General features: G+C 43.8%; 2 protein-coding genes across 2 annotated transcripts in view; both read right to left on the bottom strand.

Moving 5' to 3' along the window:
* LOC100384389 (uncharacterized) overlaps positions 1-236 on the bottom strand; it is a 2,289-nt gene extending 2,053 nt beyond the window's left edge. Inside the window, exon 1 of the mRNA NM_001176932.1 lies at positions 1-236. This exon is cut by the window's left edge and continues 142 nt beyond it. Within this exon, the coding sequence (NP_001170403.1) occupies positions 1-176 (176 nt within the window). The 5' untranslated portion in view covers positions 177-236.
* Positions 237-25,805: 25,569 nt separating this feature from the next.
* LOC100281596 (Putative E3 ubiquitin-protein ligase RING1) lies at positions 25,806-31,095 on the bottom strand. The gene is made up of 10 exons (NM_001154515.2): positions 30,773-31,095; positions 30,519-30,642; positions 28,700-28,758; positions 28,069-28,150; positions 27,806-27,926; positions 27,657-27,698; positions 27,014-27,541; positions 26,713-26,820; positions 26,428-26,625; positions 25,806-26,332 (listed from the first exon to the last, which is right to left on the bottom strand). Exons 1-10 carry the CDS (start codon positions 30,954-30,956, stop codon positions 26,294-26,296), a joined length of 1,485 nt encoding a protein of 494 aa, NP_001147987.1. The 5' UTR covers positions 30,957-31,095; the 3' UTR covers positions 25,806-26,293.
* Between the last annotated feature and the right edge of the window lie 40,994 nt (positions 31,096-72,089).

Raw genomic sequence — 72,089 nt, 5'->3', positions numbered from 1 at the left:
GCCGGACCGCTCGGGCCGTCGCGGGCCGGCGAGGGGTGAGCGGAGAACGGGAGGTTGAGGTTACCGCCGCTACTGATGACGTGCGGGACGCGAGGCAATACGGCTAGCGTCGAGGAGAACGTGGAGACGAGGCGGCGGAGAGGGGCGCTGCGAGCGCGCACCAGCGATGGCAACATCTCACTGAGAGGCGGCGTGCGGGAGCCGGGAGGGTGCGTCCGGGATGCAACCGCCCTTTGCAGTCCTCGCATCAATGCCATTACCTACAGGCCCACTAGATGACCAAACAGTCAAGTGGCAGCCTTCAATTTTTACTAGATGTGAGCGGCTGGGTTTCCACGATAGTTAAATTTTAATATAAAACATAGGTACAAAATGATAAACATGACTATGAAATGCAAAATTTGTATGATAAAATAACATCTTAATATTAATATTATATTGACGATATAAATATATAATATTATTATAAATATGCCGACTTAAATAGAATGAATTGATGTCAAATAAATATTATAATACCGTACAAATTATTTTAAAAAAATTATTATAGAATTGTTGGCTAAAGATGGTCATCCTATGAACCTCTTCAGCGGTTTTGATCGGAAGCGGTGAACATAGCTTGTCATGCTATAAACCGGCTCTATTTGCATCGCCTCCTCAAGAAGACCTCATACGAACTCCTAACTGGTAACAAACCCATTGTTTCCTACTTTCGTGTATTTGGGAGCAAATGCTACATTTTGGTAAAGAAATGTAGGCATTCAAAGTTTGCTCCCAAAGTTGTAGAATGATTTTTACTAGGGTATGACTCAAATACAAAAGCATATAGAGCCTTCAACAAATCATCAGGATTAGTTGAAGTCTCTAGCGATGTTGTATTTGATGAAACTAATGGCTCTCCAAGAGAGCAAGTTGATCTTGATGATATAGATGAAGATGAGATTCCGACGGCCGCAGTGCGAACAATGGCGATAGGTGATGTGCGACCACAGGAATCACAAGAGCAAGATCAACCTTCCTCCTCTACACTGGTGCATCCCACAACTCAAGATGGTGAACAGATACCTCAAGAAGAAGGGCAGGATCAAGGGGGAGCACATGAAGAACAGGATAAGGAGGAAGAAGCGTCACAAATTCCTCCAACTCAAGTTCGGTCTACAATCCAAAGGAATCATCCAGTGGATCAAATCCTGGGTGATATCAGCAAGGGAGTAATAACTCGCTCACGTTTAGCCAATTTTTGTGAGCATTACTCGTTTGTTTCTTCTATTGAGCCTTTCAGGGTAGAAGAAGCATTGCAGGATCCAGACTGGGTGTTGGCCATGCAGGAAGAGCTCAACAACTTCAAGAGAAATGAAGTCTGGAGCCTGGTGCCACGTCCAAAGCAAAACGTTGTGGGAACGAAATGTGCGTTCCGCAACAAGCAAGACGAACACGGAATGGTGACAAGAAATAAGGCTCGACTTGTGGCAAAATGTTATGCCCAAGTCGCAGGTTTGGATTTTGAGGAGACTTTTGCTCCTGTGGCTAGGCTAGAATCAATTAGAATATTATTAGCCTATGTTGCTCACCACTCGTTTAAGCTGTTTCAAATGGACGTGAAGAGTGCCTTCCTCAACGGACCAATCAAGGAGGAGGTGTATGTGGAACAACCCCCTGGCTTTGAGGATGATAGGTATCCCGACCACGTCTACAAGCTCTCTAAAGCGCTCTATGGACTTAAGCAAGCCCCAAGAGCATGGTATGAATGCCTTAGAGATTTTCTCATTTCTAATGCTTTCAAGGTTGGGAAAGTTGATCCTACACTCTTTACTAAGACTTGCAATGGTGATCTTTTTGTGTGCCAAATATATGTCGATGACATTATATTTGGTTCTACTAATCAAAAGTCTTATGAGGAGTTTAGCAGGGTGATGATGCAAAAAGTTTGAGATGTCAATGATGGGCGAGTTGAACTACTTCCTTGGATTTCAAGTGAAGCAACTCAAGGAAGGCACCTTCATATCCCAAACGAAGTACACTCAAGATCTACTCAAGAGGTTTGGGATGGAGGATGCAAAGCCCGCGAAGACACCGATGGGAACGGACGGGCATCTGGACCTCAATAAAGGAGGTAAGTCCGTTGATCAAAAGGCATACCGGGCTATGATAGGATCTTTACTTTATCTTTGTGCTAGTAGACCAGATATTATGCTAAGTGTATGCATGTGTGCTAGATTTCAATCCGACCCCAAGGAGTGTCACCTTATGACCGTTAAGCGAATTCTTAGATATTTAGTTTCTACGCCTTGCTTCGGGATCTAGTATCCAAAGGGGTCTACCTTTGACTTAATCGAATATTCAGAATCTGACTATGCCGGGTGCAAGGTTGATAGGAAGAGCACATTAGGGACTTGTCAGTTTCTAGGAAGGTCCCTGGTGTCTTGGAGCTCTAAGAAATAAACATCTATTGCCCTATCCACCGCTGAGGCCGAGTATGTTGCCGCAGGACAGTGTTGCGTGCAAATGCTTTAGATGAGGCAAACCCTCCGAAACTTTGGCTACAATCTGAGCAAAGTCCCACTCCTATGTGACAATGAGAGTGCAATCCGCTTGGCGGATAATCCAGTTGAACACAATCGCACTAAGCACATAGACATCTGGCATCACTTTTTGAGAGACCACCAGCAAAGGGGAGATATCGATATTTACCATATTAGCACCGAGAACCAGCTAGCCGATATCTTCACCAAGCCTTTAGATGAGAAAAGGTTTTGCAGGCTGCGTAGTGAGCTAAATGTTTTAGATTCGCGTAACTTGGATTGATCTATAGCATACATGTGTTCTATGTCGTTGATCATGTCACTTTAAGCTTTATTGTCTTTAAATTGCTTACATTTGATGCTCAAGTTGTACAAGTCATCCCCGAACCTCACAAGTCCCTATGCAAATGATGCACATGTTTAGGGGAGATGAGCTACAACTTGACTCCCTTGAGACTAACCTGTTTGTTGAGTATTCTTGAAATAGTCTCAAAGGGATATTGAAAGGGAAAAGTGAACTTGGACAAAGAAAGAGCTTCCACTGCATTCCGGTATAAATGTATCTTGTCCCAAGTTCTTTGTTATGCTCTTATTGCCATTTTGCTCTTATTTGACATTTTGGTGAGGCAATGAGGTTAAAAGGCCAAAAAGGTCTCCCGTTTTGGTGCTTAATGCCAAAGGGGGAGAAATTAAGGCCAAAGCAAATGGATCAGCCAACCACTTGTGAAATTTCAAAAAATGTAGAGCTAGAAGCTTTGTATTTAATCAAAACCCTTTTATTGCAAAATCGTTCTCTTATGGGGGAGAAGTTTCATTATGAGAAAAAGGGGGAGTTTGTGGCATTTGATTAAATCTACTCTTGAAATATCTCTCTATTTACCCAAACAAGTATGTTTGACTTAGAAATAGGAAAAATAATTTTTTTGTGAAAATAAACCAAGTGGTGGCAAAAGTGATCCAAATATGCCAAATTCTATGTGAGATAAATTGATCTTCAAATTGCGCTCTTTAAAGAATGATATTGCACTTCTAGTTGCTTTTTAAATGTGATGGCATAAATCACTAAAAAGGGAGAGATTTAAAGGGAAATGTGCCCTTGGGCCATTTCTATAAATATTTTGGTGATTAGATGCCCAACACATATTGTATTAAGGTGATTTGTGCAAAGTGTTAAAGAGATGCAAATAAATAATAAAGGTAAGCTCTAGACGCTTGGTCAATTAATTTATATGCTAAACACTCTTGTCTAAGTGTCAGGAACTCAACTAAGTGAAGTCCAAAAGAATCAAATGAAGACAAATAAAGAAACGAAGAAAAGGTGCTGGACTGCGCAGCACCGGACGGTCCAGAGCAACTCATCGGACAGTCCGGTGTGTGCACCAGACAGTCCGGTGCACGGTCTGCGCAAACTCTCTGCTCTCGGGTTTTCCTGGCTACGTCGGCTATAAATCACCGGACAGTCCGATGCTCCAGTCGTGCAACGGCTATCTGCCACGTCGACGAGCGCCAACGGTCATATGGCGCACCGGACGGTCCGGTGCCCCACATAACAGGAAACTAGCCAATCAGGGGATTCTCTGTCGTGTCCTGTGCTCGCACTATTCACTGTCCGGTGCGCCACCGGACAGTCCGGTGCACCGACGAACAAAAGGCAAGAATTGCCTACCAAATGGAGTTCCAACGGCCCCTAGCTGCCTTGAGGCTATAAAAGGGACCCCTAGGCACATGGAGCAACACACCAAGCATTCTCTAAACATCCTAAGACGCCTAGACTCCGCAAATACGCATTTGGATCATTATGACTGAGATTTGAGCACTAAGTGTGTTGTGAACTTGTGGCATTGTTCTTATGTGCTCTCTTCTTGACTTGCGTGCGTATTGTTGCTGCGATTCTAGTCTTGTGTGTGTTTCTTTCCCTCCCCTACTCTTGTGCTTTTCTTGTGAACAACATTGTAAGGGTGAGAGGCTCCAACTTGTGGAGATTCCTCACAAACGGGAAAACATCGCAAAGGAAGAAAAACTGTGGTACTCAAGTTTGATCGTTGGATCACTTGAGAGGGATTGAGTGCAATCCTTGACCGAAGGAGGTCACCACAACGTGGAGTAGGCATTGGCCGAACCACGGGATAAAATCACCATGTCTCTTGTGCCATCTTTTATTGTGATTGGTTTCTCTTCTTGAGTTCTCACTATAGCATCTTGGTTTTGATCTAACTAACATTTTCATAACCAAGTTTGGACTATTTAGTATTTGATTTTACAGGATCACCTATTCACCCCCCTCTAGGTGCTCTCAGTGCTTTATTCTTGTTAAAATATGTAGAAATTCAAAAGTTGCTCCTAAAGCAGTAGAAGGTTTTTACTTAGTTATGACTCAAACACAAGGGCATATAGAGTCTTCAACAAGTCTACCGGATTAGTTGAAGTTTCTTGTGACATTGTGTTTGATGAGACTAATGACTCTCAATTAGAGCAAGTTGATCTTGATGAGTTAGATGATGAAGAGGCTCCGTGCATCGCACTAAGGAACATGTCCATTGGAGAGGAGTGTCCACAAGAACCCGAAGAGCCTTCACAACACAAGATCAACCATCATCCTCCATACAAGCATCTCCACCAACTCAAGATGAGGAACTAGCTCAAGAAGAAGAAGGTCAAGTTCAAGACAATGAGCCACTTCAAGAAGAACACATCGATCAAGGGGGAGATGAAGTTGATCAAGAAAAGGAGGATGAACAAGAGCTTCAAGATCAAAGACCGCCTCACCCAAGAGTCCACCAAGCAATTCAACAAGATCACCCTGTCAACCCTATACTTGGTGGCATTCAAAAGGGGGTAACCACTCGCTCTCGAGTTGCTCATTTTTGTGAACATTACTCTTTTGTGTCTTCTGTTGAGCCATACAGGATAGAGAATGCACTTAGAGATCTTGACTGAGTGGTGGAAATGCAAGAGGAGCGCAACAACTTCACAAGGAATGAGGTCTGGCATTTAGTTCCACGTCCTAACCAAAATATTGTAAGTACCAAGTGGGTATTCCGCAACAAACAATATGAGCATGGTGTGGTTACTAGGAACAAAGCCCGACTTGTTGCAAAGGGGTATTCACAAGTCGAAGGTTTGGATTTCGATGAGACCTATGCACTGGTAGCTAGGCTTGAGTCTATTCGAATATTACTTGCCGATGCTACTTACCATGGAGGCTTGAGTAAATTCGAGTATTACTTGCATATGCTACTTACCATGGCTTTAAGTTATATCAAATGTATGTGAAAAGTGCCTTCCTCAATGGTCCTATCAAGGAAGAGGTGTATGTTGATCAACCTCCTGGCTTTGAAGATAGTGAGTATCATTCACATGTCTATAAGCTCTCAAAGGCGCTTTATGGGACCAAACAAGCCCTAAGAGCATGGTATGAATGCCTAAGAGACTTTCTCATTAATAATATTTTAAAGTCAGAAAAGATGACCATACTATCTTCACTAAAACAATTGTCAAAGACTTGTTTATAAGCCAAATTTATGTTGATGATATTATCTTTGGGTCTACTAACAAGTCATCCTGTGAAGAGTTTAGTAGGATTATGATACAGAAATTTGAGATGTCCATGATGGGGGAGTTGAAGTATTTCCTTGGATTCCAAATCAAGCAACTCCAAGAGGGCACCTTCATTAGCCAAACAAAGTACACTCAAGATATTCTCAAAAAGTTTGGGATGAAGAATGCCAAACCCATCAAGACTCCTATGAGAACAAATGGGCATCTCGACCTCGACACTGGAGGTAAATCTATAGATCAAAAGGTATACCGGTTGATGATAGGATCTTTACTCTATTTATGTGCTTCACGGCCAGATATTATGCTTTCAATATGCATGTGTGCTCGATTCCAAGCCGACCCTAAGGAAATCCACCTAAGGGTCGTAAAAAGAATCATGAGCTATTTAGTTTACACTCCTAAGTTTGGGCTTTGGTACCCCAAGGGATCTACCTTTGATCTAATCGGGTATTCTAATGTTGATTATGCCAAATGTAAGATTGATAGAAAGAGTACATCAGGGACTTGTCTGTTTCTGGGGAGATCCCTAGTGTCTTGGGCTTCAAAGAAACAAAATTCAGTAGCTCTATCCACTGCCAAAGCTAAGTATATTGCTGCAGGACACTGTTGTGCACAATTACTCTGGATGAGGCAAACTCTTAAGAACTATGGCTATAAATTGAGCAAACTCCCTCTCCTATGTGACAATGAGAGTGCAATCCTCATGGCGAACAATCCTATTGAACACAGCCGCATAAAGCACATAGACATCCGGTATCACTTCATGAGAGATCACCAACAATTGGAAGATATCGCAGTTGCTTATGTTAGCACCCACAACTAGTTAGCCGATATCTTCACCAAGCCCCTAGATGAAAAACTTTTAGCAAGCTTAGGAATAAACTAAATGTCTTAGATTCTCGGAACTTTGATTGAAATCATGCACACATTGCTCATTTTTATACCTTTGATCATGGCATGTCTCTTTCATTTGGTACAAATACATAATTCTTATTCTTCTTGTGCCAAAGCTAAAACTAATGTACTTCCAAGTGTATTTCTATACTTATTCTTACATTGAAAGGGAAATGGAGTTGTAGGCAAAAGCAAGGCTTCCACTACGTTTTCGTCAGTATCGTATACCCTTTGCCCTACTCATGCATTTACATTCAGTTCCCGTTTGTTTCCTTCCATTTTGAGGAATTCGAATCTTACTAATGGAATAGGCTATTTTTTAGAATGTGACTTTCCACCACTTTCTAAAGTTATCATATAAGCCTATCTCAAATTCATAGAGTGAGAGATGGAAATTGATTATATAGATTTATATGTTATTATTCCGATATACAACTTTATAGCACACTCTTCTACTTGCTTCGCTATAACATAAAAAAAGTATATAACTATCTCTCTCATATGATTTAGGATAATATACAAATATATTACATATATAAATATATAAACTTAATTAGTTTTGTCTAAATTATAATTATTAAAATAGAATTCAGTTCCAACGAAACAAACGGGCCCTCATATCTTTCTTGTTAAAGGCCTCTAGGTTTCTTTGTTTTTGGCGCTTAATGCTAAAGGGGGAGAAATTAATAGGCCAAAGCAAAAGGACCGCACCACCACCCTGTTTTCTGAAAACTGTTTCTTCCAAATTGGAATTATTGCGTTTGCAGAAACCCTCTTGACACCTTAGGGGAGAACTTTTTCAGGGAGAGCTTTTATTTAGTCAAAGGAAAAGAATTTGAAAAAGGGGGAGAATATTTCAAAACTCAAAAATGCCTTTGAAAATTATATTCTTATACCATTGGCTAATTGCAAAATAATTTGAAAAGACTTCTCCAAAAGGATTTGCAAAAACAAGCTAAGTGGTGCAAATGTGGTCTAATATTTTAACTATATCAAAACATTCATATATTTGCTTTCATTTCAAAGTAACTTATGCACATCTGTCAAAATGCAAGCTAGCTACATTTCTACACTTTATATTTGCTTTGATTTGTATTGGCATCAATCACCAAAAAGTTGGATATTGAAAGGGAAATGGCCTTAACCATTTTCTATAATCGATTTTGGTGCTTGACGACCATCACAAACATTATGGACTAACTAGTTTGCTTAGTTGATTATTTCTCAGGTGCATAAGTTTGTCTACATCAATTCTAAGTCGACTGTCTGGAATACCGTAGATTATTCCGGATAGGAGAAGCTTTTTGGAAAATTCACCTATGTGCGGACCGTCCGGGCCCTTCCGGTGGACCGTCCGCGACACCAAGGTGTGCCTCGGACAGGAACAATGCAAAACACACATTTTCACTACGGATTGTCCAAAGGAGAAGAGAGCATCATCCGGGACCAAGCTCGGACCGTCTGGCCTCAGACGCGGACTGTCCGCTCGTTGAAAAACTAGAAAACCCAAAGGTGGCGGGTTCGGTAAAATGCATTTTAAGCGACCTCACTGATCGTCCGGGGTGCACGACCGGACCATCCACGACTGCTTTATCTGACATCTGACGACACATTTAATGCACTTGTAGCCATTGATATTGCCGTTACTACTAATTGTTGCGATTTCAATCATTGATGTGCAGGGGCGGACCGTCCGGACCAGGGGCGCGGACCGTCCGGACCAGGGGCGCGGACCGTCCGTGGTTGGCAGAAAGGAGGCAACGACTAGGAAGTGGGTGGTGGCTACAACCCAACCGTCTCCATTCAATTCATCCAATCATTCTACTCACTCACATTCAATACAAGAGAAAGCAATTCATTCCAAGACACATTCAAAGCTTCCAAACCTCTCTAAGTGCCATAATTGCAACTAGTGATCATTAGTGATTCGTGACTTGAGAGAGTGTGATCCGGTGTTCCATTTGTTGCTCTTGTTGCTTGGTTTTCTTAATCGTGCTTTCTTCATCTCCTTCTAAACTCTCAAGTGACTTGTAAAGCTAGCAAGAGACACCTAAGCGTGTGGTGATCCTTGCGAGGTCTAAGTGACCCTCGAGATTAAGGAGAAACACTCATCCAGTATAAGTGATCGTTTGAGAGAGGGAAAGGGTCGAAAGAGACCCGACCTACGTGGCCTCCTCAACGGGGAGTAAGTTCTTTGGAACCAAACCTTAGAAAACAAATCACTGTGTTCATTTGTGTTGACCATTATCCTACAATTTGATTCTTCCTCTCCCCTCTCTCTAAGTCCTCTTGCTCACAATCTTTTGAATTAGCTCCTAAAGTCATCCGCATTGATTGAGCAACTCATAGAAAGAACTCTCTTCCGCACTCTGATTTCATTATTACTTATTTCTAATCCTAACCCCGGGTGAAGTTCATGTTCAAAGTTTATAGTTTTCAGGTTTCGTCTATTCACCCCCCCCCCTCTAGGCAACTTTCAAAGTCCTTATGTAATAAGTTCATGTCCTTATGGAATAATGTTATCACTAATGGTGTTGTTGTGTGAGTAAACTTTATGGACACACATAAAAGTGCATCTGATTTCTCCTAAAATCGGGTGTGACATTTAGTTATATTCCAAAAGTCTACTTCGTGTTACTCATTAATCTAGAGGTTGATCTCCTATATCTTTTTACAGCTAAAGAAAAATTATAGAGTACTCTATTCAATTAACCTTCTTTCCTGAAACTTCTCTAGTTTTAACCAAGTTTTGTTGAACTTGGTAGAAGTTTTAGATACAAATTAGTCCGTAAAATAAAGTAGGGAAACATGACATGTGTGATAAGTTTTAATAATAACAATTTACTTGTAAATATTTGATAGTCCATCACAAGTATGAACATATTTATCTCAAAGGCAAACACATGGACTAGAGGTGTTGTTCTGCAGACCTAGTCCTAAAAGTATGGGTCGTGCCTAATGGGCCAGCACGGGTCTGGCACGAAAATGATGGCACGAAGCCCAGTCTAGCACGGGAAAAAATCGAGCCAACATGACACGTATGGCGGGCTGGGCCATGCTCAGGCTGGCGGCTCGGCGACCCAAAAAAACCCGGCACGCCTTCATGGGCTGTGTTTGGGATAGCCCGACAATGTTTAGAGCACAAACGCACGGGTGTATGCATTTACATCGTCTGTGGCCGCCGCCTCGTTTCCATCTCCGGTTTTCTCTAGTCCTGACTCGTTTCCTCTCTTGGTCTCGCCCTCTCGGTGACTCTCCACCCTCCTCGGCTCCTCCCTCCAGGCCTCCACTCCTCTAAGTCGTCGGCAGTCTGCCGCGGCCTCTACCACACTTCTATGGGCTCGACGTTCCACGCCTTCGTGGCAAGACCCCTTGGTAACATCCTAAATTTGGGGGTATAAATTTTTTCTCTAGTACTTACCAAATTCAGGTGTTATTCCTTTTCTCACCTCTATAGATTTTCTCTCTCTTCTTTTAATAGAGTTTTGGGTATTTATTTGAGAGGTGTATTATTTTCTTTAGAATATTAAAACCTAGAGGAGACATAAAATGTTGCATCATGTTGAGCTTAAACTTTATTTTTGGTTGATGCACTTGTTTCAAATATTTATATTTGAATTGGTGGTTTGATTTGATTTGAATTCAAAGAAGAAAATAAAAAGAAATTGAATAGAAAAATCAGAATAAAAGAAAAACCAGAAATCAGTCGAGCCCTCCCGCTCCCTCAGCCTTTCGGCCCAGCTTGACAACTTCGCGCGCACGTGCCCTCTCCCTCTGCACGGTGGGACCCGCCTGTCGCTGTCGTTCCCCTCGCCCACGCGCACCCGTTGCTCCATCTCCCTCTGATAGGACAGTCCCGCTTGTCGGCGCTGCCCGCTCGCTCACGCACCCTCTCCCGCTGGCCCGTGGGCCCTGCCAGTATGTCTTGTCCCCCCAATCGTCCGCGTGCACGACTCGCGCGCACGCTGTGGACTCCGCGCCCACGACACACGTCGAGGCCGTGCCAGACCCACCTCAGCCATTTCTAGCGGCCCACACCCCACTCCCTCTCCCCCTCACTTGCACCCCTACAGAGCTCCCGCACTCACTTCACGCCGCGCGCGCCATCGAAGACATCATCGCCGACCGCCATGGTCCCGTGCTTGTTCTGCGGTCGCAGTCGAGCCCTCGTCGTGTCGGTTGCCTCGATGAGCTTCGCCTCATCGCCAGCAACCGGGACACCACTTGATTCACTCCCTCCCTCTTTATTTATCTCGGTCCACGCTCACCGGCCCTTCCTCCGCGCCACCATCGACCCGAGCCTTCCCTCGAGGTAACCAACCTACCCTACCTCTGTTTTCCCCTTGTCTGCCTCGGTTGTGAGCGATTGCTCACTGGAGTAGAACTGCGCCGCCGCCGAGCTGCCAAGCCATGAATTTCCACCTTCCAGCGCCCATGTGTCGGTGTTGTGCCCATGGTCGTGTTTGCCACACTCCTCCGAACCTCCCTGAGCCCGTCCCGGCGCCCCAAGGCCCCCAGCGTGCATGCACCCTCGTCTCCGGCAGAGCTCCGCCACGGACTCGAATGAGGCCGCCGCTGGCGGTTAGCGAGCCACACTTAGGCCAGCCCTTCAATCCCTAGCGTTCATCTCAGATCAGATGGCTCGAATTTAAATATATCAAACCTAATCCTAATTGTTCGCTCGGGATTCGGCCGCTCTGATTCGTCCCTCACCAGCACCGCTGCCATCGGGCCCGACCTATCGGCCCCACTGACCCCTGGTCGTTGCCCGCCTTGGCCCACCTGTCAGTCGCGCATGTCCGCCAATCTAATCTCGGTCGTTGATCCGAGATCTAATGGCCGAGGGAACCTGATACCCATTCACTTGGAAATCTTGTTAAGAGAACCCTCAGGTTTTCGAGAATTAATTCGCCGTCTTGTGTCCTTGCGCCCAGGCCCCTGATTTCTTGCACAGAGGCCCTAGACTTTATTTTAATCACAGGAATGGGTTTAATTTAGTGTTTTTGAATTCTAAAACTTGTAAATTTCATATCTTTTGCATATGAACTCAAAATTAAGTGGCTCGAATTGCAAAATTTTCATAATGTTATTCTCTATCTGTTTAAATGATATTCGTTCCCTGTTTGCATGTCCCAATTTTGTGGCTAGACTCTAGGTTAATTTAAAGTGATAGAATATTCATTAAACGTAAAATAAAAGTGAAACCCTAATGAATATTCAAGTCCTTAACTATGTAGATTTAATTTCAATGAATGTATGGTCTCATCCCTGGAATAACTTTATCTAAATAAATAGTTTACTAAAATAGACATAGTTAGGTAGTTGATCTACTGAGATAGGCAATAGTTGGAGAACAACAAGCCACTAAGTATATTAACCTACCCGAGAACCTAGAATTCACTTGTGTGTTTGTACTTTTCCACTGAACCTATGTTTACTCTATTGCATATGATTGGTGTATTGTTCCTTTGTCATTTCCCAAGTGTGTTGAATGAATTATTGTTTTGCGTAGACAACGAGCAGTTCGAGGTTTCCGAGTGTGTTGCAGGAGACTTCCCTGAGCAGCAACTTGGTGAAGGCAAGTGTCCTCTGACCCATTATGTCCTACTTACTTTATAATTCACTGTCCTGCATACCATGATCAACCTAAGGATTGACTAGTATCCTATTTTCCTGTCCTTGTTTACCCTTTGGGAATTGGTTACTATGATTAGTATTATGCTATTGTTTTACTTTAATCAATGAACATGATGATAACATTTATGATACGATGATGCTATCTTGTTTATGATGATGAACATGTGATATTTTAGGGAACTCAGGCTGTTTCCCGAGTACCTCTCCGTAAGGACCTGTTCGCTAGATGACCACCCAGGAAAACAGTACAACCATGAGAGTGGTATGGGATGTCCTTAGCTGATTAATTGGAGGAACTTGTAGGTGTAGATGGCTTCACCATTGTGCCGTCGATGGGGGTCAAGGCATAGTGCTTGCTCTGCTAAGAGAGGGTGTCGAGGTTCATTTGATTTGGTTTTGTTAGTCACCCACCTTAGGGAGGAGTATTGTGTTTGTATGACTGGTGAAACCTAACGGGCAACTACACACCAGGGGAATCTTTATAAAGGCTAGGTAGTGATACCCTGCCAGGCCACCTAGGTAGTGGTCAATGGGGAGTAGCCCTCATCGGGCAGAAAGGGAATCACAGCTCATAAGTAAAGTGTGCAACCTCTGCAGAGTGTTAGAAACTGGTATATCAGCAGTGCTCGCGGTTATGAGCAGCCTTGGGAGCTCCTTTGATTAGAGTTACTCTAGATACTTTTTATGATGATGCTTAACGATGATGACTATCCGTATGGTATTTGGTATTTTCTCTTGGAGGGAGTGCCATTTGGGTAATAACTTGGGATTATTCATAAAACTTGGCTTTTCTACTAGTAATACCAACTAAAAGCAACTGCTTTAAGCTTAACTCCACATACAGCTAGTCCACTTTTGCGAAACGGGACATTTGCTGAGTACCTTGATGTGTACTCACCCTTGCTTTAAAACACCCAAACCCCAGGTTGTCCCCATCGCAACCAATGCTCAGGAGAAGATGATGGCAACATGGAGGATTTCTAGGAGTTTTGGGACTTCGATGAGTTCTAGAGTAGTTTAGTGGCAAATCCCTAGTCAGCTGCATGTGAAGGCCTTATCGTACTACGTTTCGTATTCGCACTTTGATTATGATTATGTCTTAAGTTAATGACTCTGTGGATGTCTTGGACATCTTGATGTAATAAAGTACCATTTCTGCTATTATTTTGAGCAATGTGTGATGATGTCCAACTATGTAATCATTGTGTACGTGAATTTCTGATCCTGGCACATACATGGTTCGCATTCGGTTTACCTTCTAAAACTGGGTGTGACACCCTTATGTGCTTTGTTCAGATCCATTGTGTAGCTCGAAACCCTAATCCCGATTTGTAGGTAGCGAATCCTAGGAACTGATGCACCACTGTTGCCAGCTCAACAGACTTTGGCAAGGTATGCAAAAAATCCCCTAACTCAACCCGTTGTTGACCCGTTCACATCTGTGCATTTTCCCAAGAGGGAACATTAATTGCTTGTTCCTTCGATTCTCACCTTTTCCTTCGATGATGATGCATTTTAATGCTATTATCTATGGTTTTTAATGGACTATGGGCTTTTCTTAAAACCCTAGTGCTATTATCTGTGGTTGTGAATCATGCCCCCGGGAGCTCGAGCTTGTTATATACCCATGTTTGATTGTTGCTCACTTTCTCTGCCTAGATCTGTATTCCCCACTTGTTTCTCTACCTAGATCTGTTCCCCACTAATTACTTAGCACATGAGCATCTGAGCTTACAATGGGGAGGAAGATGATAGTTGCTAGAAAATCTTATGCTAGTAGGAGGATAGATGGTTCCAGCAATTCTTGCGAACTCGCCCCAACCGTGGAAGGTCGACCTATTTGTAGTGCCTCCTTAGCAGCTGATGGTGGTGGAGGTGTATGTGTTTATAGTGCTAGTGCCTCTTTACCAGCAAATGGTGGTGGAGGTGTACCTATTTCTAGTGGTAGTGCCTCCTTACCAGCATATGGTGGTGGAGATGTACCTGTTTCCAATGGTGATGGGTTGATGTGCTAGTGAAGAGTGCTGCTAAACCATCTGTTTACAGGGCAGAGTGTTGGAAACATATGGATAAGCCAGAAATTGTCGAGAATGGTATAAAAAGTTACATTGTTGTATGCCACTATTGTAAAATTGAATTGAGTTTGGATTCTTGAGAGCACCTAGAGGGGCGGTGAATAGGTGATCCTGTAAAAACTTAAACTTATAGCCACAAAACTTGGTTAAGTGTTAGCACAATGGAATTAAGTGGCTAAGGACCGAGCTCTTCTGAAACACAATGGTCACAAAGAAAACAAGCACAAGAGACACGAAGATTTATCCTGTGGTTCGGCCAAGTATAACACTTGCCTACTCCACGTTGTGGCGTCCCAATGGACGAGGGTTGCACTCAACCCCTTTCAAGTGATCCAATGATCCACTTGAATACCACAGTTCTTTTCTTTCTTATACTCTTTCCCGTTTGCGAGGAATCTCCATAACTTGGAGTCTCTCGCCCTTACAACAAAGATCAAAGTGAAAGCACTAGAGTAAGGGAGGGAAGCACACACACAAATCCGCAGCAATACGCACACACACAGCCAAGACTTGAGCTCGAATGAGTCGCAACAAGTTCACCACTAGAACGGAGCTCAAATCACTAAGAAAGTCAATCAAGTGCGCGGAGACAGAGTGTGGAAGATTTAGAATGCTCAAAGTATGCTTAGGGTATCTCCTCCATGCGCATAGGGGTCCCTTTTATAGCCCCAAGGCAGCTAGGAACCCTTGGAGGCATTCTTGGAAGGCAATTCTTGCCTTCTGTCGGGTGGCGCACCAGACAATCCGGTGCACCACCGGACATCCACTGTTCATTGTCTGGTGCGGATCTCCTTCCTAAAATGGCACAGCCGACTGTTGCAGAATTGCGGCAGTTGGCACACCGGTCACTATCCGGTGCACACCGGACAGTCCGGTGCCCCCTGCCGACCGTTGGCGCGCCCACGTGTCGCGCGCGGATTGCACGGCCGACTGTTGGCGCAGTCGACCGTTGGCTCACCGGACAGTCTGGTGCACCACCGGACAGTCCGGTGAATTATAGCCGTACGCCGCCGACGAATTCCCGAGAGTGGCCAGTTCGCTAGAGTCCAGCCTGGCGCACCGGACACTGTCTGGTGCACCACCGGACAGTCCGGTGCACCCAGACTAAGCAACAGTTGGCTGTACATAGCCAACTCTTTTCCAATCATTTTCTTTTCCTGATTCTAGCACTTAGACAAATATATTAGCACACAAAAACCAATGTACTAAGTCTAGAACCATACCTTCTTGTCGATTTGCACTTCATCCATCATTTGGCATATAATTACTTACTCAATATGTGTTGGGAACTTAATCACCAAAATATACTAGAAATGACCCAAGGGCACATTTCACTTTTAATCTCCCCCTTTTTGGTGATTAATGCCAACACATTAAAAAGCAACAAATGGAAGTGCAACATCAATGCAATTTAGAACAAAAATAGTCTTTGACAAGATTTGACATATTTGGATCGTTCTTCGCCACCACTTGGTTTGTTTTTGCAAATCAAATTCATTTTCCTATCTCTAAGTTAAACACACATGTTTAGCCACAAGGAGAGATAATCCAAGAGTAAAAATGATTAAGAGCCAAAAACTCCCCCTTTTCCCATAATCAAACATTCTCCCCACAAGAGACCAAATTTTGATAGTAAGAGTTATTTTGACAAATCAAAATTCTACTTTACTCTTTTTCAAAAATTTCACAAGTGGTAGCTGATCCATTTGCTTTGGCCTTATTTTCTCCCCCTTTGGCATTAAGCACCAAAACGGGATCAATCTTGGCCCTAAAACCCCATTGCCTCACCAAAATCGTCAATTACGAGTAAAGAGGCAATAAGAGCATGGGGATGAACTTGGAGTAAATTACCCTCTCATCGGAGTGCAGTGGAAGTCTTGCATGGTCCAAGTTCACCTTTCCCTTTCAATCCACCTTTGAGACTAAATTAAGTAAACTCAAGCACACGATTAGTCTCAAAGGGTCAAATTGTAGCATTTCTCCCCCTAAATATGTGCATCATTCACACATGGACTTGTGAGGTCCGGGGATCTCTTGCACAACTTGATCACCATAAGTAAGCAATAGTATGCATAAAGGAACATGATCAAAGACATAAAACACATGTATGCTATAGATCAATCCAAGTTATGCGAATCTAAGACATTTAGCTCACTACGCAGCCTGCAAAAGGTCTTCTCATCTAAAGGCTTGGTAAAGATATCGGCTAGCTGGTTCTCGGTGCTAACATAAAACACTTCGATATCTCCCTTATGTTGGTGGTCTCTCAAAAAGTGATGTCGGATGTCTATGTGCTTAGTGCGGCTGTGTTCAACAGGATTATCCGCCATGCGGATTGCACTCTCATTGTCACATAGGAGTGGGACTTTGCTCAGATTGTAGCCAAAGTCCCGGAGGGTTTGCCTCATCCAAAGTAGTTGCGCGCAATACTGTCCTGCCGCAACATACTCGGCCTCAGTGGTGGATAGGGCAACGAAAGTTTGTTTCTTAGAACTCCAAGATACCAGGGACCTTCCTAGGAATTGGCACGTCCCTGATGTACTCTTCCTATCAACCTTGCATCCAGCATAATCGGAGTCTGAATATCCAATCAAGTCAAAGGTAGACCCCTAGCAAGGCGTAGCAACTAAATATCTAAGAATTCGCTTAACGGCCACAAGGTGACACTCCCTTGGGCCGGATTGAAATCTAGCACACATGCATACGCTAAGCATAATATCCAGTCTACTAGCACATAAATAAAGCAAAGAACCTATCATAGATCGGTATGCCTTTTGATCAACGGATTTACCTCCTTTGTTGAGGTTGACATGTCCGTCGGTTCCCATTGGAGTTTTTGCGGGCTTGGCGTCCTTCATCCCAAACCGCTTGAGCAAGTCTTGCGTGTACTTCGTTTGAGAGATGAATGTGCCGTCCTTGAGTTGCTTCACTTAGAACCCAAGGAAGTAGTTTAACTCGCCCATCATCGACATCTCAAATTTCTGAGTCATCACCCTACTAAACTCTTCACAAGACTTTTGGTTAGTAGAACCAAATATTATGTCATCGACATAAATTTGGCACACAAATAAGTCACCATCACAAGTTTTAGTGAATAGAGTTGGATCGGCTTTCCCAACCTTGAAAGCATTAGCAATTAGAAAATCTCTAAGGCATTCATACCATGCTCTTGGGGCTTGCTTAAGTCCATAGAGCGCCTTAGAGAGCTTACACACATGGTCGGGGTACCGTTCATCCTCAAAGCCGAGGGGTTGCTCTACGTACATCTCCTCCTTGATTGGCCCGTTGAGGAAAGCGCTCTTCACATCCATTTGGAACAACCTGAAGGAATGGTGAGTGGCATAGGCTAATAGAATGCGAATAGACTCTAGCCTAGCCACAGGAGCAAAAGTCTCCTCGAAATCCAAACCTGCGACTTGGGCATAATCTTTTGCCACAAGTCGAGCATTGTTCCTTGTCACCACTCCGTGCTCGTCCTGTTTGTTGCGGAACACCCACTTGGTTCCCACAACGTTTTGCTTGGGACGTGGCACCAGGGTCCAAACTTCATTTCGCTTGAAGTTGTTGAGCTCTTCCTACATGGCCAACACCATGTCCGGATCTAGCAAGGCCTCTTCTACCCTGAAAGGCTCAATAGAAGAGACAAACGAGTAATACTCACAAAAATTAACTAATCTAGAGCGAGTAGTTACTCCCTTGCTTATATCACCCAAAATCTGGTCGACGGGATGATTCCTTTGAATCGTTGCTCGGACTAGAGTGGGAGGGGCCTGTGGTGCTTCTTCCTCCATAACTTGATCATCTTGTGCTCCCCCTTGATCACACGCCTCTTCTTGATGAACCTGTTCATCATCTTGAGTTGGGGGTGCACCATTGTTGAGGAAGAAGGTTGATCTTGCTCTTTTTGTTCATGTGGTCGCACATCTCCAATCGCCATGGTGCGTATTGCGGCCGTTGGAACATCATCTTCATCTACATCATCAAGATCAACTTGCTCTCTTGGAGAGCCATTAGTCTCATCAAATACAATGTCGCTAGAGACTTCAACCAAACCCGATGAATTGTTGAAGACCCTATACGCCTTTGTATTTGAGTCATAACCTAACAAAAACCCTTCTACAGCTTTGGGAGCAAATCTGGAATTCCTACCTTTCTTCACTAGAATGTAACAATTACTCCCAAATACACGAAAAATATGAAACGTTGGGTTTGTTACCAGTTAGAAGTTTGTACGACGTCTTCTTGAGGAGGCGATGAAGGTAGACCCGGTTTATGGCGTGGCAAGCTGTGTTCACAGCTTCCGACCAAAACCATTCGGGCATCTTGAATTCACCAAGCATCGTCCTCGCCATGTCTATAAGTGTCCTGTTCTTCCTCTCTACCACACCGTTTTGCTGTGGTGTGTAGGGAGCGGAGAACTCGTGCTTGATTCCTTCCTCCTCAAGGTTCTCCTCCACTTGAAGATTCTTGAACTCGGACTCGTTGTCGCTCCTTATCTTTTTCACCTTGAGCTCAAATTCGTTTTGAGCTCTCCTTAGGAAGCGCTTTAGGGTCCCTTGGGTTTTCGTTTTATCCTGCAAAAAGAATACCCAAGTGAAGCGGGAAAAATCATCAACAATAACAAGACCATACTTACTTCCCCCGATGCTGAGGTAGGCGACGGGTCCGAAGAGGTCCATGTGAAGAAGCTCCAAAGGTCTTGATGTGGTCATCACATTATTGCTATGATGAGAACTTCCCACCTGTTTACCTGCTTGACAAGCTGCACAAGGTCTATCTTTTTCAAAAGTTACATTGGTTAGACCTAACACATGTTCTCCCTTTAGAAGTTTATGAAGGTTCTTCATCCCAACATGTGCTAGACGGCGATGCCACAGCCAGCCCATGCTAGTCTTAGCGATTAAGCATGCATCTAGAACAGCCTCCTCCTTCGAAAAATCAACTAAATAGAGTTTACCGTCTAGTACACCCTTAAAAGCTAATGAACCATCACTCCTTCTAAAGATAGACACATCTACATTGGTAAATAAGCAATTGTAACCCATATTACATAGTTGACTAACGGACAACAAGTTATACCCGAGCGATTCAACTAAGAACACATTAGATATGGAATGCTCAGATGAAATAGCTATTTTTCCTAGTCCTTTAACCTTTCCTTGATTCCCGTCTCGAAAGATGATCGAATCTTGGGAATCTTTGTTCTTGACATAGGAGGTGAACATCTTCTTCTCCCCCGTCATGTGGTTTGTGCATCCGCTGCCGATAATCCAGCTTGAGCCCCCGGATGCATAAACCTGCAAGACAAATTAGGCTTGGGTTTTAGGTACCCAACTCTTGTTGGGTCCTACAAGGTTAGTAACAATAGCCTTAGGGACCCAAATGCAAGTCTTGTCTCCCTTGCATTTGGCCCCCAATTTCCTAGCAACCACTTTCTTATTTTTACATGAGAGTACACAATCAGTGTTGCAGGCATGAAAAACAGTAGCAGATTCATTTTGCATTTTCCTAGGCACATGATGAACAACATTGTTTCTAGGCATATTTCTACTATGCACAAAGGAAGAACTTGAAACAATCATGGCATGTGAATCATAAGCATTATAACTCCTATTATAATGAGCATTTCTAGAAAAATTTCTTTCATAAATAAATGCATGATTCTTTTGACTACTACTAGCCATAGGAGCCTTCTCTTTCTCCTTGTTGAGAATGGGGGGCCTTTGACTTGTTAAGTTCTTGGCTTCCCTTCGAAAGCCAAGCCCATCCTTAATTGAGGGATGTCTAACAATGGTGTAGGCATCCCTAGCAAATTTTAATTTGTCAAAGTCATCTTTGCAAGTCTTAAGTTGGGCATTAGGACTTGCCACTTCATCATTTAATTTTGCAATAGAAGTAAGGTGCTCAGCACATGCATCAATATTGAAATCCTTACACCTATTATAAATCACAACGTGCTCTACACAAGGACTAGATTTATTAACTACTTCTAGCTTAGCATTTAAATCATCATTCAAAATCTTCAAGCTAGAAATAGATTCATTGCAAATAGATAACTCAGAAGATAGTAATTCATTCCTTTTAATCTCTAAGGCAAGAGACTTTTGAACACTAACAAATTTGTCACGTTCCTCATACAAAATGTCCTCTTGCCTCTCTAGCAGTCTATCTTTTTCATTCAATGCATCAATCAACTCATTAATCTTTTCTACTTTAGCTCTATCTAATCCTTTGAACAAGCTAGTGTAATCTACTTCATCATCACTAGAGTCCTCATCACTAGAAGTGGAGTACTTAGGAGTTTCTCGAGCGTTTACCTTCTTCTCCTTTGCCATTAGGCAAGTATGGCGCTTGTTGGGGAAGAGCGACGATTTGTTGAAGGCCGAGGCGGCGAGTCCTTCGTCGTCGGAGTCGGACGAAGAACAATCCGAGTCCCACTCTTTGCCAAGGTGCGCCTCGCCCTTCGCCTTCTTGTAGGCCTTCTTTTTCTCCCTCTTCCCATGTCTTTCGTCTCCCTAGTCATTTTCATTATCGGGACATTGAGCAATAAAATGACATGTCTTACCGCACTTGAAGCAGGAACGCTTTCCTTTTGCCTTGTTCTTGTTTGAGTACTCCTTGCGTCCCTTCAATGCGGTCTTGAAGCGCTTGATAATGAGGGCCATTTCATCCTCGTTTAGCCCGGCCGCCTCAACTTGCGCCACCTTGCTAGGTAGCGCCTCCCTGCTACTTGTTGCTTTGAGAGCAACGGTTTGAGGCTCGTAGATGGGCATTGGACCATTCAATGCCTCATCAACGTATCTTGCTTCCTTGATCATCATATGCCCGCTTACAAACTTTCTGAGTATTTCCTCGGGCGTCATCTTGGTGTACCTAGGATTCTCACGGATTGAGTTCACAAGATGAGGATCAAGTACAGTGAAGGACCTGAGCATAAGTCGGACGACGTCGTGGTCCGTCCATCTCGTGCTTCCATAGCTCCTGATCTTGTTGACCAGGGTCTTGAGCCTGTTGTACGTTTGGGTTGGCTCCTCCCCCCTGATCATTGCGAACCTTCCCAGTTCACCTTCCACCAACTCCATCTTGGTGATCATGGTGGCGTCATTTCCCTCATGAGAAATCTTGAGGGTGTCCCAAATTTGCTTGGCGTTATCCAAGCCGCTCACCTTGTGGTACTCGTCCCTGCACAAGGATGCTAGCAAAACAGTGGTAGCTTGTGCATTTTATGGATTTGCTCATTAATGAAAACGGGGTTGTCAGTACTATCAAAAAGCATTCTGTTTTCAACAATCTCCCAAATACTTGGATGGAGAGAGAATAGGTGACTACGCATTTTGTGACTCCAAAATGAGTAGTCTTCTCCATCAAAGTGCGGAGGTTTCCCAAGTGGAATTGAAAGTAAATGAGCATTGGAGTTAACCGGAATACGAGAATAATCAAAAGAAAAGTTTGAATTAACCGATTTCTTTTTCTCGTCGTCGTCGTCTCTTTGGGAAGAAGAGGACTCGTCACTGTCGTAGTAGACGATCTTCTTGATGCGCCTCTTCTTCTTCCCGTCTCTTTTCTTATGACTCGAGCCAGAGTCCGAAGGCTTATCATCTCTTGGCTCGTTGACGATGGACTCCTTTGTCTTGTCGTTGACCACCATCCCCTTTCCCTTAGGATCCATCTCTTTGGGCGATTAGTCCCTTGCGTGAAGAGAACGACTCTGATACCAATTGAGAGCACCTAGAGGGGGGGTGAATAGGTGATCCTGTAAAAACTTAAACTTATAGCCACAAAACTTGGTTAAGTGTTAGCACAATGGAATTAAGTGGCTAAGGACCGAGCTCTTGTGAAACACAATGGTCACAAAGAAAACAAGCACAAGAGACACGATGATTTATCCTGTGGTTCGGCCAAGTATAACACTTTCCTACTCCACGTTGTGGCGTCCCAATGGACGAGGGTTGCACTCAACCCCTTTCAAGTGATCCAATGATCCACTTGAATACCACGATTCTTTTCTTTCTTATACTCTTTCCCATTTGCGAGGAATCTCCACAACTTGGAGTCTCTCGCCTTTACAACAAAGATCAAAGTGAAAGCACTAGAGTAAGGGAGGGAAGCACACACACAAATCTGCAGCAATACGCACACACACAACCAAGACTTGAGCTCGAATGAGTCGCAACAAGTTCACCACTAGAACGGAGCTCAAATCACTAAGAAAGTCAATCAAGTGCGCGGAGACGGAGTGTGGAAGATTTAGAATGCTCAAAGTATGCTTAGAGTATCTCCTCCATGAGCATAGGGGTCCCTTTTATAGCCCCAAGGCAGCTAGGAACCGTTGGAGGCATTCTTGGAAGGCAATTCTTGCCTTCTGTCGGGTGGCGCACCGGACAGTCCGGTGCACCACCGGACATCCACTGTTCATTGTCCGATGTCCGGTGCGGATCCCCTTCCTAAAATGGCACATCTGACCGTTGCAGAATTGCGGCAGTTGGCACACCGGACACTGTCCGGTGCACACCGGACAGTCTGGTGCCCCCCTGCCGACCGTTGGTGCGCCCATGTGTCGCGCGCGGATTGCGCGGCCGACCGTTGGCGCAGTCGACCGTTGGCTCACCGGACAGTCCGGTGCACCACCGGACAGTCCGGTGAATTATAGTCGTACGCCGCCGACGAATTCCCGAGAGTGGCCAGTTGGCTAGAGCCCAGCCTGGCGCACCGGACACTGTCCGGTGCACCCAGACTGAGCAGCAGTTGGCTGTACACAGCCAACTCTTTTCCAATCCTTTTCTTTTCCTGATTCTAGCACTTAGACAAATATATTAGCACACAAAAACCAATGTACTAAGTCTAGAACCATACCTTCTTGTCGATTTGCACTTCATCCATCATTTGACATATAATTACTTACTCAATATGTGTTGGGCACTTAATCACCAAAATATACTAGAAATGGCCCAAGGGCACATTTCCCTTTCAATTCTGCTAGTGGCACTGGACATTTGAATCGACATTTCAGAGCTTGTTTGAAGAAGGTAGGACAAACTCTTGGTGCAGGTGTGCAACCTCAACTTAACTTCGTTGCGGATGGCATTGTAAGTACATGGGTTTACAATCCATAAGTAGCGCGTGAAGAAATTATTAAATACATTGTTTCTGAAGATTTACCTATTATCATGGGTGAAGGCCCTAATTTTAAGAATATGATCATGCACGCTTTTTTTGCACAATACCAACATGTTAGTAGAACTACTATAAAATCTCTTAAAGGAAATTTTAAAATAGTTCAGTTTTCATTTGCTTTAACTTCATATGTTTGGACTTCATCACATCAAAAAACTAGTTACATTTCCGTTGTTGCACACTACTTGGATAACTCATATTGCCTTCATAAGTGAGTAATAGGTTTTAGAGTGATGAACGAATCACATATTGGTACTGCAATTGCTAATCATATTCTTGAGGTGGTTAATGATTTTGATATAAGGAATAAGATTTTGTCTATTACTCTTAACAATGCTTCCTCAAATACAAATGCAATTGAATCTCTTGCCCCTCATCCATAGTCATACATAGAAGGTTATGTTGTCCACCAAAGGTGTGTGTGCCACATCATTAATCTGGTTGTTCAGGATGGCATAACAGTTGTTAGTAATTTTTTGGATAATGTTTGTGCTATTGTTCGTTTCATAACTAGTACCCCTCAAATGATTACAAAATGATTTCTTCTGAAGCAACATTTAGTACAAATGATAGAATAATTGAAGAAAGGAGATCTTCTCTTTGCACCTAATACAGTGGAGGCCATCACTTGCCTTAAAGATTGGAAAAGAGCAGAAGATCGTAGACAACATCAACTTGGAGATCCTAAGATTGAACAAGCCTTTGCTGATTTCAGCCATGAGTAGTGTAGCTTTTTTATCTAGCTCACTGTGCTAGTTTGGACTGTTATTGTAATATGGACTGTGAACATTAAAACTTCTATCGATATGTACTCTTTTCCTTATAGAGGGAGCCTCAGACTGGGGTGTAAGGTTTTTAATGAGCCAGATCGAGGAATAAAATGTAGTTCCCCTCAAAATTTGTTTGTGTTGTCTAATTTGATGTAAGTATATGACCTTGATGTTCCAACAATGCCTGAAAAATTGTTTTGTAGTTTTTTTGTGCTGTTGTTTGAAGTGTTTGTGTACTATTTTGTGAAACAGGTACATATTGCATGCCATGTTTGGGCTAGCACGACCCGAAGCAAGCACAATGTGCTATAGGGCTATAGTGGGGCATGATTTTAGTACCCAAGCACGATACGGCCTGGCCCGAAAGAATTTCGTGCTGGCCCGGCCCGACGATTTAAGGCTCGAAGCACGATGGGTCCGTGTCGGGCCAGCACTGCACGACCCAACTTGCAGCACTACGTAGATCAGTCGACATGATCACTATACATTTGTTTGATGTTGTCGATCAAGTTGATGTAGTGTAGGCGTGTAGCTCGTGATGTAGGGGAAGAATGTAAAGCAGTCACACCAATTTATTAGATAAAACAATAGTGTATCTATTTAATATTACATATGTTAATATATTCATCTTTAAAATCTAACTTAAATTAAATAAGTTTGACTTATAAAAAAAACTAAAATGATTTCCAATTTGGAGGGAGTGTACCGTTAAGAGCAGTACATCGAATTATTTTGCCACACTGATCCTTAGGTTGTCTCTAGCAAATTATGCATATGGTCGTGCTGAAGATATGATGAGTAACCCGCTGGAGACAAACTTAGCTCTTAAATTGTGTCTAGCAGGTTACTTATGGTCACCTAAAACTATTTTATATTGTAGATTGTATTGTTTGCTGAGTAGAGTTTGAAATAGATTGTTCGCTGAGTTTGAAATAGATTGTTGGCTGAGTAGAGTTTGAAATAAATGATGTGATTAGAGATATGATTGATAGATTGTATTGATGGAGCTAGAAGTCCGCTCTCTAGCCGTGGCCTGTGTGGTACTGGGCCCCACCGCATAGTTTGAACTGTGGCGTGCTATCCTTCAGATTTCGATACGAATGCGCGCAGCAAGCCAGCGACGACGGTGGACTGCGCGAGCAACGTGACCTGTCAGCTTCGCACAAGTCAGCAACGACCCGTGAGCTTTATTGTATAAACAATAAAAATTTCAATACTGTCCCTACAAAGCTGCAGATGTTTACCATTTCCTACTGGTTAACAACTGGACATTCTAATTCGCGGACACGTGGCGTGACAACATGGATAACGCGAACGCGTCACACAAGGCGACGACAGCAAGCCACGGATCATCCTGGAACAGAGGTCCTCAGTACTTGCATCAGTTCAAATGGGACACAATTAATACTGGCTGCAGAAATAGACAAGCTTTGCTCAGCCTGTTTCAGATGGTTGGTTTGCTACTGCTCAACTCCACACATTTTTACTAATGAACCTGGGTATACCATATACCTCACAAGATATCAGAGCAAATTTAAAACAAGTAAGCTACTTTCAGATCTTTTTCTATATTGAAAGCCTTATGTACAAGCTTCCACCAGTTGAAGGTCCTTGCAGACAGTGGCGTTGAGGCGACTGGTCGAGTTGATAGTGAATATCTGATCTACCCCTGTCCTTGTGCTTTCAGAGAGTATAACAATTCCTGGGTACATATGAAAACGACGCAGCAGCTTTAGAAAAGAAGAAACGATGAAATAAATAGGAGTGTTTGGGCAGTCATTTGGAGAGTGAGAATACCAGATCTCCTTGACGGGTGGCGAGGGAAGGGTAGAGATCCGAAAGAGACTTCTCTTCCCACAGTCTCTCTAAACCATTAGGCTGTTCTGGCTTTGTCTCGTATTTACAGGTGTAATTGGCTGACAAGCATGCATCCTTGCTTTTCCTGATATATATCTCGACTTCTTTGGGTTGCCGAGACAACTGGAGAGCAACAAACTGGAAAGATGCAGGGGCACACAGCCTTTGTTTATTCATCTGGTAAACTAAATTTATCAAGGCCAACAACAAGATTATGGAACCAACCTGGCAGAGATGCCGAACAGATAGTGTTGGCAGGCAACTGAGGTAGGGCTTTTCCAGTTTAGGCACACTTTGACCATCAAGTGGAAGCAGGACAAGATACAGGTTCAACTGCAAGAAAGAAAGAAAATATTTAGGAAACCAAATTGATGATTCATGGACTTCTGTACAAGCTCTGGTACCTCAGTAACTTTTCTAACAAATGTATCCATCGGCATGTTAGTATTACGAACATTCTGAAGCATAACATGGAAATCACAACATCAAATTAGAAACCGGTGCATGTAATGTACTTTCCTTTTACCTCATTATCGAAGTCATCAGCATTACGGAACTGATCTACCAACTTGGCAACACGGCCACTCCTGCCCATCCTTCCGCTGGAGCCACTGGAGTTGCCATGCCGGGTTTGGCTGCGGGTGCCATTTTTCCCCCATGCAAGCATCTCTCCCCGCAGCGGAGAAGCAGTCATAAAGTCCCTAGCACCTCCTGAGTCGTCATTATCCTCAATGCTATTGTCGGTATTGCCAATGGCCTTAGCAGGGGAACGGCGTGGCATGGGCCACCTCCGAGATCTTTTTGGCCTTACATCTGGGGAGTGATCATCAACAGAAGACGACTCCTTGCTTCCATCATCACCGTTCTCTTCTCTATCATCATCGTCAAAATCAGTTGGGGCAATATCAGGAGAACTAATTCGTCCTCTCCTCCTTGGTCGCATATTCCGTCGAGTCTTCCTTGTAGAAGCTGCATCTGTTGCTTTTACAGTGGAGCGCTTCTTCACAAGTGCTTCTGTTTGCCTCCGAAATGTCTCAGCAATGGATTCTTGAATCTTACATGAGAAATGAAGCCCATGTCAATAACAATAAGAACAAAAATACAAATGGAAAGGAAAAAATGTCCTCCAGCCTCAAACAAATTGCTGATTGACAGACAGATAGACATACCCTTTTGTTACGGGTCCTTTCCTCTTCACTGAATGCAAGTTCCTGTAGTATCAAGCAAATTAGACATTAGAGGCACTGCAGCAGACCTAAGATGAAAACTAACCTAAGAAAGAATGCAAAGAGTGATTTCTGAAGAGCTTATACATCACCTCTTCCTCATACTTATCAATATCTGGATATAAAGCTAGAATCAAAGCATCGTAGTTAGGATCATCCCTCAAGGAACGTCTACTAGCACAATGAGTGCGGCACGCTGGGCATTCGTTATTTCTGAAAACAGACAGCAGAACTTAAATTATAATAGAATTGAAGTGTATTTTAGGGTTTGACACTGCAACCATGTTAGGACTCCATTTTTTAATAAATGACAATGGCACAAGGCATATTAGAGAAATAACATATGGCACCATACCCAAGCCGCATCGATTTATCTATGCAGTCCCTGCAAAACCGGTGCAAACACTCCATGACTGTCCTTGTCTTCCGAATAATTCCTGCAAAATAGGATCATAACAGAGACAGATGGTCAGGCACGCACATTTTGCACGTAATGCTACTTACAGTTTTACAAATGAAAAACTTACAGAACCTAGCTTCTATTGTAAACCAACTAGTACTAGGAGCACATAAAGAAAAAGATTATAAATGTGACGAGTTTGACTTTCAGGCTTTTCTGAGAGTTAAAAGAAAAAGATACATAATTCATGTACATCTGCTTATTTTTTGGAAGATAACAACAACTAACATACTTGCACACATGTATTCTATGGAATTTGCTGGTTTCCTATTTTGTAGCAAATATTAATAATAACCTGACATCTAATAACAGTAAGGATCCTTGGGGAACTTGCTCAGCAAGATAGCCTCTTTTGTATGGCTTTTCTTCCTCTCTTTTATATAAGATGTGCAGTTCTCCTGCGCGTTCGAGAAAAAAAAAACAGTAACATCTAACTACAATTGAAAGTTAAGTTATCAGAAGAGAACCCGTCCAAAATAAAGAGGAACTCTGAAAATGAAAAGCAAGTTGACAAAGATATCATTACCTAGGCATATAGGGCATTGCACTTCCTTCCGAACATCCACTAATTTCACAAGCGTAAACCTGTAGTAAGAAAACATTCAGGTAGCAGTATGAATCTTTTGACCGTAGCGAGGACAAATCCTTTATTATTCATTTTTATTAAAAAAACATTCAGGTAGCAGTATGGAACTTTTGACCGTAGTGAGGATAAATCCTTTATTATTCATGTTTACATCAATCATGTATCCACAATCTATGGAACACAAAATCCACCACAAGATCATTATATAGCTATGAAATGGAGAAGGTGATGTTCACCATGACATAAGAGAATGACAGAACAAGATGAAAAGAGCTTGAAATTAGTAGCCCTTCCTTTTTTTTGGCAGGAAACTGATACTATTAGCACTTATACAGTAATTGGACCCCAGAGAGAACTCTTAAGCTTTCCAACTCATATTGGTGGACTCAATGAAGCTATAGGGTCCCAAAGCCACCCACAATAATAGGATTTCTACCAGAAATATGCTACAAAATTATCCAGACTGAATATTGATCTTGTAGCAATTGAGGAGCTGATTTGCACCTTCTAACAAGTAATCAATTACCAAATGCAGGACAGAGAAATGCAGGGTATAAACCGTATAATGGGAAAAATGATAAGTAAAGACGTAAGAAATCAGATGCAGTCTATAAAATTTGGAAGCACGGGAAGACATCAAAACAGCTGATGGCGAGGTCATACACTATATATCAAAAGACCAAGAGAAGCTTCTGCACCAAACCGAGTTAGGCACTAACAGGGTAAGCACTATCACGGTCATGGGTGATCAGGAATCAGGGTCGCAACAGTAGAACAAGATACCAGATACTCGGAGCTTGACAGCACACTCCATGACTGAAAAAATGAAACTCTTGCAACGAACAACTGGAAACACGAACAGATACCTCGCAACCCCCCCCCCCCCCAAGAAGATAATATATGGGATTAATGACCTTGAATGTCACTCCAGAACCAGATGTTAATGTTAAGAGAACAGCATCTCCACGAGCCCCGTTGTATACAAAGAATACGGGTGCACAAGGAGGCTCACAAGGTCGCCTACGCATGCCAAGACGCCAAGACCATTGCGATCCTGGAGGTCAGGCTAGCAGCGACAAAAAGGATACAGGAAATAGTTCGCCGTAGACATACACGATTCAGGAGCAAGAAAAATAGGCAACTGTTCCAGTGGGCAGCTGAACCACGATGAACAAGAGGGCCCATTCAGCTGTGGGCTGTGGCTGGCGGCTCCGGCAGAACAGTTTGGGCAAGCGACGATCCACCTCGGATGCACCCGCCGGCATTTGCCGTCACGAGCACGGCGCCTCCGGAACCGTGCGACATGACGAAAGCATGCATGCTAAGATCCCAGGCCCTGGCGGTGATGGGAGCGATTCCGCCGCCGCGCACAACGAAGCAGCACAGGCACAGCCGGCTCGACCGAACAAGAGCAAGAGCAACTCAAGGTGGCCTGCCGCCGCCAGTACGCCACGAGGAACGGACGAACCCGAGCGGGCTCGCGGGTCCACAACACTACGAAGATCCCACGCCTCGGAGGCGAAGGGAGCGCTCGAGCCGACATCACCACGACGAAAGCGGCGGCCGCCAGGGCTGGCGGGTGGACTGAGCACCTCCCGTCGACAGCCTCTGCCGTCACCCGGCCGAACGGGAGCTGGCGCACGGGGACGTGACGACAGGACACCGCCAAATCGCTACGGGCGGCAGAGCAGACGGCGGTGGAGGAGACGGGGAAGAGCGGAGGAGAAGGGAGGGAGGGGGGAGTCCACGGTTTACTTACTCGTCCATCACGCCGTCACTCTGCGACGACTGGCTGTCGCAGTCGTCGTCGCCTCCGCTCCCGCTCCCGTCCCCGCCGCCGCCGCCTTCGCGGTCTCCTTCCTCCTCGTCGTCAGCGTCGGAATCTGCCAAGCCCACCAGAGAAGCACGCGCTCAGCGACACCCTTAGAGACGCAGCACCGCGCGACGCGTACGCGCATCGCGAGAAGATGACCCGAGTCGGCGGGCCGCGCGTCGTTGAAAGCCCAGTAGTACCGTGGCGCTGGTCCTTGGCCTGCAGCGGCCCGCCGTCCCGCTCCTCCACTCCGTTCAGCGTCACCTTCGGCGACCGTTGGTCGGCCCCGCCGCAGCCGTCCGCGTCGGCGCCAGGAGCTTCCTCGACGTCGGCGTCGGAGCCGGGCGAGGCAGACGACGGGAGCGGGCGCTTCTGCGCGGGCATTCCGGCCGCTAGCTCGGCTCGGCGCGCGGCGTTCCTGCCTAGTGGGAACGAGGAGGAGCCGATGAGGGAAGGGAGGTCAGGTGGTGCGTGGTGGGTGGAAGGAAGCGGCTCGAGCTGATGGAGGCGGAGAGCGAGAGGAAAAGGAAGGAGACTAGGCGAACGCGAACGCGAGGCAGGGGAAGGGGGTGCCCGGTGCGGGCCGTGCAGCGCTGCCCCTGCCCCTGTGTCGTGTAACTTTGGGTTGGTGCCGATGCGCGTGGCCGCGTGCGGCGACTGCTCGGCTCGACTCGCTGGCTGCCTGCCTCCTGCCGCTCCCTGCGCTCTCGGGCCTCCTTTTCTTCTCTGTTTCTCGTTTGCCGTTGTTGAGTACGCGAGGTGGTCAGGTGGAGGCGCGACGCCCGGCCGCGGTACAGGCGTGGCCGTGCGAGTCTCGTAACTGTCGGATGCAAGATGCAACGGGAGCCGGCCCTTTGATCCAGGGGAACAAATTTGTATATGCACCTTAGGTTGTATAGAGAATAGCGTTTGGACGGAGCGACGATGAAAGAGGAAGAGTGATGAGATGTGATCATTTTAACTTTACCCGTGTTTGGTTTGGAGGTCCAGAGTCAGAGTCAAATAATATTCTTAAAAAATGGTGAATGTGGTCATCCTCAAAAAATAAGAGGCGGAATCAGTCCAGGGATTGATATTGTCCCATCCCTCATTGACACCGAACCAAACAATGTAATAACAAAGTTCACAAAAATATACATTTTTCCACTCTACTTCAATTATATATAAAATTTCATTACATAAAACTAATAAAAAATTAAAATTCATGACAAGTTTAGATTAAAAAATCGTCTATAATTTTGTCTTTCTTATTACAACTAACAATTTTAAACTTGAAAATTTGTATTTGTTGGCAAGAACAGATTAGGGTTCCGAGTTTTTTGTTGTGTTTGTTGGCAAGAATCACATTATTAACTCAAAATTTTGTTGGTAACGGGTCCAGCCCCCCTCCTCTATAAAAGCAGAGGAATACAACCGAAACTGATTTAATCAATCAATCGAACCCTCAATCAATACAATTTACATTTATTCTTAGTAGTAGTTATAGTCTAGTTCTAGGTTAGTCTTCCAATCCCCAAATTATTCGCTTCTCTTCGACTCTACGTCGATTAGAGGAGTCTAGGTTGGCCTGCCGAGCCTAGACATCTCCTAGGATCTCTCCTCCCCGACGGGGTCCCTCCCGGGAGCGAGATCCAGGCGCCGCCGGCGACTTCCGCCGCCCCTGCGCACGCGCGGACCGTCCGGCCGTCAGGCAGAAAACCCTAGCCCTGCGCCAGGCCGCGGACCGCCCGACCCCTGGCCACGGACCGTCCGCCCTTGTGCAGAGAGCACCACCACAGTTCGTGTTGAGTGATTGGCGCCCGAAAAAGGTGTCAACATACTTTTGACGACTCCGCTGGGGACAAGACGTCTAGACCTATCAAATCGGCCCTCAATGGTCGTTTCAAGGGATAGTTCTCAATTCTCCCCCAGCAACATTATAGAGCCGACTTGGTGTGAATCATCTAGACCCCTTAGTGATGTTTTGGTAATTAATAACAACTATTTGTGGATTAACAGTTCTTAGAGAAATAAGAATGCAGGTTGGACCACAGAGAACAGAAAATCTTGGAGACTTATAAGCATTGGTTGTGGATCAAGTGAAGGCAAAGGTATAACATAGTTTTTTGTTTTTGTCGGTCTCCAGGAGTTTAGAGAAGACATTTGACCGGATTAGTAGGCTAGATGGCCGTACTATTAAGAGGGGTCAATGAATTTGGTCTGTGTAAAACTTAGTGCCTCATAGAGCATCTAGTGGTTGCATTTGCATGAGGTCTAACAGCGCTTCCGGTTTCGAGAGTTAAAAATCTTTTCGAAAGCGTGTTTAAAAAGTTGCTAAGTCATGGGGTTGGCGGACCGTCCGGGCCAAGTGGGCGGACCGTCTGCGATCCATCCAGTGGGGTCCGAAGTATGTTCACTTTGGACTGGTCCTGTATGTTTGTATTGCGGACCGTCCGGGCCTTGGGGCCGGACCGTCCGCAGTCCTGACCAGAGAGGGTCGCCCTCTGCACAGTCCCTGTGTAATTGTGCGGACTGTCCGGCCGGGGTCGGCGGACCGTTCGCAGGTGCCAAATTTGTTTGGGCAGGGACTGTGTGGTTTTGGGCACTTGTACTACGGACTGTCCGGGGCCAGAGCCCGGATAGTACTAACTCCCAGGTCGCGGATCGTTCGGCCTTGTATGACGGACTGTCCTCATGTGTTAACTCATCGTGGTCAGAGCTCTGGTGCTCCTTGTTGCCAGGTCTCGGATGGTCCGGCCAAGGTTGGCGGACTGTCCGAACTTCGCTTTTCTGACAGCTCTGACAGATTTCAAATGGGAAAACTAGCCGTTACTTGTACGGCGGGCCGTCCGGCCTAAGGGCGCGGACCGTCCGCGTGTGCGCAGAAATTGTGCTAGTTGCACATAACGGTTAGAATTGTGAGGTGGGCTATAAATAGAAGGGGAGCTTGTGTGTGAGGGCTCTCTTGGCCATTCCTTGCACACATTGAGCTCATTTGTGATCCTCCCACTCATTCTCTCACACTCCTTGCTTGAGATTGCATTCTAGTGAGAGATTGAGAGTTCCTAGTGCATTTGCATCCATTGGTGATTCTTGAGGCACTAGGTGATACATTGGGCAAGCGTCATCGGCTTGTTACTCTTGGAGGTTGCTGCCTCCTAAACGACTCGGGTGTTGTCTCTGTCGAGCTCTCCAAGAAGATTGTGGAGGAGCCGCAGTGTTGATTGTGAGGGGTTCGTGCCTACCTCGCCGGAGCGGCAAAGGCGACACTAGTGGAAATGAGGTATTGAGTGATTTCTTGTCCACTTGGCTCAAAGATCAAGACGCATCTTGATAGAGGAGCAAGTGAGAGCTTGAAGTCCACCTCAACGTGGATTAGGGGTGATCGGCAAATCACCAATACCACGGGATAAAATCGTGTGTCTTTCTCTTCTCGCATTACTTATTACCATGCAAGTGATTAGTATTTCGCATATTGTCTTTCTTGTATACAATTACCATAGTTGTTTCTCATAGATTGCTTACTTGTTGTCACTAGAGAATTTATACCTCTTGTCATATTGATTAAATTTCTCTAGTGTTTTTGTTTTTAGTCAAAACCGTCTATTCACCCCCCTCTAGCCGGTGTCCTAGATCCTACAAGTACTATCAGAGCCAAGGACTCCATTGTTTGTGGATCGAATCATCCCGGAGTTGGACAAAATGGCTAGTAACAACAATGTGCACATTGGGAAGCCACCACATTTTGATGGGAATAACTATGACTATTGGAAAATAAGAATGGCAATGCATCTTAGAGCAATGGGTGGAAAAATTTGGCCAATTGTCAAGGATGGGTTTGTTGTGTTGAAACAAGATGAACCATCGACTAGTGACAATGAAAACATTCTTACAAATGATCAAGCCATGAATGTATTCTATGATGCTCTTGACATAAATGAGTTCAACCGTATCAAGAATCTCACAACTGCTCATGAGATTTGGATTAAGCTAATGGAAATTCATGAAGGAACTACAATTGTGAAGAGTGCAAAGCTATATGTGTGCAAAGGAAAATTTGAGCAATTCATTATGAAAGAAGAAGAAGAAAGTGTATCCGATATGTTCAGCTGGTTAAATGAGATAGTGAATGAGCTCAAGGGACTTGGTTTTGATGTACCGGATGTGGATTTCACTCATAAGTTTCTTAGATCTCTTCCAGAGAAGTATGAGACTATTGTGACCATGCTAGTAAGAAGTGATTTATCTACAATTTCTCCAACCGAAGTATTGGGAGAAATTCTTACTCAAGATATATTCAAGAAATCTCAAGTCGATGCTATAAGTTTGGCAAAGAAAGTGAAGAATGAATCAATCACTCTCAAAGTTAAAGGTTCTAAAGCAATTGAAAAAGAAGATAGTGATGATGAAGAAAATGAAAGTGAGAGTGATGGAGATATGGCTCTATTTGTAAAGAAATTCAACAAATTCATAAAGAAGAAAAGGGGTCAACCTAGAAGAGGCCAAACATCAAGAAGAAATGCTTTCAATGATAGAAAGTGTTTTGAGTGTGGGGAACCCGGTCACATCGCCATGAATTGCCCTAACAAGAAGAAGAAGGGCAAAGATGGAGATGATAAGAAGAAGAAGAAATTCTACAACAAGAAGAAAGATGGCAAAGCCTACCTAGTTGAATGGGATTCAGATGATGGCTCGGATGATGATGATGATGACACCTCATCCAAGCTTAATGCCGGAATTGCCATCAAGGAAGCCCCTTCACTTTTCTCATCCCCTCATTGTCTCATGGCAAAGGGAGATGCTAAGGTAAAAATCATCATCGATTTAAATGATATAGATGATGATGATGATGGCTATTCATATGATGATCTTGTTAGAATGTTAGGTGAGGCCGATGACTACATGCACAAAGAAAAAGAAAAGTTTAAGACCTTGAAGGAATTGTATAAAAACCTCCAAGTGTCTTTTGAGGAGCTCAAGACCTCTCACAACGATCTAAAAGAGAATTGTGAGAAGCTTGTGGAAGCTCAAAACTCATCTATTGTGCATGAAGTTGTGGTGGTCACCGAGGATGTTGGAGTCACTTGTGACTTACTTGATAGTCCTACAAGTGAACCACAACCTACTAACTCTAGTTGTGATAAATGCAAAATTTCTCTTATGAATGATAATTACTCGTGATGAATCACAAATCATTGTTGAGAATGAAGTATTAGTAGATAGAGTGAATGCTCTAACCCATGACCTAGAGAAGGCATATGGTGGAAAGGCTAAATTGGATTTCATATTGGGAAGTCAACGGTGCTCACTTAATCGTGAGGGTCTTGGATATGTTCCCAAGAAAGGAAAGAATGCTTTTGTAAAGCAAAAGACATTGTTTGTGAAAGAATGTGACAAAGTGTGTCACAAGAAGGGACATATCAAGAAGAATTGTCCTAAGCTCAAGAATATATCCTCCACTTGTTTTGAGCATTGTTATGTTCTTTCTCATAATGCAAAAGGTGTTCATGCTAAATTTGTTGGTACTTCCATTGTTGGCAATAAGAAGAAAGCCATTTGGGTGCCAAAGACCTTGGTCACTAACATCCAAGAACCCAAGCAAGTTTGGGTACCTAAAAGAGATTGATTTCCTTTTGTAGGTGAACTACAAGGCGGGAGGGAATCATTGGGTGTTGGATAGTGGATGCACTCAACAGATGACCGGAGATATGAAAATGTTCACCCAAATGAGTGTGGAAGATTGCTCAAGTTATGATAGTATCACATTTGGAGATAATCGCAAAGGAAAGGTTAAAGGTTTGGGTAAAATTGCTATTTCGAATGATCATTCCATATCAAATGTGCTCTTGGTTGAGTCTTTGAATTTTAATTTACTGTACGTAGCTCAATTATGTGATTTAGGATTTAGTTGCAATTTTACCATTGATGTTGTTATTATCTCTAGTGTTGATGGTAGCAATCTTAAGTTTAAGGGCTTTAGATATGAAAATCTTTATCTTGTTGATTTCTCATCCAGTGAGGCAAAGCTCACGACTTGCTTATTCTCAAAGGCTTCACTAGGTTGGTTATGGCATAAAAGACTTGGTCATGTTGGAATGAAGCAACTCAATCGTTTAACCAAACATGACTTAGTCTGTGGCTTGAAAGATGTGAAATTTGAGAAGAACAAATTGTGTAGCTCTTCTCAAGCCGGGAAGCAAGTGGCAAATACTCATCCAAATAAGAGTCAAATGTCTACTCATCGGCCTTTGGAATTACTTCACATGGATTTATTTGAACCAACATCTTTTGTGAGTATTGGCGGTAATTCTTATTGCCTTGTGATTGTGGATGATTATTCTAGATTCACTTGGGTTTACTTTCTTCGGGATAAATATAAAGTGTTTGAAACATTCAAGTCATTTGCTATATTGGCTCAAAACCAATTTGATTTTGATATCAATAAAGTTAGAAGTGATAATGGGTCGGAATTAAAAAATGCTAGAATTGATGAATATTGTGATGACAAGGGTATTAAACATGAATTTTCTTCTAAATATACTCCGGAACAAAATGGTATTGTTGAAAGGAAGAATAGGACCCTCATTGATATGGCAAGGTCTATGCTAGCGGAATATAATGTGACAGATTCTTATTGGGTCGAAGCCATAAACACCGCTTGTCACGCATCAAATAGGCTATATTGTCACAAGCTCTTGAAGAAAACTCCCTATGAATTGCTCATTGGTAGAAAGCCAAATATCTCATATTTTAGAGTATTTGGTTGCAAATGCTATATTTTGAGAAAGGGAAGCCGACTCTCTAAATTTGAGAAGAAATGTGATGTTGGCTTTCTACTTGGATATTCATCAAATAGCAAGGCTTATAGAGTTTTCAGCAAGACTCATGGTATTATTGAAGAAGCATATGATGTTGATTTTGATGAAACAAATGGGTCTCAAGATGAAAACGATAATCTTGATGATGTTGGTGGAGCTCAATTGAGAAATGCTATGAAAACAATGGCTATTGGTGAAATAAAGCCAAAAGAAGATGATGATGATAATAGTGTGGTTGTCATTCCATCCTCTTCAACCCTAAATGAAGAAAATCACCAAAGCCAACAAAATGATGAAATTATGGATGCTTATGATCAAGATACTTCAAGTAATTCGGTCCCTCCTCATGCTTCAACTAGTAATTCTCAAATGGTATCAAGAATCCATCATTCTATTGTGAAGGATCACCCAATTGATCAAATTGTGGGCGACATGAGTAAGGGTGTTCAAACTCGCTCTCGTATAGCTTCATTTTGTGAACATTTCTCTTTTGTATCTTGTATGGAACCTAACCGTGTAGATGAAGCTCTACTTAATGTTGATTGGGTGAATGCAATGCATGAAGAATTAAATAACTTCACCCAAAATGAAGTTTGGGATCTTGTTGAAAGACCAAAGAACCATAATGTTATTGGTACCAAATGGGTGTTTCGCAACAAGCACAATGAAGATGGATTAGTAGTAAGAAACAAGGCAAGATTAGTGGCACAAGGATATACTCAAATAGAGGGATTGGATTTCGGTGAGACATTTGCTCCCGTGGCAAGATTGGAAGCAATCCATATTCTTCTTGCTTATGCATGTGCTCAAAATATTAAGCTCTACCAAATGGATGTAAAGAGTGCATTTCTAAACGGTAAGATTAGTGAACTAGTGTATGTTGAACAACCTCCCGGTTTTGAGGACCCTAAAAGACCTAACCACGTGTACAAGCTTTTTAAGCTCTCTATGGGCTTAAGCAAGCCCCACGCGCTTGGTATGAAAGGCTTAGGGATTTCTTGCTTTCCAAAGACTTTAAAATTGGGAAGGTTGACACTACCCTATTCACTAAAAGAATTGGCAAAGATTTGTTTGTTTGTCAAATTTATGTTGATGATATTATTTTTGGATCTACTAATGAATTTTTTGTGAGGAGTTTGGAAAAATGATGTCAAAGGAATTTGAAATGTCTATGATAGGAGAATTGAGCTTCTTTCTCGGTCTTCAAATCAAACAATTGAAAGATGGGATCTTTATAAGTCAATCAAAATATCTGAAGGATATGCTCAAGAAGTTTGGCTTATAAAATGCAAAGCCTATCAAGACTCCTATGGAACAAATGGTCATCTAGACTTAGATGAGGGAGGTACAATGGTTGATCAAAAACTTTTTCGCTCAATAATTGGTAGTTTGCTTTACATTACCGCATCTAGGCCCGATGTTATGTTTAGTGTTTGCATGTGTGCTTGATTTCAAGCTTCACCTAGAGAGATTCACTTGAAAGCCGCAAAAAGAATTCTAAGATATTTGAAGTATACCCCAATATTGGTCTATGGTATCCCAAAGTTGCTCAATTTGAATTGATTGGATATTCGGATTCAGACTATGCGGGTTGCAAAGTTGATAGGAAGAGCACCTCCGGTTGCTGTCAATTTCTTGGGAGGTCTCTTGTTTCATGGTCTTCTAAGAAGCAAAATTCCGTTGCTCTCTCTACCACTGAGGCGGAATATATATCGGGCGGTAATTGTTGTGCTCAATTATTATGGATGAAACAAACTCTATTGGATTATGGGATCATTTTTAAGAATGTGCCTCTCATGTGTGATAATGAGAGTGCGGTAAAATTGGCTACAAATCCGATCCAACACTCAAGAACGAAGCATATCGATATACGACATCACTTCTTGAGAGATCATGTTGGAAAGGGAGATATCACTATATATTCGATTGGTACAGATGATCAATTGGTCGATATATTTACAAAGCCATTAGATGAAACGAGGTTTTGCAAATTAAGAAGCAAAATGAATGTGATAGATCTCTCAAACGTGGCTTGAGGTTGAATACACATGTGTAGTATTGCATTTAGATTCCAAATGTGCTCTCTAAGCTATTTATTGGATATTTTTGATGATTTTTTTATTCTTGTTTAATCTAAATAGTTTTATATGAAAATTTGTGTTACTTAAGTACATAATGTGTATATGCATGCATACTAACCCTTGGATTGGTCAAAATGTCCATATTTGAGCCATGAACCAAATTTGAATTTCAAAATCAAAAAGTGGACAAAGTTTGGATGTTTGAGTATCAGGTCGCGGACTGTCCGGGTAATGACCGCGGACCGTCCGACGTATCAGGTTCTGGACAGTCCGAGTCAGCAGAGCAGACTGTCTGAAGTGACAGGGCGCGGACCGTCCGCAGACCCCACGCAGACCGTCCGCGATAGGCAGATAAATCGGGCAAAGGCAGTCAGATTGTCACTTTCAACACTTCTCTCTCACACTCCACACGCCAAAAGTGATTCTTGTCGTTTATGAGCGGACGGTGAACCGAAGTTGCGCACGGACTGTCCGGGAGATTGTTTGGAGTTCATCAACCATGTCTTCATCTCGGTATTTCAAAATCTCATGGAATTTGTTTGATTTATTCAAATTTGGGGATTCATAGGATTTTCTCTCTGATCTAGAATTGGGCAGTGGAATTACAATTTTGATTGGTGGAATTGCTCGTGTTACTCATTGTGAATATGGTGCAAAAATTTGAATAGATTTGAATGGTTATTTTCTGTCGAATCGATGATTGGACGGATGGGGCGGCTAGGGTTCTAGAAATCGCCCCTTGACGGTCGCGGACCGTCCGCCAGGATGGCGCGGACAGTCCGACCCCCTAGCGCGGACAGTCCAGTCCCTGACAGAAACTTACACTTCCTATTCTCTATGTTGTGACATCATCAACTATTAACCAGTGGATATTTCTCATATATATTGCAGTGGTCTGAGTGGTCTTAAGAAGATGCTTGCAGGTCGTTTTAAGTCAAAGCGTCGTCGTGCAGATGATGCAGATTATAATCCAGCTACAGATTCAGAGGCCCAATCATCAGCTGGGGACAGCATTTCTATGGACACATAAGATGCTCCACACGCTCATCTAGATTATCCAATTGATGTCACAGGATGGACCTATCCAAAGAGAAGATTCTCTATGGTTGAGTACTGCTCTAGGAGGACAGTTAATCAGTATGATCTGCCCTTTAACACAAACATTCAGTTTTTTCATACTCAACTTTAGTTTGATGTCTTCTGGGGAACCCTAATGGACACAAACTTTCACAAGCATCAAGTTATTGATTGGACATTTATGCTAGGTCAGTCAGTCATGGAGGGATTGATTCCAAAGTTCGAGGCATGTGGTCTCTATGGCTTTATGGGCTAGAAGACAGACTTCAGTGAGATGGCTGTGAAACAGTTCCTGGCAACTGCTGAGATTGACATTGATGAGCAATCAATCACCTGGATGACTGGCTTTAAGAGGTATTCTGCAACCTTTGTTGAGTTTGCTACTGCAAACAGTTTGGACTATGATACAATCTCAACTGGGATTGATTTGTATACTGAGGAAAACTTTGAAGAATTTATGCAGTTCTATGAGCCAGCGAGGCTGGGCATTCTTAGGAGGTTTGGTGAGACTCCAGGACTGAGGCATCATCCTGCTGTCATTAACAAGATTGCCAGAGTAACAATTCTTCCAAAGAGTGAAGATAAGAGCAAGATCAGAGATAAGTTCTGGAACATCATCTACCATATCATGAATGGTGAGGTGATGAATGTGGTGCTATTTATGATGAGGCAATTGAATGACCTCAAGATGGACAAGAACCAAAACTTGGCATATGCTCCATATATCATGGCTCTCATCAAGGCTAAGACCAGATTTGAGGGCCGCTGTGAGATAGCTCACACTCCTTTTAGGCCTTTCAAGAATGAGATTGGATTCCTCACCAGGCCTCTTACTCCTTTCCCAGATGATGAGGAAGAAGTTGGAGATGATGAAGAAGTTGCTCCTGAGGCTGATGCAGCTGAGCAGATGCCTCCTCCTCCACCTCCTCCTCAGCCTGAGCAGTTCTGGCAGCCTAGTCCAGGCTATTTTGATCCTTACTTCTAGCACATGCAACAAGGGCTCTAGACACATATGGATGGCCGATTTCGGGGCATGATGACCCATATGGACCAGCGCATGATAGGATGCAGGCTCACTTTGATGATAACTTTGATGGGCTGTACACTGAGCTTCGCACTCACATCCAAGACACTGTTCATGATCCCATTATGACTCGAATGAACAACATGCAGCAGAGCTTTCAAGATAATATGGGGGCCTTGTCCAGTCAGTTTGACAACCTGTCCACAAATGAAAGCATCCAGGATATACGTCAGAGGCAACAACAGCTCCAGCATGACTTCGGGCAGTTCTCCTCTGTCTTTGGCACTTTCAGCACCCACTACTACGTCATGTACCCTCCGTCTCGTGGTCAGTGAGACCCCTCCTTTGTGGCAATTGATGCCAAAGGGGGAGAGAAGAAGCTGAAGTTGGGGATGTCATAATCAGGGGGTGCTCATGTGGACATTGAGACTTTGCATATGCATGTTTACTATTTGAACTTTTTGTCTTATGCATTTGTTGAACTATGTCTTGTGTTTGTGGACAAATGTCTGGTGATATTTTGTGGATTGAACTATGTCTGTTAAATCTTATGTTTCTATTAGTTCAAATTATCCAGTGTATGGTTGATCAAGGAGTGATTAAATTTGTTGCGCTTATTTCACATAATACTTCTTGTATGCCTCGATAACCATGATTGTAGGAAGATCTCCATCGAAACTCCGATTGATTATGTGTGTTGTGTGTCATATCTTCAACTAGAAATATCATGCACACATATAGGGGAGCTATTCCTACACTCTAAGTTTTGTTGAGACTTATCTATCTCTTGGATGGAACTTCAAATCAAGATAAGTCTTTTGAAACTCATCTCTAAAATCCTTCTTATACCTAGGGTATGAGGAAGATTTGAAAATCAAAACCTCTCTTGGATAAAATGTGTAGTGTTGTCATCAATTACCAAAAAGGGGAGATTGTGAATCATCTAGGCCCCTTAGTGATGTTTTGGTAATTAATGACAACTATTTGTGAACTAACAGTTCTTAGAGAAATAAGAATGCAGGTTGGACCACAGAGAACAGAAAATCTTGGAGACTTATAAGCATTGGTTGTGGATCAAGTGAAGGCAAAGGTATAACATAGGTTTTTGTTTTTGCCTGTCTCCAGGAGTTTAAAGAAGACATTTGACCGGATTAGTAGGCTAGATGGCCATACTATTAAGAGGGGTCAATGACTTTGGTCTGTGTAAAGCTTAGTGCCTCATAGAGCATCTAGTGGTTTCATTTGCATGATGTCTAACAGCGCTTCCGGTTTTGAGAGTTAAAAATCTTTTCAAAAGCGTGTTTGAAAAGTTGCTAAGTCATGGGATTGGCGGACCGTCTGAGCCAAGTGGGCGGACCGTCCGTGATCCATCCAGTGGGGTCCGAAGTATGTTCACTTTGAACTGTCTTGTTTGTTTGTACTGCGGACCGTCCAAGCCTTGGGGCCGGACCGTCCGCAGTCCTGACCAGAGAGGGTCGTCCTCTGCACAGTCCCTGTGTAATTGTGCGGACTGTCCGGCCGGGGTTGGCGGACCGTCCGTAGGTGCCAAATTGGTTTGGGCAGGGACTATGTGGTTTTGGGCACTTGTACTTCGGACTGTCCGGGGCCAGAGCCCGGACAGTACTAACTCCCAAGTCGCAGACCGTCCGGCCTTGTATGGTGGACAGTCCGCGTGTGTTAACTCATCGTGGCCAGAGCTCTGGTGCTCCTTGTTGCTAGGTCTCGGACGGTCCGGCCAAGGTTGGCGGACTGTCCGGACTTCGCTTTTTTCTGACAGCTCTGACAGATTTCAAACGGGAAAACTAGCCGTTAATTGTACGACAAATTTCAAACGGGAAAACTAGACAACTCAGGTGTTGTCTCCGTCGAGCTCTCCAAGAAGATTGTGGAGGAGCCGCGGTGTCGATTGTGAGGGGTTCGCGCCTACCTCGCCGGAGCGGCCAAGGCGACGCTAGTGGAAACGAGGTATTGAGTGATTTCTTGTCCACTTGGCTCAAAGATCAAGCCGCGTCTTGATAGAGGAGCAAGTGAGAGGTTGAAGTCCACCTCAACGTGGATTAGGGGTGATCGGCAAATCACCGATACCACGGGATAAAATCGGGTGTCTTTCTCTTCTCGCATTACTTATTACCGTGCAAGTGATTAGTATTTCGCATATTGTCTTTCTTGTATACAATTACCATAGTTGTTTCTCATAGATTGCTTACTTGTTGTCACTAGAGAATTTATACCTCTTGTCATATTGATTAAATTTCTCTAGTGGTTTTTATTTTAGTCAAAACCGTCTATTCACCCCTCTAGCCGGTGTCCTAAATCCTACACTTGGAAAACCATGCCGGCTGACGAACAGCTCCAGTTCGAGGAGCATAAGGAGCAACTGATTTAAGAGGCGAGGGCGAAGTTCCTGGCCAACTTCAAGGTGGACAGGAACAATAAAGTCGTCTGACAACGGGCGACGGATCCGGCTTCGCTCCGACCCACTCCAGATATCCCCAATGTAAGTAATACAAACGAGCTACAATCTTTTAAGAATTATGTAGATGAACAGCGAGAACAAATGCAAAATATCATAGGGGCTATGCAAAATGATTATAGGAGACTAGTACGTGCATTTGATAAATCTAGTATTGCAAATTTTCCTTCGCACGAGGTTGAATTAGGGGGTAACACGCGTAATACATCAGCTATAGGTTGTCACGACCAGTCACAAACCATTTATGGGATGCCGATGGACACATACCCTGAGCAACTGCAAATCGGCAGTAAATCAGCCGATCTACACATGCCCGGACCGTCTACACGTGAGCGTGGACCGTCCGGGCCAGCAACCGCCGGGCCCATTTTTAATGAATTACCAACACATGTGCCGAGCCACATCGTATTGCGCAGAATTTAAACTACCCAGTCGGACCGTCCGCATACAGCGACGGACGGTCCGCATATAATCACGGATGGTCCGGGTACATGTTCGGACAGTCCGCGCATGAGTTTTTTAGGAGGATTGTTACCTGAATCCTCACCCGTCCCAGCAACACTTCCCATCACACTATGCGATGCATCAGCCCATTAATACAAAATCCCGAGCCCAGCAAAGCTTTCCGGCCCCGCCTAGAAGGCCGGAAAGGAACGATCAATCTTATGAGCCATATAGGGTAAATGGAAATGCACCACATAGCTCAAACCTATGGGGGGAAGACAACATGCTAATATCCAGCTAACTCCACCTATGTTTGACAAGAGAGCTGGTGGTCTCGCACCGACTGCCATCGATATAGTGAGGGAAGAAATAGCCGGGGCGTTTCGAGATAAGCTCAGAGTAAGCATGGTGCCTGGGGACAATCATATCGGAAACCTTATGACAGTCGATTTGATCACCACCCATATCCCCAGGGAACCAGGATACCCGAATTCACAAAATTTTTGGGTGACCAAGGAAAAAACACGCGCGAACACATAGGTCAGTTCTTAGCACAATTAGGAGAATTGGCCGACACAGAAGCATTTTGTGTGCATTTATTTTCATTGTCTTTAACAGGAACCGCGTTCGCATGGTACGCCACTTTACCTCCTAATTCTATTTTGTCATGGGGGGGAGTTAGAACAAAAATTCCATGATCACTTCTTTTCCGGTGATTATCAATTAGATCTAGTAGACCTAGTGGCCCTGCGACAGGGGAAGGATGAATAAGTTAATGAATACATCCGGAGGTTTCGGGATACAAGAAACCGATGCTTCCAAATACACTTAGCAGAAAAACAGCTAGCATGATTAACCTTTAATGGACTGAGATATTATTTAAAAGAAAGATTAGAAGGCATCCAATTTTTCATGCTAGCACAATTACACCAGAGAGCTTTGGCTTGTGAAAGCCGAAGCAAAGAGACTGCCAAAACCATTTGTGTAAGGCCCTAAAATTGGGTAGGAAATATATATATATATATATATATATATGATAAAATAAAATAAAATAAACAAATATATTTATGATAGTGTTTCCAGAACTTTTGAAACCTTTGTAACTCCTTAGGATCCTTCCTCTCCATTATCAATTGAGAAGTACTAAACTAATCAAGTGATCAATAAGTAGATAAAGAAAGTATTGATCTAGTGATGATAATTTCAGTAATGTATTTTATGTGAGACATAAAGTAGACCTCCAAATTTAAATGAAAACATAAAATAGGAATGAGAAAAGAAATTTAAATGAAACCCTTTATTCCTACCCTAAATGAATGACAAGAAAAATAATATAAATATTGGATGTTATATTTTCATTAGGGAGATGATAGGTATTTGGAATTTGGGGAATTTTAATCTAAAATAAATAATAGACATTATCTTCACATTAGAATTTTTATAGGACCTATTTGGAAAGCTGAAGTTCAAACATGATTTAAAATTTGAATTGAAGTTCAAATTTGAGGAAGAAATCAGAAAAGGATAAAGACAAAAGGATGACCACACGTGCGGGCCAATTCCTCACCACCGGCCCAGCTATTTCCCTTCTGGCCGGCCCAGTGCGCGCCCCGCGCAGCCCATCTCCTTTCCGTTGGTTCAGGCGCTTACAAGTGGGTCACGTTGGTCAGTACCTCTCTGTCCCCGTCGTCAACTACGGACCGAGTATTGCGGCGAAGGAACTCCACGGATCTCGCGTGGTCGGTGTGCTAGGCTCGGCCGCGGACTCCGCGTCGTGGGTGTTCAAGTATCGCCCCTGCGCCCCCTTTCTTCGCTGTCCCACTCCACGCCAACACCTGCGCCGCCGCGTTCCACACGAAGGCTGCCCGCTGCCGCCGCGGATAACCACCCCCAGTGGGGTTCGTCCTCTATCGTGGCCACCCGGAGCTCGTACTGACTGCGTTGTGGCGGTAGGGGGTGGGCAATCGAGGAAGTACCTTGTTGTGTCCATAGGAATTGCTCGCCGAAACCGCTACCGCCGCCAAGCCACGTCTCCACGTGGATTGAGTTCTCCGCGTCACCGGACCTAGGTAAGACTTCCCCGAATGTCCTCATTATCTCCATTGAATGTAGAACCAAGTGTTTGAGTTCCCTGTCGCACTGGGGTACGTTTAATTGCTCGTCGGCGCCATTAGAACCACTTCAGAACCACCGTGGTCCGCCCTCCTCGGTGGACAGTAGGTTTTACCGACCTTACACATGAATCAAGTCATTAGAACGATTCGCCGCATTGCGAGCTTGGTGTGTGGCATAGTAATTGAGTTTTGGGGCACTAGCGGAGCAGGGCGGTCGTCGTCGGCAATGTCCGCCACCGCGAGCTCACTGCTCCGTCACCCAGGTCCGGCCGGAGGGCGTGAGCTGCCCTCGACCGTTGATCCAATATCCTGTGGACAGGATTGGATGGCGGGGGTACCGGTTTGGTGGGGGAATTGTGACTCGTGCGATCGAGATCGGATGGGGATGTATGCTTGCAGCCCGTGACCGTCGGATCACGATCGGACTGCCCATGGTGCGTACCGATTTAAACCCCTGGCGATTTAATCTGGAGCGTCCGGTGTTGATCGGATGGCCCCAGATCCATGATACCGCTTCGCGGTGCCTTTTTGTAATTGAGCCCTTATGTTTACAGTGTTTCAACCCGCCGTCCAGTGAAACAGCGTCCTGAGTCTTGGGAAACATTACACCGATAACCCCGGTCTTCTCTGTATTAGTGTGCTTAGTCCAGTGACTTAAGAAAATAGGAAAAACAATATAGAAAATACTTTTCTAGCACAAAAATAATTCTAGAACTTGTGAAATTCATAGTAAATTCATTTTAACTCCAAATTGAGTCATTCCAGTGGCAATAATTTTGTATTAATATTGTCTATCAACCAGTAACACTGTTTATCCATGAAACTTGAATTAAAATTATTCATTTGGATTAATCTATTCTAAACACTAAATAATTTCGGAAATTCATAACTTAATAATCGTAGCTCCGAATTTAGTGGTTCTTGTTTCTACGATCTTGTTACGCAGCGTAGAATATTATTATGCAGTTTATTCTTATGTTTGATGTAATGTTAATTTTGCATATACCATGTTTGTCTGTATTGCTACGTTTAGCAGTGAGGACACGTGTCATCCAAAGAGCAAGTTGGTACCTGAAATCTCAAGTCCCAGGCAAGTTGTGCCCTTGATCACTTCTTTTTACCCACTCATGTTCTAATTAATCATAATGATCTGCATAGGTTAATTTTGATGGGACCCAATAGGTTACCCTAGTTTGATTATCTTTATACCTTGTTTACCACTGAACTTTTTGGGTAGTACTTGCTAGTGCTTTATGTGGTTTTGGGTATGAAGATACATTATTCATGATCACACTTTTATTATCTATTTATTATCACTGTTCATGATAAGATCATTATGTTAATTGGAACATGGAGCGACCACCCGGGAAAACAGTGCTACCACAAGGGTATAATGGGACGCCCTTGGCTGATTAATTAGGAAAGCTAGTGGAGGACTACCTTACCCGAAAGGGGCAAGGGCAGTAGGGAATTGTCAGTGTAGGGAGGCCCTCGGGAGGATTTTGCTGCGATGGCGGTCCTGCAAGGGATTCCTGCATTGGAGCTTCCTATAAACTGTAGCGGGTTTTCTGAAGCTAGTGGAACTTTGTAAAGGCCTCGTAGTGTTACCCTGCCTCGCCTCCTCGGTAGAGGTGTATGGGAAGTCGCGATCCCTTGGCAGATGGGTAACATGACTTGTGGGTAAAGATGCGCAACCTCTGCAGAGTGTAAAACTGGTATACTAGCCGTGCTCACGGTCATGAGCAGCTCGGACCCTCACATGATTAAATTATGGAACTTAAATTCAATTTGTCATATGCATTGCATCGCAGGTGATGTTGTTACTTCTGTTCCACTATTTAATTGGGTTGGTATTTACTTATACTTAGTAATTGCTAATAAAATTTTGACCAACTTTAAAAGCAATGCTCAGCTCTAACCATCCTCTTTGGTAATCCTTACACTTCACATGAACTCCCACCTTTGGCGAGTTCATTCACATTATTCCCCACAACTTGTTGAGCGATGAACGTATGTGAGCTCACTCTTGCTGTCTCACACCCCCCCACAGGTCAAGAGCAGGTACAACAGGACGAGGCACGTGGAGGATGCTGTGATGAGTTCGTGAGTGGTCTAGGCCGTCGTCTCCCAGTCAACTTTGGGTTGCTGGATCGTTTCCTCATATGATGTAATTCTTTAATTATTTTGTATAGAACTCCTGTTATATAGTAAAGATGTGACATTCGATCATGTGCCACTATGCATCATATGTGTGAGACTTGGTCCCAGCACACCTGGTGTTTATGTTCGCGCCCGGGCTTTGGACCCCTAAAACCCGGGTGTGACAGAAGTGGTATCAGAGGAATGTTGACTGTAGGACGAAACCTAGATAGAACTGGACAACCATTATCTACTTACCTTTACTACTCTGATTCTTTCTAAACTTTTCTTAATCTTTTCTCATCTATTTCCGCTCTACTCTGATTATTCTTACCTTTTCCTTCTAAAGACAAATGTGGATTTCACACTTTGAAATCCTGCACCTAAAGTGACTTTTAGGAATAGGAGACCTACTCTTAGGAAAAAAAACAAAACTATTTTTTTTGTATCTATATGCTTGAATGCTTGTTCTTATGATACTTGTTTGATTTGGATCTTTGATTGAGTGTGATGAGTTGTGGAGTAATGTCCACAATTACATCTGCATATACATATAAAAAAATGTTTATAAAAATAACTAGATAAACTAGATTATTCCCCTAAAAAAATAAAATATCTAGTATTCCGTATCTATCTCATCTTATCAGATTCTATCTTACCTTTGGACATTCACCTCATACAACTAGTTACCCTAGTCTTGACATAAAATATCTGGTCAAGCCCTACCAAAGAATCTTCAGTACATAACCAACTATTAGCTTATTCATTCTGCCTTCCAAATGATTCCCTTGCAAAACTATCTTACGATATGCTTCTAACTTAGATGGTCAATACCAGGAGAGGTGGTGGAATTGATTTGCCTCCTAATCGACACACTCGGTGGATATATAGACAACCCCAGCCACAACCAGCAGAGATGAATCCTCCTAATCCACCACCAGGCGGAGTTGACCCACTGATTGCAGCTCAAATGAGGATGATGCAGCAAATGGCGGACACTATGGCAGATATGCGCACTCAGATGCAGCAAGAACGCCAGGAAATGCGCCAGGAAAGAGAGGATGTACGTCGGGAGATGCGTCAAGAGCGGGAGGAGATACGTCAAGAGAGAAGGGCGCAACAGCAACAAGTACCATTGCCTCCCCCACCACCACCAGTTCCACCCCGGGACAAGCACCGGGAATTCATGAGCCACAAACCACCAACCTTCTCCAACTCCGCGGATCCGCTGCATGCAGATGACTGGCTAAAGTCTGTAGAAAAGATGCTCAACATAGCTCAGTGCTCGGACAGAGAGAAAGTGCTCTACGCATCAGGCCGTCTTACTGGTCCCGCTGCGGATTGGTGGGATGCATACTGCGCCGCTCATGCTGCCGTCGACACAATTACCTGGGCAGAATTCTCCACTCAATTCAGGAATTACCACATTCCTGCCGGGCTCATGAAGATTAAGAGAAAGGAGTTTCTATCCCTCAAGCAAGGAAGTATGTCCATGAGTGAATATAGGGACAAATTCATCCAGTTATCTCGATATGCTCCTAGTGATGTGGAGAATGATGAGCAAAAGCAGGAGCTTTTTCTGGACGGTTTGATTGGACCCTTGCAATATCAACTGGTATCGCACACATTCCCATCCTTCCAAAGGCTACTTGACAAAGCTATTGCTGTAGAAAACAAGAGGAGTATATTTGGAGAGAAAAGAAGGGCTGATAACCATGGGCAAGCTGGAAGTAGTTCCCGTCCTCGCTATACTACCACTCCAAGTACACCAGCTAGTGGAAGTACCGGACAACAAACTCAACAGGCACTAACTGCTCCTCCGAAAGCAAGCACCCCAGCAGGACCCATTGCTCCTAACACAACCACCAATAGGGCATGCTTCAAGTGTGGACAACCGGGACACTACGCCAACTACTGTCCCAACAGAGCTGCCTACACTACACCGGCTCCGATGAAGCAAGGTCAAGCCTCGGCAGGAAAGAGTCAGCCCCTATCTATCAACCGGGGACATGCCCATCATGCAGAAGTAGAGGTTGAACCAGGTGAACTGGAAATTCAAGAAGAAGAGCTAGTTGAAGATGAAGTAGTCGGTGAAGAAGTCAACGAACAACAAGAATAGAGATAAACATAAATATAGATACATATATATATTTTACTATTTGTAAGACCTAAATATTAGTTTGGCCAGTAGTTCGTATTTTACTATTTTAGGAATAATAAAAAGGGTCGATTTGACCCTTTGTTTTGCTAATAAGTTACGCATCATGCCGAGATTTCTTTGTTTGTGCATATGTGTTGAGACGATATGAGTTTACATCCCTTTTCTTACAAATCTCGGGGACGAGATTTCTGTTAAGGGGGGTAGGATTTGTAAGGCCCTAAAATTGGGTAGGAAATATATATATATATATGATAAAATAAAATAAAATAAACAAATATATTTATGATAGTGTTTCCAGAACTTTTGAAACCTTTGTAACTCCTTAGGATCCTTCCTCTCCATTATCAATTGAGAAGTACTAATCTAATCAAGTGATCAATAAGTAGATAAAGAAAGTATTGATTTAGTGATGATAATTTCAGTAATGTATTTTATGTGAGACATAAAGTAGACCTCCAATTTTAAATGAAAACATAAAATAGGAATGAGAAAAGAAATTTAAATGAAACCCTTTATTCCTACCCTAAATGAATGACAAGAAAAATAATATAAATATTGGATGTTATATTTTCATTAGGGAGATGATAGGTATTTGGAATTTGGGGAATTTTAATCTAAAATAAATAATAGACATTATCTTCACATTAGAATTTTTATAGGACCTATTTGGAAAGCTGAAGTTCAAACATGATTTAAAATTTGAATTGAAGTTCAAATTTGAGGAAGAAATCAGAAAAGGATAAAGACAAAAGGATGACCACACGTGCGGGCCAATTCCTCACCACCGGCCCAGCTATTTCCCTTCTGGCCGGCCCAGTGTGCGCCCCGCGCAGCCCATCTCCTTTCCGTTGGTTCAGGCGCTTACAAGTGGGTCACGTTGGTCAGTACCTCTCTGTCCCCGTCGTCAACTATGGACCGAGTATTGCGGCGAAGGAACTCCACGGATCTCGCGTGGTCGGTGTGCTAGGCCCGGCCGCGGACTCCGCGTCGTGGGTGTTCAAGTATCGCCCCTGCGCCCCCTTTCTTCGCTGTCCCACTCCACGCCAACACCTGCGCCGCCGCGTTCCACACGAAGGCTGCCCGCTGCCGCCGCGGATAACCACCCCCAGTGGGGTTCGTCCTCTATCGTGGCCACCCGGAGCTCGTACTGACTGCGTTGTGGCGGTAGGGGGTGGGCAATCGAGGAAGTACCTTGTTGTGTCCATAGGAATTGCTCGCCAAAACCGCTACCGCCGCCAAGCCACGTCTCCGCGTGGATTGAGTTCTCCGCGTCACCGGACCTAGGTAAGACTTCCTCGAATGTCCTCATTATCTCCATTGAATGTAGAACCAAGTGTTTGAGTTCCCTGTCGCACTGGGGTACGTTTAATTGCTCGTCGGCGCCATTAGAACCACCGTGGTCCGCCCTCCTCGGTGGACAGTAGGTTTTACCGACCTTACACATGAATCAAGTCATTAGAACGATTCGCCGCATTGCGAGCTTGGTGTGTGGCATAGTAATTGAGTTTTGGGGCACTGGCGGAGCAGGGCGGTCGTCGTCGGCGATGTCCGCCACCGCGAGCTCACTGCTCCGTCACCCAGGTCCGGCCGGAGGGCGTGAGCTGCCCTCGACCGTTGATCCAATATCCTGTGGGCAGGATTGGATGGCGGGGGTACCGGTTTGGTGGGGGAATTGTGACTCGTGCGATCGGGATCGGATGGGGATGTATGCTTGCAGCCCGTGACCGTCGGATCACGATCGGACTGCCCATGGTGCGTACCGATTTAAACCCCTGGCGATTTAATCTGGAGCGTCCGGTGTTGATCGGATGGCCCCAGATCCATGATACCGCTTCGCGGTGCCTTTTTGTAATTGAGCCCTTATGTTTACAGTGTTTCAACCCGCCGTCCAGTGAAACAGCGTCCTGAGTCTTGGGAAACTTTACACCGATAACCCCGGTCTTCTCTGTATTAGTGTGCTTAGTCCAGTGACTTAAGAAAATAGGAAAAACAATATAGAAAATACTTTTCTAGCACAAAAATAATTCTAGAACTTGTGAAATTCATAGTAAATTCATTTTAACTCCAAATTGAGTCATTCCAGTGGCAATAATTTTGTATTAATATTGTCTATCAACCAGTAACACTGTTTATCCATGAAACTTGAATTAAAATTATTCATTTGGATTAAATCTATTCTAAACACTAAATAATTTCGGAAATTCATAACTTAATAATCGTAGCTCCGAATTTAGTGGTTCTTGTTTCTACGATCTTGTTACGCAGCGTAGAATATTATTATGCAGTTTATTCTTATGTTTGATGTAATGTTAATTTTGCATATACCATGTTTGTCTATATTGCTACGTTTAGCAGTGAGGACACGTGTCATCCAAAGAGCAAGTTGGTACCTGGAATCTCAAGTCCCAGGCAAGTTGTGCCCTTGATCACTTCTTTTTACCCACTCATGTTCTAATTAATCATAATGATCTGCATAGGTTAATTTTGATGGGACCCAATAGGTTACCCTAGTTTGATTATCTTTATACCTTGTTTACCACTGAACTTTTTGGGTAGTACTTGCTAGTGCTTTATGTGGTTTTGGGTATGAAGATACATTATTCATGATCACACTTTTATTATCTGTTTATTATCACTGTTCATGATAAGATCATTATGTTAATTGGAACATGGAGCGACCACCCGGGAAAACAGTGCTACCACAAGGGTATAATGGGACGCCCTTGGCTGATTAATTAGGAAAGCTAGTGGAGGACTACCTTACCCGAAAGGGGCAAGGGCAGTAGGGGAGTGGTCAGTGTAGGGAGGCCCTCGGGAGGATTTTGCTGCGATGGCGGTCCTGCAAGGGATTCCTGCATTGGAGCTTCCTATAAACTGTAGCGGGTTTTCTGAAGCTAGTGGAACTTTGTAAAGGCCTCGTAGTGTTACCCTGCCTCGCCTCCTCGGTAGAGGTGTATGGGAAGTCGCGATCCCTTGGCAGATGGGTAACATGACTTGTGCGTAAAGATGCGCAACCTCTGCAGAGTGTAAAACTGGTATACTAGCCGTGCTCACGGTCATGAGCAGCTCGGACCCTCACATGATTAAATTATGGAACTTAAATTCAATTTGTCATTTGCATTGCATCGCAGGTGATGTTGTTACTTCTGTTCCACTATTTAATTGGGTTGGTATTTACTTATACTTAGTAATTGCTAATAAAATTTTGACCAACTTTAAAAGCAATGCTCAGCTCTAACCATCCTCTTTGGTAAGCCTTACACTTCACATGAACTCCCACCTTTGGCGAGTTCATTCACATTATTCCCCACAACTTGTTGAGCGATGAACGTATGTGAGCTCACTCTTGCTGTCTCACACCCCCCACAGGTCAAGAGCAGGTACAACAGGACGAGGCACGTGGAGGATGCTGTGATGAGTTCGTGAGTGGTCTAGGCCGTCGTCTCCCAGTCAACTTTGGGTTGCTGGATCGTTTCCTCATATGATGTAATTCTTTAATTATTTTGTATAGAACTCCTGTTATATAGTAAAGATGTGACATTCGATCCTGTGCCACTATGCATCATATGTGTGAGACTTGGTCCCAGCACACCTGGTGTTTATGTTCGCGCCCGGGCTTTGGACCCCTAAAACCCGGGTGTGACAATTTGTCACAATGTCCATATAGTAGAGTGCGACCAAAGTAGCTCGGACGACGAATCAACAGAGGTATATGCTGCTGAAATGGTTTGGCCAAAGCAGGCCAAATCTTCGGCTTGTTCTTCCTTGCAGCCGGTTCAAAAGAAACGACAAAAGGAAGTTAAGTTTACATTTAATGTTGGTAAATGTGATAAAATATTTGATGAATTACTCAAAAATGGCAATATTAAAATAAATCACACTGTTCCATCCGTCGACGAGCTAAAACGTTGTGCATACTGCAAGTGGCATAACTCATTTTCTCATGCCACTAATGATTGTAATGTATTCCGTCGACAGATTCAATCGGCCATTAACGAAGGACGATTGAAATTTCAGGAAATGCAGGTGGACACGAAGCCCTTTCCGATGAACATGATCGACTTTGAGGGAAAGAGGGTCATGGTTCGGCCAAACACAGCCGATAAAGGCAAAGACAAAGAGATAATCATCGGCAACGCAAGAGAGGCCGATGGGAATCATAAAATTTCTTACAGGAAAGCGGTGGCCGAGGAGACTCCCGATGGAGGGGAGACTCTTAAGGTGACCATCACCACCTCCGGCGCTAGGGGGCAAGCGCAGACCAAGGGGCAGGAGCAGGAGCCCGTGCTGCGCATCTCGGACGGTCTGACGCATCGGCGCAGACGGTCCGGGACCATGCCGGACAGTCCGGAGAATTCTAGCGGACAGTCCGGTCATACTCAAGACCCGCAACGACCGCGTACCTTCAAACCACACGACCAGAGATAGGTACTTGGAAAACAAATACATTTCAAGCAGCTGGTCGGCTGGTCAAATTCGGCCCGACTTTCGATCAATTATTGTCCAAATATGTGAAAAAGAAGGCCGGCCCCGGTGACCGGCCAGCAAAGCGACCTCGCTCGCCCATTCGTGAGCAATATCAGGTAAGACCGATTGGACCACCTCACCAATCGGAAAAAATGGAGGGTCATACTGTCCAACTAAGACCTAACATACCTACATGGACATCTCCACCCCCATATCCACCTATGTCATATCCATACGCACACATACCTCCACCATATGTCCCAAATCAAATGTGGGGCATGCCACCATATCCACCTGGGATGCCAAAGTACCCCGCTTGGGGGGCACCCCAAACATCTGTATTCGACAGGTTAGCACCACTAGTACAAGACCGATTGAGCGCCGCTCAATCTGGTCACCAGATACAGGCCCAACAAGATTGCTGGACTACTCGGCCTCAAAGACCGACCAATCCGGCAGGGGGGCATATGCCTGCAGCAACTGAAAGAACGACAAAAATGACATCATCAAAATAGGTAAAGTGGATATCGTCATATAGAAAGAAAGTGAAGGGCCGATGATTTTTGGTGAATTGGCCAACACGAACAAAACAAAAGATACGGCTGCCTTCAAAATAGCCGATCCAAAATACTTCATGCCTCGATGGTGCCTAGCGGGATTGACACGGTCCCAAAAGCGAAAATTACAGCGCCTAAGAGCAAAAGAGAACCAGGAAAAGGAGGCGGAAAAGATATTCAATGACACACATCCACAGTACCCGCCACCACAAAAGAAATGGAGACCAAAGGTAGTTGAGGAAAAGCAATCGACTACAAAAATAGAAAATAAAACAACACTTGTGCAGCACCCTGCAGGTATGGCAGACAACCCGGCTAAAAAGGACGAACCATCTACACAAGGCGCGGACCGTCCGACCCCTGAGTCCGGACCGTCCGCACCACACCAGGACGCCTCCGACGATGTACCGACATCAATGGAGGAGGACGACCTACTGGGAGAAGACCTGGTCGACTAAGAAGCTTCTCCAGAGTGCCCAGGTATGGATGTAAATGTTATTACATTTTCTGCCGATTGTACTATTGTCGGCGACGATGAACCTGTTGTTGCCCAGTTTGATTTTGGTCCTAAAGAAGCCTCCTTTACTAAACCAAAGGAATCGGTAAATCATTTAAAGCCGCTCTTCGTGCGCGGTCACATTGATGGGATACCGATTGCTAAAATGTTGGTAGATGGAGGGGCGGCTGTAAATCTAATGCCTTATTCATTGTACAGAAAATTAGGTAAACAAGATGACGAACTTGTTAAGACCAACATGACCCTCAGTGGTGTTGGAACTGATAGTTTGATCAAAGCCAGGGGAGTCACGTCCGTTGAACTAACCATCGGAACTAAGACCCTTGCTACTGCATTCTTCGTCGTTGATGTAGAAGGAAATTATAGTCTAATCCTAGGCAGAGGTTGGATTCATGCCAATCAATGTATACCTTCTACATTACATCAAATGTTAATACAATGGGTAGGCGATGATGTAGAACAAGTACATGCTGATGTATCGGCCTGTATCACTGTGGCTGATGCCCCTGTACTCTGGACTTATGAGACTGCTACATGTCTCACAGGAGTAGATTTTTCTAATTACCAGTACATAAGTATAGATAAGAAGGGTTTCATTCCTGTAATGCTAGAGCCGATGGAGAATCGGCTAAATCCTAAATAAAGTTTAAATGATGAGTACACACAAAATTCATGAGTCATTGGTCATGGATAGTTTGGCTTCTGAGGCCGGATGGTCCGGTCTTTCACAAAACAGTTTGGTATTTAAGGCCAAACATCTACCACAGCGTAAAGACAATATCACAGATGATCCGCCCCTTGAGACCGGAGAGTCTGCTATCACAGAAAGATCATCTGATTCCTCTGTGGGGGACATGATAGAGGAATTCAAAGATCTCAATAAACTAGGACATGGGTTTACATCGGTTGATCCTTTGGAGGAGATCGACATAGGAGATGGTAAAACTCCAAGGCCGACTTTTGTAAACAAGACCCTGGAAACCGATCCTAGAAATGAAATGATCGGCCTATTGAAAGAATATTCAGATTGCTTTGCTTGGAATTACACTGAGATGCCGGGATTAAGCCGTAAGACCGTAGAACATCGACTGCCCATTAAATCCGGTTTCAGACCTTTCAAGCAGAAAGCTAGAACATTTCGTCCAGACCTTATCCCACGAATCAAGGATGAAATTCACCGGCTGCTAGAAGCTAATTTTATTAGACCTTGCAGATACGCAGAGTGGGTATCTAATATTGTGCCGGTGGAGAAGGAGTCAGGTAAGCTCAGAGTATGCATTGATTTTCGTAATTTAAATAGAGCAACTCCTAAAGATGAATATCCCATGCCCATAGCCGACGTATTAATCAATAATGCGTCAAGGAATAGAATTATTAGCTTTCTTGATGGTAATGCTGGATATAATCAGATTTTTATGGCCGAAGAAGATGCGTCTAAAATAGCCTTTATATGTCCAGACTTCATTTGTTTATTTGAGTGGTTTGTCATGACATTTGATCTGAAAAATGCTGGTGCTACTTATCAGAGGGCTATGAATCTGATCTTTCACGAGTTATTGAGAAACACTGTGGAAGTCTACATTGATGATATTGTAGTAAAATTGGCTGAGTTTAGTTCTCATATAGCTTATTTGCGCAAAGCCTTTGATAAAATGTGTTGGTATGGTTTGAAAATGAACCCACGTAAATGTGCTTTTGGAGTGTCGGCTGGTAAGTTTTTAGGATTTATCATCCATGAACATGGTATAGAGATAGACCCTGACCGAATCAAGTCTATTCGGAATGTGGGACCTCCGACCTGTAAGGTCGAAGTGCAGAAGTTTCTCAGCAAGGTAAATTATTTACGAAGGTTTATTTCTAACCTAGCCGGGAAGATTGATGCCTTCACCCCTATCCTTCGGCTTAAGAATGATGCCGAATTCACTTGGGGGCAGAATAGCAGGAAGCGTTTGATGTCATCAGAAAGTATTTGTCTTCGGCTCCCGTATTAAAAGCACCACAAGCATGAGTACCATTCAGATTGTACATTGCAGCTGAAGATAAGGTTATTGGGGTTGTTCTGACACAAGAAACTAGAGGAAAGGAGCATGTGGTGACATATCTAAGTCGGAGGTTGGTGGATGCTGAAACAAGGTACACTTTTATTAAGAAGTTATGCTTATGCTTGTTTTATGCATGCACCAAATGTAGATGTTATTTACTGTCTAGTCATTGCACTGTTTCTGGTCAAACCGATGTGATCAAATACATGTTGCATAACCCAATTATGAGTGGTAGAATTGTAAGTGGGCTTATGCACTCATAGAATATGACTTGGCCTATGAACCATTGAAATCCATGAGAGGCCAGTCGTAGCAGATTTTATTGAAGAACATCAGATTGATGATACCCATAAATTAGACATATCATACCTCACTATTACTCCTTGGACTTTATATTTTGATGGATCGGTTTGCAATGAAGGGCAAGGAATTGGCATCGTGCTTGTTTCACCAAGTAATGTCTCCTTCGACTTCTCTAGCCGATTGAAAACTTATTGCACTAACAATCAAGCCGAATATGAGGCCCTTTTGTTCGGCTTGGAACTTTTAAATTGTATGGGAGTAAAACATGTAAAGGATTTGGTGATTCTCAGCTGGTTGTCCAACAAGTATTAGAAGAATATCAATGTTTTGATGGTACTCTAAATAGTAACCTTGAAAAGTGTTGGGACATAATTCATTCTTTTGAAGAATTCAGTATTTGGCACATCTCTAGAGTAGAGAATCATAGGGCTAACAGTTTGGCACAAGATGCATCAGGTTATCGGATAAAGCGAGGGAGATTTCACAACACTGAAAATCTGATAACATGTGCAGGGCGCCAATCCACCAGGTCGCGGATCGTCCGAGTGAAAACTCCAGACTGTCCGGGATTGCCAGGAAAGTTCTTCTAATTGATTCGGCTGATAATGAAGCCGATGCAAGTGATTGGAGAACACCCATAATTAATTATTTACGTAATCCCAGTGTTAAGACGGATAAGAACATTCGGCGTACAACTTTCAAGTATGTTTTAATGAGTGATGAACTTTACCGCCGAACAGTCGACGACATCCTGCTTAAATGCTTGGGCCCAAGTGATGCTATATTAGCCATGGCCGAAGTACATGAAGGTATTTGTGGTACCCATCAATCGGCTCCAAAGATGAAGTGGTTGTTGCGAAGGTCTGGTTTCTATTGGTCTAACATGATAGCCGACTGTTTCAAGTACTACAAAGGATGCCAAGTATGTCAAAAATTCGGCAATTTACAGTTGGTCCATGCAGCCGAATTACATCCTATTATCAAACCTTGGCCTTTCAGAGGATGGGGATTGGATTTTATAGGAGAGATTCATCCTTCATCATCAAAAGGGCATCATTTCATGTTAGTTGCCACTGACTACTTTACCAAGTGGACTGAATGTAGGATTACGGGGAGGCTATGCTAGCGCAAAACAAAATTTTCAACCCCATAATTCCAAGAACTACTGCGGTTATAGGTCATGGAATTACCACTAGACGCGCAGAGCAGCGGAAGACGTCTCGATGTAGACGAACGCGTCGAGCAGCGCTGTGCAGTCGTCGGCGTCCTTCACGTCCTCGCACGGTTCGTCCTAGTGCTCCAGATGCAGCACCTCCGAGGTATCCACACGTACAGGGAGGAAGCGCCGCGTACCGAACTGCTAGGTTCGCGACGGCGGCTTGGCGACGGCGAGAGGCGAGCGGCTACTCGTTTGCTGGTGGCGAATTAGGGTAAGCCTAACCGCGCCCCCGCCCCTCATTATATAGGCGTTATGGTGGGCTTCTGACACCGAGGCCCATCAGTAACCCTAAAGCCCAGTCTAATTTCGGATCTAATCCGAGTTAGGCTTCCTTCCCCTTAAGTGTGTGACCCTATAGGTTCACGTACAAATAGACATAGCCCGAGTACTCTTACTTGGCCCAATAATTGACAGCGGCCTCTAGCAAGACATGTCAACTCCTATGCGCACGTAAAGATCATATCAGACGAACCATTGCAACATTATGTACATGTTGTTCCGTTTGTCTCACGATATTTGGTCTGGCTCTAAGCTGACCTCTCTTTCTCGATACTGTGAATTGGAATCCTTTCAATGGTTAACTCTTAACCCTAGCACGGCCATGCATTTCTTGATCCAATCACTCGAGGGGCCCAGAGATATCTCTCTCACAAAGAGAGGGACAAATTCCATCTTGACTAACCATGCCTCACAGCATGCTTCCTGACAAACCCAAAACTACCTTTATAACTACCCAGTTACGGAATAGCGTTTGATAGTCCCTAAGTAAGTCAATTCACATCTTGAGAACATGCGACAATCTCAGGTCTAAGGATACAATATTCATGTTGCAAAAAGAGAACTATATTACAATATCTCACGTTGGGTCGGTCCAGCCTCATGTCATACATGCGCCCACATTATTAGTTTAACATCTCCATGTTCATGACTTGTGAAATGTAGTCATCAACTAATACATGTGCTAGTCATCGACTCTGACTAGGGACATCATTTAGAATAACCATATAAGTAAAGAATCTCACAAACAATTCACATAATTGCTAATCAATACAAGGTGCCTTCCATGGATATTCAATTAAGCAATATATATATCATGGATACAAAGAAATATGCTCATCTCTATGATTATCTCTAGGGCATATTTCTAACACTGAAGTCGTTGCTCTGAAGAACATGACACATAGGGAGGTAATTGAGTTCATAACTGAACATATTATTCATAGATTTGGTATTCCCCAGACCTTGACTACAGATCAAGGGGCTTCTTTTATGTCAAAGGAGGTACGTGAGTTTGTTGAATTATATAGAATTAAACTGCTCAATTCGTCTCCATATTATGCTTAGGCCAATGGACAGGCCGAGTCTAGTAATAGAACATTGATTAACTTGATAAAAACGAAGATATCTGATAATCCTAAGCATTGGCATAGGATTTTGTCCGAAGATTTATGGGCTCACATAATATCTAAACATAGTGCTACTAAAATATCTCCTTTTGAGCTTGTCTATGGGCAGGAAGCAGTGTTGCCTACGGAAATAAGTTTAAATGTTGTCAGGTTCACCAGACAAAATTATCTAACCATCATTGATTATTATAATTCAATGATGGATAATATTGATGAGGTGACCGACAAGAGGGTGATAGCTTTGGGAGCAATAGAAAATGACAAGATCATGGTAGCCAGGGCCTACAACAAGAAGGTCAAAGCAAAGTCATTTCAAGTAGGGGATCTGGTGTGGAAGACCATCCTACCTCTAAGAAACAAAGACCGAAAGTTTGGGAAATGGTCGCCAAGCTGGGAGGGTCCTTATAAAGTAAAACATGTAATATCTAGTAACGCCTATTTATTACAAACATTACAAGACAAAGATTTACCCAAGGCTTTGAATGGACGTTTCCTCAAACAATACCATCCTAGTATGTGGCAAGATGCCAAAGAGAACCGATGTAATCGCATCGAGTTAGTTGCTTTTGGTTTGCTCAGGTCCACTAAAAGGCAGGGGGGCATATGTTGAGCACCAAAAAGAGCACCGCATGGTCCGACCTTGAGGTTGGACGGTACGCGGGCCGGACGGTCCGCGCCTGTGGGCCGGACGGTCCGCGCGCGCAGAATCGATTAGGGTTCCGAGTTTTTTGTTGTGTTTGTTGGCAAGAATCACAGGATTAACTCGAAATTTTTTGGTAACGGGTCCAGCCCCCCTCCTCTATAAAAGCAGAGGAATACGGCCGATTTAATAAATCAACCGAATCTTCAATCAATACAATTTACATTTATTTTTAGGAGTAGTTCTAGTCTAGTTCTAGGTTAGTCTTCGAATTCCCAAATTCTTCGCTTCTCTTCGACTCTACGTCGATTAGAGGAGTCTAGGTCAGCCTGCCGAGCCTAGACATCTCCTAGATCTCTCCTCCTCGACGGGGTCCCTCCTGGAAGCGAGATCCAAGCGCCGCCGGTGACTTCCGCCGCCCTGCACACGCGCGGACCGTCCGACCGTCAGGCAGGAAACCCTAGCCCTGCGCCAGGCCGCGGACCGTCCGACCCTTGGCCACGGACCGTTCGCCCTTGTGCAGAGAGCACCGCCACGGTTCATGTTGAGTGATTAGCGCCCGAAAAAGGTGTCAACAAATTGAAGTAAGGATGGAAAAATATGTATGAGTTAGTTCATGAGTAACCTATGTGCACCAAAGGTTTATATGTACCAGATATGTTTTCTTGATTCAACGGTCGATTTGCCGGTTTGCAGCATTTCATTTGTCTGTCGTGGTTGCGTGCGTGCTATGAAATAAAATGGGTTAGGACTTAGGACGTATCCCATATATACGTGTGAGCGTGTGACACAATATGTGTTGTCGAGTTCAACAATTTAGGGAAGTAATCAGTTACATCAATATTTGTTATCATAACTTTATGTTTGATTGTAATAGACTACAGTCGATCACCACGATATCTGTTACAGATCTATTACAGGCTCATGAAAAATCATTAGCGCTCTCCTCTGACGGTGATTCAATGATGCGCTATAATATAACTTTATGTTTGATTGTAACAGGCTATAGTCGACCACCGTGATATAAGTTACAGGCTCGTTAAAAATCATTAACGCTTTCCTAGGTGATTCAATGTCGCGCCATAACATAATTGTCAGGTACCCAAGAAAGGGGTGCCCAAGGCGAGGCCTATAAAACCTTTCTCTGACCTATTTAAGACCAAATCCCCGCCGAGCAAGTCCGCAAGTCGGGGCATGCGACCAAGTCCTCGCCGAGCAAGTCTGTGAAGCGGACCGAGCAACCAAGTCCCCGTCGAGCAAGTCTGCGAGGCGGGACGAACGACCAAACCCCCGCCGAGCAAGTCTACTCGATGGGCGAGCGACCAAGTTCCTGTCGAGTAAGTCTGCGAGGCGGGACGAGCGATCAAGTGGACTCGCAAGGAGGGAATCTAGGCCGACGCTATTGGTCCATAACGACAGTAATAGGACACGTCGTCACCAAACCGTGTCCACGCTATGCGTACAATACTAAGGGGTCATGGAAACAAAGTCTCCACCCACGTATCGGAAAGGACAAGATGACATACCTTGTGCGAGCAACGTACCGGAAAGGACAAGACGACATACCTAGTGCATGCTCGCACATGTTGGAGGGTGACGTAAGGACGTTGATGGAAGATGAAGTTGTACTGAACACGAACCTTAACCTTAACCTTACCGAGAACACGTTCTGCGGGACCCATCAGGTATGCTAGCACAGGCTTAGAGCGAGCTACAGGGACTCGCACGCCGGACGGACGAGACAGAACGCTATGCCAAGAGCACGGCAGCACACGACCCATTAGAAGGAGCTATGCCGCACACAAGCATGCCCCAAGACTGACCAAGAGGGGCCCACCGCGCACTACAACATAGGGCGTTAGTTGAAGAACTCTCTCTCTTAAGTAAGGACCATCTCTTGAAGTATAAAAGGGAGTCCCCTCGTACAAATACAAGAACACCAGTTGTAACATGCCTCAAAGCAATACTATAATACCCAAGTCTGTAAACTATATTAAAGGAGAGAATTCTCTTATGTATTTTGCCACTATTCAACTAAACATGTGAACACCATATTGAAAAGCAAGTAAACAACTAATAATACCAAAAATAATTTGTGCATCATGTTGGTTTTGTTTGTATGTGCATTTAGTAAAAATAGTAATCACATTAAGGAAATAAATTAATGTCTCAAATTGGGGGTTTAATACCTACATTGAATATTTAAGAGAGAGAAATAACAAGGAAAGGAGGAGAAAGAAAATATTATACAAATAGATAAATACATCCTTCTTACACTAGGATTTGAATTTGGATATTTAGCTCAAATGTGAGACTCATGACAAATTCAAATTTAAATTTGAAATCAAGAAAATAAAAAGGAAAAGAAATCAGAAATTATAAAAAGAAAAAAAAGATAGTGAGCTGCCGCATTGGGCCCGGTTCGTTTGGGCGGCCCACTAGCCTTCCACCACGCAGCCCATCTGCGAGAAATCGCGCAACGACACCTGGGGCCCACTGGTCAGCAAGCAGCCCGTGCGCGCTCCTCACCCGGTCACTGGTAGGCGGACCCGCGTGTAAGATTCAGTTCATAGTGCGTCGTCGCCATCACTGGTTGAGGCCATTTCCCTTTTAATCTCTCCCTTTTTGGTGATTGATGCCAACACAAACCAAAGCAAATATAAAGTATAGAAATGTAGCAAGTTTGCATTTTGACAGATGTGCATAAGTTACTTTGAAGTGAAAGCAGTTCTAAGTATATATGATTGTTTTGATATAGTTAACATTTTGGACCACATTTGCACCACTTAGCTTGTTTTTGCAAATCTTTTGAAAAAGTTTTTCAAATTCTTTTTCAACTAATCAATGGTATAAGAATATGATTTCTAAATGCATTTTCAAGTTATGATAGATTCTCCCCCTTTTTCGAATGCTTTTCCTTTGGCTTAATAAAAGCTCTCCCTGAAAAAATTCTCCCCTAAGCTATCAAGAGGGTTTTTGCAAATGCAATTTTTGTTAAGAAAGTTTTCAGAAAACGGGGTGGTGGTGCGGTCCTTTTGCTTTGGCTTAATAATTTATCCCCCTTTGGCATTAAGCGCCAAAAATAGAGAAATTGAGAGGTCTTTTTAAAAATACATGAAGGTAAATACATGAGTAGGGCAAAGGATACTGACAAATATGAAGTGGAAGCCTTGCCTTTGCCTACAACTTCATTTCCCTTTCAATTCAAGACTAAGTATAGAAATACTCTTGGAAGCACATTAGTCTTAGCTTTGGCACCAGAAGAATAAGAAATATGCATTTGTCCCAAATGAAAGAGATATGACATGACCAAAGATATACAAATGAGCAATATGTGCAAGATTTCAATCAAAGTTCTGAAAATCTAAGACATTTAGTTCATTCCTAAGCTTGCTAAAAGTCTTTTCATCTAGAGGCTTGGTGAAGATATCGGCTAACTAGTTGTGGGTGCTAACATAAGCAATTTCTATATCTCCTCTTTGTTGGTGATCTCTTAGAAAATGATATCGGATGTCTATGTGCTTTGTGCGGTTGTGTTCAATAGGATTATCCACCATGCGGATTGCACTCTCATTGTCACATAGGAGAGGTACCTTGCTCAACTTGTAGCCATAGTCCCTAAGGGTTTGCCTCATCCAAAGTAATTGTGCACAACAATGTCCTCCAGCAATATACTCGGCTTTGGCGGTGGATAGAGCTACTGAATTTTGTTTCTTTGAAGCCCAAGACACCAGGGATCTCCCCAGAAACTGACAAGTCCCTGATGTACTCTTTATATCAATCTTACATCGGGCATAATCAGCATGAGAATACCCGATTAGATCAAAGGTAGATCCCTTGGTGTACCATAGCCCAAACTTAGGAGTGTAAACTAAATATCTCATGATTCTTTTAACAGCCCTTAGGTGGATTTCCTTAGGGTCAGCCTGGAACCTTGCACACATGCATACCGAAAGCATAATGTCTGGTCGTGAAGCACATAAGTAGAGTAGAGATCGTATCATTGACCGATATACCTTTTGATCTACGGACTTACCTCCTGTGCCGAGGTCGAGATACCCATTTGTTCCCATGGGAGTCTTGATGGGTTTGGCATTCTTCATTCCAAACTTCTTGAGAATATCTTGAATATACTTTGTTTGGAAAATGAAGGTGCCCTCTTGGAGTTGCTTGATTTAGAATCCAAGGAAATACTTCAACTCCCTAACACCTGAATTTTGTAGATAATTAGAAACAAATTTTATACCCCCAAATTCAAGGTGTTATAGACCTATCCTCCTTAAAAAGAATCTCGCCCTTGAGATTCAGGGTTAGCTAGCAAAGAGTTCGGGGGTACTTGGCTTTCAAATCATCTTCCCTTTCCCAGGTTGCATCTTCTTCTGAGTGATGGCCCCATTTGACTTTGCGCAACCTGATGGTGCTTCTCCGAGTGACCCAATCTGTTGTCTCCAGAATCTGAGTTGGCTTCTCAATATATGTCAGGTCTTTTTGAACTTCGAGGTCCTCTGTTGGCAACTGCTCTTCTGGTACTCGCAAACACTTCTTCAGCTGAGACACATGGAACACGTCGTGCACGGCTGACAGATTTTCTGGTAGGCTAAGTTGGTATGCCACTTCTTCACGTATCGCTTGAATCTGGTACAGTCCGATGTATCGAGGTGCTAGCTTGCCTTTGACTCTGAACCTTTTGATTTCTCTGATGAGTGACACTTTCAAGTAGACATAATCTCCCACTTCAAAACTCAATTCTTTTGTTCGGGTGTCAGCATAGCTTCGCTGCCTGGACTGCGTTGTTTCAGATTCTCTCGAACCATTCTGATGTTCTCTTCGGTTCAAGCAAAATATTTGGACCGAACACCTGCCTTTCACCGGGTTGGTCCCAATGCAATGGAGTTCAGCAATTCCTCCCGTAGAGTGCTTGAAATGGTGACATCTTCAGACTGGTCTGATAGCTGTTGTTGTAGGAGAATTCTTCATATGGTAGCCTCTTGTCCCAACTTAAATTGTCTTGCAATGCACAAGCTCTCAACATGTCTTCAAGAATCTGGTTGGTTCTTGTCACACCCGGTTTTAGAAGGCAAACTGAATGCGAACCATGTACGTGCCAGGATCAGCAATTCACGTACACAACAGTTACATAACTGGATATCATCACACAGTGCTCAAATAATAACATAAAAGATAGTAATAGTCGATTACATCATGATGTCCGAAACATCCACATAGTCATTAACATTTATCAAAGTGCGGAAAAGAAACGTAGATACACACGGCCTTTACAGGCACCCGACCGGGGGTTTGCCGCTAACCCACACCTAGAACTCATCGTACTCTTGGAACTCCTGGAAGTCATCCTCCATGACTTCATCTTCTCCTAAGCAGTGGTTGCAACGTGGACAACCTAGGGGGGTTGGTGTGTAAAGCAAGGGTGAGTACACATCAACATACTCACCAATTGTCCCGTTTGGTTGTAGTGGACTAGCTTTATGTGGGGTTAAGTCAAGCAATTGCTTTTAATTGGTCAGGTTATTATTACTAGTAGAAAGACATGTTTTAGCATTAACCCAAGTTGTTAACCCAAAGTACCCCTTTCCAAACGGAAAGAATACCACTTACCATTACCATAAGCATAATCATGACCATCATCCTCATCACCACCTGTAATCCAAACATCTCTGATCAAAGTATCTCTAATCAATGGAGCTCCCTTGGCCGCTCATAACCTCGAGCACGGCTGATATATCAGTTTCATAACACTCTGCAGAGGTTGCGCACTTTACCCACAAGCCGTGATTCCCTCTTGCCTCGGGCCGATCAAACCCTTAAACACTACCAAGGTGAATAGGCAGGGTTTCACTACGTACCCTTTACAAAGATTCCCTGAGGCTGTAGCCACCCGTTAGGTTTCCCAAATGTACCGCACTCCTCCCCAAGGGGCAAACCAACCTTGGCAGAGTGAGCCGCATACACCGAGCCCCATTGACAGTGTTGGGGGTCTGCTTCATCGCCGAAGGTCCTTTAAGAAGAAACACCTTCAGAAGATCAGCACAAAAACAAACATAGCACGATGGTACACACCGAAGCTACCATCCGGGGAGCTTCGGCATAGCGGCATGCCTTGAGACGAAAGGTTGCACCGACTTAAAGAGGAAAAGACCAATCGGCCCATGGTAATTTATGTCATGATTGTAACTAGTTGTAGAGTATATAAATGTAATTTTGACCGGGTTGCGTCCCGTGCCTATAAATAGGTGAACAGTACCCCCGTACTGTTCACGCTGATTGGTATTCGCTTGCGCGTCATGCTCGGACTTTTTGCCTTCTGTCAAGCCGAAGGTATAACAAGTGTAATTCAATATTGTTCCTATTCATCCATGGTGATATAATAAAGATATATTGATAATGTCATATGATTATTCATGTTATTTCTCATGTTTCATATCCTTCGTCTCCCATTATTATATACTGTGATTATGAAGGTTCGTCCTTCATGACCTTCGTCCGAAGATCGTTATATCCCAAGGGAAATAATGCTTCGAAGGACGAAGGGCATTAACCATTAACTTCTTTTTGTGTTGCCTTGTTCTTAATTCATAGTATTTGAGAACAAGTCCCCAACATTGGCGCCCACCTCTGGTGAACTCACTTCCACTTTTGAGCTGATGGCTTCGTTTGACAACTAACTCGAAGCACCTTCGGCTACGAAGCTGGTGCTCCCGATAACAGGCGGTTAAAGCTCAAAGTCGGCTAACAAGAAGCAGAAGAAAGAAGCGCAGAGAAGGGTGCAGCATGTTGGGGTGCAGGGACTCTTCATCAAGTCAAAATGGTCCCACATCCCAATCACCTTCTCCCAGGAGGACCTTCAGCTCAAAGATTACCCTCACAATGATGCTATGGTCATATCTTGTGTCATCAAGGGATTTCTGGTCCATAATGTTCTGGTTGATACAGGCAGTGCAGCGGATATCATATTTGCTAAGGCTTTCAGACAGATGCAAGAACCAAAGGATAAGATTCATGATTCTACACACCCTCTTTGTGGCTTCGGAGGAAGGTAGATTGTAGCACTCGGCAAAATCACAATGCCAATGACCTTCGGCTTCGTCCATAACACAAGGATTGAACAGTTTTTCTTTGACATTATTGACATGGAGTACCCCTATAATGCAATCATTGGTCGAGGGACACTTAATGCTTTCGAAGCGATACTTCATCCAGCATATTTATGCATGAAGATACCTTCGGAACAAGGGCCCATTGCTGTCCATGGGAGTCAAGAAGCTGCCAGAAGAGCCGAAGGAAACTGGACAGATTCGAAGGCAATCCATAATATAGATGGAGCCGAAGCCTGTGAGCAGTATAAATACAAAAGAGAGAAGGCTGCTTCGGCGGATTAGCCGAAGCCTATGCTCCTATGTGAAGACATAGCAGAACAAAGGGTACTGCTGGTGTCTCAGCTATCTGAAGAGCAAGAGAAGACTTTGCTAAGATTCTTATTCAACAACAAAGATTTCTTTGCTTGGTCAGCCAATGATCTTTGTGGTGTCAACAGAGATGTCATTGAACATTCACTCAATGTGGATCCATCCTTCAGGCCAAGAAAACAAAGGCTTCGGAAAATGTCTGAAGACAAAGCTGAAGGTGCTTGAAACGAAGTGAAGAGACTTCGTAGTGTTGGTGTTATCAGAGAGGTCAAATACCTAGAATGGCTAGCCAACACTGTTATGGTGAAGAAGGCCAACGGTAAATGGAGAATGTGCATTGATTTTACAGATCTTAACAAGGCTTGTCCAAAGGACGAGTTCCCATTGCCAAGAATAGACTCTTTAGTTGATGCAACAGCTTCTTCAGAGCTCATGAGTCTACTGGATTGTTACTCAGGCTAACATCAAATATGGATGAAGAAGGAAGATGAGCCGAAGACTAGCTTCATAACCCCCAGTGGCACATATTGCTATCTTCGGATGCCTGAGGGACTTAAAAATGCTAGAGGAAGCTTTAGCAGAATGATAGCCAAGGTCCTTCATTCTCAAATAGGCAGGAATGTACTGACCTATGTTGATGATATCATAGTAAAAAGCACGAAGCAAGAAAATCACATTGCTGATTTGCATGAGACATTTGCCAATTTCAGGCAACCTGGCCTGAAGTTAAATCCAGAAAAGTGTGTTTTTGGGGTGAAGAAGGGCAAGTTCCTTGGCTGTTTAGTATCAACGAAGGGAATTGAAGCCAACCCAAGCAAGATTAAAGTTATCCTTCGGATGGAGCCGCCAAGCACAAAGAAAGGGGCTCAGCGGCTGGCAGGTAGACTAGCATCGTTAAACAGATTCATATCCAGATCAGCAGAAAGAAATCTGTCATTCTTTGAAATACTGAAGTCAGCCAAAGTTTTTCAATGGAGCCTGACTCAGCAAAAAGCCTTCGAAGAGTTGAAGCAATACTTGATTGATTTAACAACACTAACTCCACCTTCGCCAGGGGCTCCATTGCTCTTATATGTAGCAGCTTCGCACTCTGCAGTGAGTGCGACGCTTGTACAGGAGAAGCTAGATGGCCAAGTCAAAAAGCAGGCTCCAGTGTACTTCATCTCCGAAGTTTTATGTTTATCAAAGAAAAATTATACAGAATTGGAGAAGGTGTTGTATGCTGTGTTAATGGCCTCCAGGAAGCTTCGGCATTATTTTCAAGCATATCACATAATTGTTCCTTCGTCACAGCCTCTGAAGGACATAATGAGGAACAGAGAAGCTACTGGAAGGATTGGAAAATGGGTTGCAGAGCTTAACGAATTCATTATTGACTATGTGAATAGATCATCAGTTCAGTCCCAGGCGTTAGCAGACTTCATCGCTGACTGGATGTCAGGGGCTCAGGAAGAAGAAATAAACAAAGACGCCAAAGCTTGGACAGTGTTCTGCGATGGTTCCTGGGGAACCTTCGGTGCAGGAGCGGCTGCTATCCTAGTTGCGCCTTCAAAAGTCAAAACATGTTATGCAGCAAGGCTTGACTTCAGTTGCACAAACAATATTGCTGAATACGAAGCACTTCTGTTGGGGCTTCGGAAGTTAAGGACAATGGGAATAAGAAGGGCCATCCTGAAAACTGATTCTCAAGTCATTTCTGGCCATATAGACAAAAGTAGCAAGGCAAGAGACCCGAAGCTTGAAAAATATCTGGATACAATTCGAAGGTTGGAGGCTTCTTTCGAAGGTTTTTCTGTCAGGAATATTCCAAGAGGAGAAAATGAGCATGCAGATCTGCTAGCCAAGTCAGTAGCACACGTGCTCCCTCTACCTTTGGAAGTATTTTTTGAAACAATAAAGGCACTTCGGTTGAACTCATGGAGAGAGCAGTGCTTGCAATTTCCCCAGTACATAGTGAAGATTGGAGGACTGAAATTATATCTTTCCTCCAAGGTAATTGTCTTTTGGATGACGAAGCTTATAATAAGAGAATGGAAGCAAGGACAAGACCGTATGTGATAATAGAAGGGGAATTATATAAACATGGAGTATGTTCTCCACTACTCAAGTGTTTATCAAGAGCTGAAGGTATTGAATTAATGAAGGAGATACATGCAGGTCTGTGTGGATCTCATATTGGGTCTAGGCCCTTGCTGGAAAAAGTGTTTAGACAAGGATTTTACTGGTCGAAGGCAGCTTCGGATGCAACAGAGCTAGTTCAAAAATGTGAAAATTGTCAAAAAATGTGCAAGAGACCAGAAACAACCTTCATCTCTCACCTAGCTAATACAACCTACTTGGCCATTGCAAAGATGGGGCCTGGATTTGTTAGACCCACTGTTGGGGCGAAGGCAAAGACGCCACCCTTCGCTCGAGGCCTTCGCCGCAGTCGCTGGCCTGACAGGGACAAAACGGGCAGGGACACCCTTCGCTCGATTCGGCACTAGACGAAGACCTGCGACGACGCCTCCCCGCGGCGCGGCCTCGTCCAGCTCTGAGGCCCACGTGTGATCTGGCCCATTGTAACGGGCCCTGCGTGGCCGCCTTTGTGTTACGGGCCTAATTTGTAAAGGCATGCTTGTAATTACAGCTT

This window comes from Zea mays, chromosome 8 (assembly GCF_902167145.1).
Source record: "Zea mays cultivar B73 chromosome 8, Zm-B73-REFERENCE-NAM-5.0, whole genome shotgun sequence".
Classification (NCBI taxonomy): Eukaryota; Viridiplantae; Streptophyta; class Magnoliopsida; order Poales; family Poaceae; genus Zea; species Zea mays.
Note: the sequence above shows the minus strand (reverse complement) of the source record. Positions and strands in the feature narration are given on the sequence as shown.

Bases quoted from the DNA above. Each gene is read 5' to 3' on its own strand.
- LOC100281596 (NM_001154515.2), bottom strand. From the start codon at position 30,956: ATGCCCGCGCAGAAGCGCCCGCTCCCGTCGTCTGCCTCGCCCGGCTCC. The intron at 30,643-30,772 runs GTACTACTGGGC...TGGGCTTGGCAG, and splicing joins GGCCAAGGACCAGCGCCACG to ATTCCGACGCTGACGACGAG. The intron at 26,626-26,712 runs GTTGGTTCCATA...GCATCTTTCCAG, and splicing joins CTGTTCGGCATCTCTGCCAG to TTTGTTGCTCTCCAGTTGTC.